Genomic DNA, 72,089 nt, shown 5'->3' on the forward strand with positions numbered 1-72,089 from the left:
CTGCGATTTTCGTCCGATTTTGAGCCGAATTCTGACTCGTGCGACTCATTTTCGTGTCGGACCGATTTTCAGCTTTGTCGTGCGTCGTTTGTCGTGCAGTGTTCGTGCAGTGTACAGGGAGAAACGAGAGGCGATTAACCTCTCACGATCGACAATCGGATGGTCGGATGAATTTCTGGCATGTCAGAAATTTTGGTCGCTCCTCGTGACTATATCGCACAGTTGAAGCAAAGCTACGAACCGATTGCCCTAAACTCAGTGTTTTTTCCCTCACTGCACCTGCGCGAAAACAGAAGTTTAACCATTTAATCTGCAAAAAAAATAAAATTAAAATAAAAACGAGCTACAATTTACTGTTGCTTACCTCCAGTTCGCGTTGCAAAATGGATAATATTACCCACCGTCTTCAAGCCACCTGATATGTAACACCTCTTTTATTATTTTGTCAAACAATGTTTTTGAAATAAACCTGTTTTTAATTTTCATTGATGATTAATAATGGCAATGTTCGGACATATTATAGACTGTTAATAGTTATTTTATATATAATTCATTGTAATCGACCTAAATGTTTTAGACAATTTTTAATGAGGAGTAAGATTAATATTTTATTATCCTCACAGCACGTTGGTTATGTGCTGTGAAAATATTGCGTGGCAAATTAATTATAATAGCGGATCAATTTAATAGTAAAATTAGCCCATAGGCCTAAAATATAATAATAATAATAATAATAATTAAATGCATAAATTGAAAATACTAAATCATCTTGATACTGATAGCAGATGCTTGTTTTGACAATATCTCTGGATACATACACGTAAATAGGCGCAATCCAGGGGGTTATCGCAGATATTACACGTATAGTGTGAGCAGTGAAGTCGAAGCTCGACGATCGGACCGTACAGTGTGAGCACATAAATCCTGAACTTTGGCTTTGCATCGCATGCGATTTACTCGTTCAGTGTGAGTAGGTACCTTGCTGAAATCGCACAGACATCACACAGTGTATGCCCGCCTTTAGCTGGACAAGTGTTGGCAGTGATATAAGTATTTGAAATAAACATGATTTCTTAATGTCTAGAGACATATTAGGGCCATTTTATGTTTTTTTTTTATTTATTTTTTACGTACAGGTTTTTGATGAAAACATTCCAGAATTTTCTCCATATAATGGACTTCAATGGGAACTAAACGATTCAAGGTCCAAATGAGTTTCAGTGCAGCTTCAAAGGTCTTTAATCGACTCCAGACGATGAATAAGGGTCTTATCAATCAAACGATCGTTCATTTAAAAAAAAAAAAAGTTTAAGTTTTATAAGCACAAATGCTCACCTTGCTCTGTTCTGTGATGAGTGTTCGTGCCTTTCCTGTTCAAACTCGTTCAAACAAATCTTTTTTCGAGTCATGACTCAAAGGGTCCTAGATAAGACCCTTATTCATCATCTGGTGTCGTTTAAAGCCCTTTGAACAGTTTGCACTGAAACTCTCATTTTGGACCTTGAACCGATTGGTTCCCAATGAAGTCCATTATATGGAGAAAATCCTGGAATGTTTTCATCAAAAACCTAAATTTCTTTTCGACTGAAGAAAGAAAGACATGGACATCTTGGATGACATGGGGGTGAGTAAATTATCAGCAAAAGTTTAAAAGTGAACTACTCCTTTAATACAGGACTTGTAAATGTTTAGAAAACTGTTGCTGTCAAATCACAGTTTCAGACAGGATCAGCTGTGACAGACAGCTTCTGTCAGATAGTAGCCATATTCAAGTCCAAATTGACCATGTTTACCTGTGCATTTATTCACTAAAATCAAATAACAGAGCAATGTTCATGTTGTCAAGTTTTATTGACATTAGTTATGCTCACTTGCACAAAATATCAATACAAATGAATCCAATATATTTTCAAATTATAAAAGTTTTGTTTCTCTGTTTCCTACACTCTGCGATTCAATGTACATATTTATGTTAAATGTGATTTTTAAAAAAGAGAGAAAAAGCAGATAATCATCTTGTCCACGTTCATGTGTGGTATGAAAGTAGCCTGGATTTCACACAAGTGCGTATTTTCTGGTGGCATTTTAAACTTCTGAGCCATTTGAATCTCTTTCCACACAAAGAGCACAAATAGGGTCTGACATCTGCATGACTTTTCAGGTGTATTCGTAAGTGTGATGGCAAAACAAATTTTTTGTTACACTTATCGCAATTAAATCGCCTTTTTCCAGAGTGAATGATCAGGTGATTGTTGAAAATGCTCTTTTTTCTAAACGTCTTGCCACACTGCAGTTTCTTTTCTGAATGAGTTTGCAAATGATGTTTCAGATCTCTTTGACACGCAAATCTCTTTTTACACTGAAGACACGTGAAACGACCGTCTCTAGTGTGAAGTTTCATGTGAGTATCAAGATTTCCTCTAAATCTGAAACGCTTTCCACAGTGATGGCACACATAAGGCTTCTCTCCAGTGTGAATCCTCATGTGAGTCTTAAGGTTTCCTTTAAGAGTGAAACCCTTTCCACAGAGATCGCACATGAAAGGCTTCTCTCCGATGTGAATTACGACATGATTCTTAAGGTGATTGCTGTCTGTGAAACTACTTCCACACCGATTGCATTTAAAAGAGTTCTCTCTTGAGTGAATCCTCATGTGCTTATTAAGGGTCACTTTATGTCTGAAACTCTTTCCACACTGACCACATGTGAACGGCTTCTCTCCGGTGTGAATTCTCATGTGATACTTAAGATTTCCTTTTTGTGAGAAGCTCTTCCCACACTGTTTGCAGATGTAAGGGTTCTCTCCGGTGTGACCTCTCATGTGGATATCAAGGGATTCTCTATATGTAAAATTCATTTCGCAGTGGGTGCAGGTGTATGGCTTCTCTCCAGTGTGAATTCTCATGTGAGACTTGAGGCTTACTTTATGACTGAAACTCTTCCCACAGTGAGTGCACGTGAAAGGCTTCTCCCCAGTGTGTGTTCGCATGTGATACTTAAGATTTCCTTTTTGTGAGAAGCTCTTCCCACACAGTTTGCAGACGTAAGGACTCTCTCCCGTGTGACTTTTCATGTGGGCATTAAGAGTTGGTTTATATGAGAAATTCATTCCACACTGAGGGCATGTGTAAGGCTTCTCTCCAGTGTGAACTCTTGCATGATTCTTGAAACTTGCTTTGTGACAGAAACCCTTTCCACAGTGATGGCATGTGAAAGGCTTCACTTTAGTATGCATTCTCATGTGATTCTTAAGGTATTTATTGAACCGGAAACTCCTTTCACACTGTTTACATTTGAAAGGCTTCTCTTCAGAGTGAATAATTACATGCCTGTCAGTCTTTTCAGTCTGTGGGAAATTAAAAGATTTTTCTCCAGTTATGAAATCATGATCTTCCTCTTCCATTACATTCAGTTCTTGACTCTCCTCTTTCAGTGGCAATAGGTCTACAGCAGAAAAAGACAAATACAAGTTAACCCAGGTAACAGACAACAAAACATTTCAGTGTTTCCCATTCCTTAAGTTAAAGGGATAGTTCACTTTGAAATTAATTTTTGATATGTTTTAGCTTACCTCAAGGGCATCCAAGATGTAGGTGTCTTTTTTTCCCCCAAAGTATTTTCAATTTTGACATTTTTCAGTCAAACCGTTGTTGTCTATCAGTCATACACTGGAGGCTAAGGGGGTCCACGTCAAAGAGCATGCACAGAGAAGTCAAAATTAAACATGATTTAATGACTCGTAAATGTAAGTACACATTGATGGCCTAAGACACGAAACGAGCGGTTTGTGTGAGAAAACGAACAGTATTTATATCGTTTTTACCTCTTGTAATCATAGCCATGACAAAATGATCTGACGGCACGGGCGCTTCGTTCTGGAAGTGATCGCTTGCGCGCCTACATCACTCTTTGTTTATACAGAGATTTCGGAAGTTTTCCCTTTCACTAAACATATTTAGATATACGGGAAACCGCATTGTAAGACGATTTCGGTATATCTAAATATGTTTAGTAAAAGGTAAAACTTCCGAAATCTCTGTGTAAATATTGAGTGACGTCACACGCAAGCGATCACTTCCGGCGTAACATTGAACTGATTCAGTTCGGTTCAGTTGGACATTACACAACTGATTCAGATCACTTGGACGTCACTGTGATCACACGAGGTAAAAACGATATAAATACTGTTCGTTTTCTCACACAAACCGCTCATTTCGTGTCTTAGGCCATCAATGTGTACTTACATTTACGAGTCATTAAATCATGTTTAATTTGGACTTCTCTCTGCATGCTTTTTGGTGGACCCCCTTAGCCTCCAGTGTATGACCGATAGACAACAACGGACCGAAAAAAGTCAAAATTGAAAATACTGTGGAAACAAAGACACCTACATCTTGGATGCCCTTGAGGTAAGCTAAAACATCAAAAAATTAATTTCAAAGTGAACTACAGTATCCCTTTAACTAGATTGTGGCGGCCTGCCAAAATCTAATCTGTCCAGCCTCAGTTTCATGATGAACCGAAAATATATTTAAACCTCTCAAATAAAAGGTCTTTAATGTTGTGTTTTGATCAGCAATATGGTTTTATCATCTAATCAAATAACAAAAGGGTGACTAAATAAGTCTGTTTGTGCTGCACATTTCAAAGCGAAGTGTGCCCTCAGCTCATGATCCAGTGTTTTCTGCCAAAATAAAAGCTCTACTGCAACGCTCAAGGGTTTTTAATACGAATAATGTAAAATGGAAACACATTTGAACATTTAAACATAATATCTGCACGGCATTTGATTGGAGGCTCTCACTTTGTCCCATAGCAACATTTTTTTGTACAATGTTTCATGTTTCTGTTAATAATGTATTGTGTTAAGTTTCCATTTCATTATAATATTCATATTTATCATAAATTATTGAACATGCACATGTATTTTAAGTTCCGTTAAAGAGGGGTAGGTGGGGTCACATTTGAGCATTTAAAATTGAATTTTTCTTGAAAGTAAGTTACTTTTAAAATTTGTAACCGAGTAACTAATTTAGTTACTTTTTGGAAGAAGTAACTAGTAACTAATTACTTTTTAAAAGTAACTTGCCCAACACTGGAGGACAATCGGTCAATTGTGGTTTTCAAGTATGGCGAAGATATTGTCCTTGAAGTCAGTGAAACACGTACTTGTTCGAGGATGTTCTTGGGTTAATTTCTTCCCCAAAGCAAGTGACATTACAGCTAACTAAGTTCACACTACAGGAATTTAAGCCCGATTTATGCCCGATTTGCAACTCGTTGAGTTCGCCGACAGGTCAGGGTGTTATCGCGTGCAAATCGTGGGGGATTAGCGGACGATGAACGCTTGCCAACTGTTACAGCCAACAACGCAGCGAAAACGCTCGCAGACGCGTCGCCGAGCCCAGAAAAATATCTAGCCTGCTAGATATCCAGAGCCGTCGCGCGACTCAAACAGAGTGATGTCATGAGTACAGCCAATCATAGCAACGCATGGGTTGAGGACACAGAGTAAATCTTAGTTTTTTGCATTTTTTTCTCAGAGCAGATCGTCACGCAAACAGTGTGCAGCACAAGTTTCTGTCTGACGTCCATATTCATGACTGAGTTCAGCTTTAAGAATGAAACCAACCTGTTTGTTTCTCAGTATCTTCTTCTTTAACTCTGAATACTTCTTCAATCTTCACGTCTTCAGTCTCCTCTTTAATAAGTGCCATCTTTATAATAGTGTCACATGGATCTTGCTTCACCAGGAGTTTTTCTGTGTTTAGAGTAACATATCATCATGTTTAGCTTAAAAACCCTAAGCTAAGTCTCTGGGTGCATCTCAATTCAGCGCACTGAACAATAATTTACAATAAACCAACTCACTATAGAGGGCGGAATGAGACGCACCTTTTCTGTCCCTGTCATAGGATGCCCTTTACTGACAAAAATAACTTAAACTAACTCCAGGAGGAGGTTTCTCCTCAGCAATCAGATTTCTATCCTTGTAAGAATTATACAGTTGATTAGACGAATTGGTTGAATCTTGGCGCTGTGCATCCTATGTACGTATGAAGATCGCCACCTACTTTTGCTATTGTGCAGTAATGATTTACTAACATTCGGTCTGTCTTTTTTTTCATATACCCATTCATATATTCCTCCTTTTATAATTACTCAATGCTCCATCCTATGGGCTCTATGCACGGCGGTATTTCCGGTGAAGCATTAGGGATGCTCGATAACTTCCGCCGATCGTAGAGTCCAATGCAATACCGAGAATTTATATTGAATTTTATACTCCATGGTTATAATAAAGAAACGTTAGTCACAAAAACAGATAAAACAGACACCCCTCGTTGTGTTTATGCTTCTTTTTAAAATTATATTAAATAAATATAACTATATATAAAATTACATCTAAACGTGTGTACGTTTCGTTTCAAAGACCGGAGGACAGTAAATTTTGAAGACTCTGCCATAATCCCGTTTTCCTCAGTTCTCCTCCGCTATAATCTCCACAACCGGAAATGGACGAGCATCCTTGCGTCAAATGCGGAACTTATGCGTGCATATAGCCCATTCCATCTTAATGTGTGTTCAGCTCCTCCAGAACAATTCCCTAGTAAATAAAATAAATTCTCATCCTGCTATTCTTTACTAATATTCTCCTTAATAATAGTTTTAATTTCACCTTTACTTAAATGAACATTAAAACCAACTACTTTTTTAAAAGTATTTTTTTGCTAATAATCAATCAGCAGATCCATTACCATCTATTTCCTACACGTGCTGCCTAGCACCCAGCAGAATACAACTCCTTTTCTTTCTATACACCATAATAATGTAAATATTTCACACATCAAATCTTCTGTAGAAGAATGAGTAGATTCTATCCGATCTTTTATTAATGATATTTTATAATCTGGAATATTTCTACTCCAGTAAACCTTAATTTTCAGTCTTTAGATCCATCAGTATTATGTGCTTATTTACATATTTAAGCTGACCCATTTCCTCACATTCCCTTTTCTTATCTAACATCTCTAAATCAACAACTGTAACACCTGGAATTATCCATGTTGGGACCTCTCACCAGACACACTATATTCTATGTTTTCAATCTGATATTTCTCTGCTAATTTGTTTATGTTTCATCCATATACACTCCCTTTTTATTTAAGTATACCCAGCAATTATTTAAAACATCTTTAGCTATATGGTTTCCAGTATAACTCTTTAAAGATAGAAAGACAAATTTAACCCTCCTCAAACTGGGATTTCATTAGCCTCTACTTATAGTGCATTGACTGATATTGTTTTAGTTGCTGCTAACCATATTCTACGAGCTCTATACTGTATCCTATCTAGACTCCTTAATGATGTTTTTGATGCTATAAATCATGCATCCTTGATCAATAATCGAACTTCTCAATGCTTGGTATATGGTTAACATTGATTCTCTTTCTGCTCTCCATTCTTTTCCAGCTATTGCCCTCATTGCATTTATAATAAATACTCCTGCATTTTTATCCATTTCCTCAATATGTTTTAACTAAATTGTTTAAAAACACAAACCTTTCTTCAGCCGAATAACAACAGATGCAGGACAGCGGCGCACGCTTATGACGTCACATCGTCAGACCAAAATAAAAGTCCTGTCTACACGCAAAAGTGACCAGAGTGCATGTATATGACCGTTCAAAATTTGCTGAAATGCAAATAGTCACAAATGTGATGAAATCAAATCAAATAAAAAATAACAGTTTATCATACAGTATAGTTTTTTTATTAAAAAAAGTATTATGTTTTGGATATAAGTCTTCTGCTCACTAAGGCTACATTTATTTGATCAAAAATACAGTAAAAAAAAACTTTTATATTGCAAAAAATTATTACAATTTTGAAATAATTGTTTACTGGTTTGTTTTTTTCAAATTTATGGTCAAATTTGATCAAAGCAGAATATTCAGCATAATTAGTCCAAACTTCGGTGTAACAAGATCCTTTCGAAATCATTCCAATATGATCATTTGATGCTCGGGATTTTTTTTTATTTTTATTATTATTATCAATATTGAATACAGTTTTTTCCTGCTCAGCATTTTTATGGAAATGATTTGAACACACATATAAAATATTCACTTTATTCAGTGGACAATATTCCTTTATTTTGCAAAAAGATTTGTAAGATTCACATAAATTAGTTTAGGCTTGGTGTTTAAAATAGGCTAAATGTTGTTTGTAATAAAGGGCACATAGGCTATTTTTTATAGGCTGCTATATATTTTATTATAGCCTACTTATTAGGGGGTCCTTGGAAATTTATTTTGGTGTCGACAAGTTCATTTATTGCTTACTTCACATGTAAGAGAAATATTACACTTATAATAGCCTAGCCTCTATTATTGTGTTTATTTCATAAATATGAATGTACCTCGCATCTCCCGGACACTATCGTTAGCCTACTTCTTAGGCCTATTTTTTTATTCTCAAAATATATGTGGAAAAGCTATGGGACGCACTGGACAGCGCGGGGAGAACGCACTTTGCTATGGAAGTTTGATGATTTGGTGAAATGATTTGGAACATATGTCAATCTCTTTTCTTTTTTCTACTCTCTTAAAGAATAAAAATAAAAATAAAACTGTGTTCAATTGACCCATGAGGGGTCTTAGCAATTACGTTTGTTGTCCTACTGTTACTTTAACTGCTTCCATTTCTCATTTGTAAGACGCTTTGGATAAAAGTGTCTGCTAATGAATAAAATGAATAAATGTAAATTTGTTAAATTTTAAATGTTCAATATTCAAATTTAGATCTATTAAAGATTTCACATAATATTAAGTTATCTTCGATTACACTTGTCAATAATTTAAATTGACACAATTAAAATTCAAATAATTTAGTCATAATTATTATAAGCTTGCTTATATTATAAGTCTGCTTGCTACAATAAATACAATTTTGATCTACAAATTCTTAATGAGTTTGAAATATTCAAAGTTCTTTCTAATCCAATCTAATTTGAAGACCATTAAGTTAATTGAAAAAAATGAAAAAAAGAAAAAGAAAAAAAACTCAGTGGTATTGGTTACTTTGGGAATCGGTGAAACATAATTTGAATATTTTGTTTTCTAAGTGTTCAATTCCTATGATTTTAGTGTGTGGAAAACTTTTATTTTGATATGATGACATGACGTCATAAGGCTGCACCGGCTCTCGTTCCTGCGTCTGTGACTCAAATGAAGAAAGGTTTGTTTTTTTATTTAATTGTTTAAACTGATATAAACCGTTTAGACCGTTGTACAGAGAAATGAATTACGGAATATTAAATCAAACATGCTTGAACATTAATGAACGTTATTTTTTTATACGAGTAAAGCTTAACAGAAAATGTTTCATTTTGCTCCCTATTTTGAATCGCCACTCGGCAAGTGTTAATGGAGAAACGGAGCTTTGCAAAGTTATTCACTGTTTTAAAGCGCTTGAATAATTGACGCTGACGACACATGCTGGTCAAAACTGTGAAACACAAACAACTGTAATGTTTCATGAAAGTGTAGACTGTTAAATACAATCTAGAAATTATTAATAAGTAATTAAAAGTTAAGTGTCTTTGTAATTTGTGTTCTTTTATTCATTTGTAGTGTTAGTTTTTGGCTAATTAGGTCATTTAAGTCCATTAACTCACACTCTGACTAACTCTTAGTGCACTGAACTACAGCTGATTGAGACACACAGAAAATTAAAATGTTTCTTTCTCTTAATTATTCTCATCTTAATTGTCAAAACACAGAAAAACTCCTAGTGAAGCAGCTGAGATCCACGTGATACTAGTAAAGATGGCATTTCTTAAAGAGGAGAGTGGAGACATCAGGATTGAAGAAACATTCATAGTGAAACAAGAAGATACTGAGGAACAAACAAAGATGGCGTTTATTAAAGAGGAGAGTGAAAACATGAAGATTGAAGAAACATTCAGAGTGAAACATGAAGATACGGAGGAACAAACAGGTTGGTTTCATTCTCAAAGCTGATCTTGAAGATGATCTTGTTGATAATACAGCCACCTTTACTGTGTGACACCCGCACGGACTTGATAACAATATAAATTTAAAATATTCATGTATTGTAATATGATTATATTTAATGTTAATTGAAATGTGATAAAAAAATATCTATTTAAAATAAAATTTTACCTCAGCCAAGTCAAATCATATTTATTTATATAGCTCTTTTTACAAAACAGATTGTTTTAAAACCGCTTTACCGAGATAACACTGTGTTTCACGTTTAGTACATTTAGCTTAGGGCTGGGCGATAGAACGATAACGATAATTATCGCGATATAATTTTTCTTGATAGAACGATATCAATAGGTCGATAAATCTCCGATAATGTTCAAGCACCAAAAGCGGAACGAAACTCATTTGAACCGCGCATTTATCCATTCGGCTCAAAGTCCAAACGGCATCGGAGCACAGCGCGAGCTCACACAAACGCGCACTCTCATCGTCTCGCTCACGAGATCCAGTGAGAAGCGCCTGAGTTCAGCGAAGAACATAAATGTCAAGTTTAAACCAGTTTAAAAGCAGATGAGTTTTATTCTTCTGATGGGAGTTCTCAGAGAACCATCTCTCCGGGATTACTGGAGCACCGTCCCGTTACTGCAGAACAGGAGAGGAATGCCAGTTTAACCCGGGAAAATGACAAAACGGCAAGTTGAGTGCAGACAGAACGAACAAGACTAGTGGTAAAATGGCACGATAAGAAAGATGTTCTTATACTGGTGAGAGGAAGGTCAAGCCTCACTGTGTCCTTAAATACAACAGAAAGACAGTCAACAGGGCTGACATAATAAAAGGATTTCTTGAGTAGAAAACAACAAAGTGGTACAAGAAGATCTTCTTTTATCTACTTGACACTGCTGTGCTTAACAGCCACATTGTTCACCGCCAACTGTCAGGTTAGAAATTTACACAGCCATCTAAAATAACCGTATATATTTCATGCACATATTTACAATGCACATTAAAGTCCACAACCACACTGTCATATACTTGCACTCTACATTCGTTCTAACTCCCCAAAAATGTGATTTACTATCAACAGGAGAGGTCATTACTTCACTGGAGTTCAGGACTAACCTGATGCTGGTGGAGGAGTTTGACACAACCCGGTGTCCACCCAAAAGGGGCCGACCTGCTCTGGACTCTTCTCTGCGGTTAACAGCGAGGCATTTCCCCAGCAAAGTCCCGCAGACCATCGCTCAGGGCAGCAGGACCAGACGCAACTGCAAGGTCTGCCTCTCCAGCTCTCGGAAGACCAAGAAGAGGAGTCTCACAAAGTACATGTGTGTGCCATGCAACGCTTCCTTGTGTGTTTCTCCATGTTTCGAGGAGTACCACACTCTAAAGAATTACTGAAAGAAAAACAAAACACACCAATGACAGTTCTAAAAATCCATGTAAATAATTATCATAATTTAGTGTTTTAATTGTTTTTTTTGCTCAATCATTCCTGTTAACCCTAAAAGTGTATTCTGGACAAACGTGGGCAAAATAGTTTTGATTTATTTGTAAAAAATACTTCCCATGATCTGAGCGGTACAAGACTTGGCTACTTTTCCTAAGTTTGCCTCCTGAACACACAATTTTTTTGACTCAATTGTACAATGTTAACTGGGGGTACTCCTTAATCTTGTATTTGGGACAAATATGGGCACCCATAGAAATGAATAGGAAAAACTGTAATTTAAAGCATTCTAAAATAAGCCAAAATAAGACACCAGGTGACGGCAAAGTAAGTCACTTCATCTTTAGGTTTTAGCTTTAAGAACGTATTGGAATGATATTTTAATGTAGTTAAAAAAAAATAAAACGTATAAATAAGCATAATTTACATAGAAAATGAAAAAAATAAAATAAATATACCCCCAAAATAAAAAAAAAACACCATAAATGGATAGACTAAACTTTATCGAAGACAGTGATGTAACATTTCTAATAAATAAAAATTAGAATCACACCTGAATCCTCTGTGCCCACATTTGTCCACAATTACAGGATTAAGGGCTATAAAAGTGAATACGGTTTGAGGGCTACAATATTTGCATTGATATTGTTTTCACTATATATGTAAATACTTTGTCATTCATCAATTATTTACTTTTATGCAGTTTTTATATCAATTAAGTTGTATACAAATAGTTTTGTTCCTTATGTTAAAAATAGTTTACATTAAAAGAACATGATCACTATTTCGTGCATTGTGCATTTCTCTTTTCAGTATTTGTAAGACAACTGAATATAATATATAAAAGCAAAGCAACCCCACAGCATATATGTGACATCATGTACACTCTTTCCCTTTTTTTGAATGCATTTTGGCAGCCAATGGTGAATAAGTAAAAGATACAACTTTTATTATGCTTGTGTGACAACAATTGGTGAAAATACAAAACAAAAACCAAACCTGAAACTGTGCACACACAAAAAATAAACATTAGCTGACGTCCAGCAATGTGTTGATCAGATTCACCAAAATAGTACAAAAGCACATTATTGTAATATTAAGTTCAATGCAACAACTGATGTCAAAGAACTACAATTACGTTTTGTTAATGCATGCTTATGTCTGCAAATAATTTGGGCAGATTCTAAACTTAAATATTTGCTCGCCAACTAGTTCTCGTGTGCTCATGTAATCCCTAAGCACCCTCAAAATAACCCTCAGCTGATAATGCAATATATTGGCAAAACAGATTTGGAAAACACTCCCGTGCATTTGTATTTGCGCTCTGGAGAACTTCAAATGAATCTATTTTTAGCGTCTTTTTGCAATTGGTGAACAATGTAGCCAATCACAGACATAGTAGATTTCTTGAACGCAATGGTCAATCAAAGGCAAAAAAAAACATTCATCATATCGTCCATCGGCTGCACTTCATTCGAAATATTGGCATCGGCCAGAGAAAAGCCCATATCAGTCGACCTCAGTTTTAAAAGCACTATATAAATGTAAGTAACTTAATTTGACTTGACAACGTCGCTGTCTGAAGGAGAAAGATTCTTAGTGAATGACGTTTAAGCACCACCTTATTAAAACGGAGGATCCCAGCTTGGAGAAATTATTTTCTGCACAGCTTCAGCTACTGAAACGATCTTGAGTGAAAAACTAAAGCTTATCTACGTATCCAAAGGAGGAGGAGACTCGCTCACACTTATAGCACCAACTGGACCAAGGCTGAGAAAGCCCCTGAGCCGAGTTGACTGGTCGGATTGGTTAAGCAAACACCCAGGGATGATGCATACTGCCTCGATGTAGGGCAAATAGTCGGCCAAAATATAGCTTCTCCACCGCTAGATGCTGCTTGAATGCCTTCTAGCTACTCTCATATCCACCCAATTCTTTCTGTTTATGAAATAGAGTAATTGGCTACAGGCTGGATGACATGACGCATACCTAAGCCGTTTTCATTATGTCTGAAGGGAATGAGCATCAGGTGGTTTCCAAGAGATGTAAGATAGTTTGAAAGGAAACTAATAGCACTAGAAGAAAGTTAAAATTTGAACAATTTCTTTTTCATTTCTGTGACATGATGATGTTTAAATCTCGACTAAAATTGTGTCTGTCATAATAGTGGCTGTCATAAAAACTTGCCAGATTTTTTCAAATATGCATTAAATATTGAAGAACATTAAGATAATAATGCATATGTAATATGGTGTATATATTTAGCAAAATGCTCCTCTCTAGAGTTATTTTTTCTAGCTGACTAACGAGTTTATGTGGGTTTTCTGGGGTAAATATGACGATACATGACAAGCTGTTCAACTGACGTCTTTCCACGGTTGAAACGCTGATTGAGCGAATCAATGTGACATGATATGGATTTAGATAAGTTGTACCTTTTAACACTTTCAGATGCTCATTCATGTTTATTTCGTGCTGTAACTGGTATTATTAAGCCGGAAGAGAGATCAGCGCTGCTGCTTCTCTTGAGCTGCGCCAGAGTGATCTCACGCCACAGCGCCAAAACGTTATTTATGTTTTTGAATTTCTAAAGAAAATGGACGTAATTTGAAAATTGAGACTTTGTTTCATATCAATAGTAACAAAGGACAAAGATTATTGCGATTTTTTTGGATGTGCGCAGCCGCGATACAATGTCCCATTCATTCAAATGAAACAGGATGACTAATCGATTCTTGAGATTTAAGAATCGATATCGGTTTGTAAAAATGAGAATCGATTAATATCGAGAAATAAAAAGTTTATAAGGGGTTTGATAACTGCCAGCTTAAAGTAATTGGAACATCTCCTAAAGCTGGGGTGTCCAAACTTGGTCCTGGAGGGCCACCGTTCTCAGAGGTAGCTACAACATGCCTCAACTCACCAGCCTGGACATTTCTACTATGTCTAGTAAGACCTTGATTAGCTGGTTCAGGTGTGTTTAATTGGGGATGGAGCTAAACTTTGCAGGACAGTGGCCCTCCAGAAGCAGGACTGGACACCCATATCCTAAAGAAAGCAAAGAGAACAATATTGAGAAGAGGTTCTGAGATAACATGTAACACCACTTTCAGGATCTTATACTGGGTACACCCGGCATGATTTTAGCCCCAATTTTCACTCATAGAAAGTTTGTTGAAATCACTGACAAATGCCCCAGATCTGAGGCAAATCAGCGCTCTTTCAAGTGACTGAAAATCTCATAATATATACGATCAAAGATGACCTGGGGCCCTTTTTAATAAGGAGGTTCAACCAACTCTGAGTTAAAGCTTGAACTCTGAGTTGACTTACCTTCTCCCTCTACACACTTTGATCAATTCAAGAATAATTCATGCAATTGTATATTGTTAATTTGAAAGCATTAAAAGTGCAGTTTTTTGTCTCTCCTCCTTGTATTAATCAAGTGGTTGAGATTGATATAGGATTTAGTAATATGTAGACCAATACTTTCTTCTTCTACTTTCTGTATTATTTTAATAATAACAAAACATTTGACATACAAGAGTATATATAACCTACAAGAGTATATATAACCATACATGTCCATTTGACCTTATGAATATAGTAACGGGAAATTATAACAATTAAATCAAAAATAAACAAAATGTTTTTTTCACCCTCAAATGAGGAGCATTTTAACATTACATCGATTTTCTTCACATTTAAAGTCCCTGTAAAGGCAATTCTACAAAAAAGTTCTAAACACATTATAACTGTTATATATGTATTTCTAAAACATATTACAAAGTCTGTGAACTGTGAAGTACTGAAATGTGGAGGTAGATGCACAGAATTTGTGTGGCGGTCAATATATTTATTTCGATCTTGAGTCTGGGCTTCTGAAAATATGTTCACAGTACCCAGAGAAAATCATGTCGAGAGAAAATCATGTCCTGCTCAATTTTAACATTGATGGTTTGCCGCTGTTCAAATCATCTAATGTCCAGATTTGGCCAATTCTGTGTAGTTTGAAGAGGTTTCAACCATTTGTTGTTGCCGTGTTTTGTGGAAAAGGAAAAACAAATTCAGTGAGGGATTTCATGTCGGAATTTCTTGAAGAGCTCACTAGGCTTCAGCATGATGGAATTTCATTCAAAGGTCAAACCTTAAATGTCAAGGTCAATGCTTTCATCTGTGATGCTCCAGCGAGAGCTTTTTTAAAGTGCATAAAGGGGCACAATGCGTACAATAGTTGCGAGCGATGCAATATTGAAGGAAATTACGTGACCCACAGATTGGTCTACAATTACCAACCACAAGAAAAGATTTCGCCGAGAAAAGAAGAAGAATTCAGTAGATTGTCCTACCCTTTCCACCAAAATGGACTCTCAATCCCTTGTAGATGCAGACAAAAATCTTTTGTCTTGGATTACATGCACCCGGTCTGTCTAGGGGTGGTAAGACGCTTACTCGTCTTCTTGAAACAGGGTCCCAAAGAGTGCAAAATTTCGCAGAGGCAAATTCGGGAGACTTCAACCAAGCTTGAGTCTCTTAACGGAAAACTCCCAAGGGAATTTGCCAGACAGCCACGTTCTCTTGCTTCTCTTGAAAAATGGAAAGCAACCGAATTCTTACTCTAGTATTCCCCACCCTCCATCTTCTTAGTTATTATTTGACCTTGCGTCCGCAGAACTGTGAACATCTTTAGGCAATTCTGGATGAAACGCATGCAAAATGCTCAAAAGTGCAGTTAATGCCACCAGAGGGACTGAAAATGTAGAGGCCCAAAATCTCAGACCAGTCATCAAAAACACTGTACTTGGAGTTTCAGTATCATCTGAATCAATATAAGTTGTGTCTATTGAGTCATGGGTCTCACTGAATTCTGAACTTGGCTCATAGTTCCCTATAACCGGAAGCTCCTCTTTAACTGGTAGTTCCTCTATAACTGAGTGACTAGAGGATAAAACAATTGGATCCACTACTTCCCTCGGGCATTGTATATGTTTCGATGCTGTGTCGGTCTTGCCTTGCATATTTGTATTATTAAAGGTCTCCTCGAATTGCTGTAGTATCTCTGATTCTGTGACCTTAAGCATTGGCCTACATTTGCGCCTCTTTGACCAGTGTGATGCCATTGTGAGTGTGTGTAGTGTGCAGAATCAGAAACAGATATTTTAAGATTCTCAGATGAGGCTTATTATACTAAAGACTTGCTTACTTGAAAAATGATGGTTTGGATTAATGATTTGAAAAATAGGACAAAAAGTAAATCACACTGTCAGTAAACAGAAATTTAATTCAGAATCATCCACTGCCCTGATTATTTCGCCACAAAGCAGATGATAACAAAAATTTCTTTTACACTGGGCTTGCAAAGGTTTTTCTAAAGACTGAACAATTTTTATTCATGAATAATCGACTCCGTTCACTATATTTAAGTACAAGATACCTATATCAAATCACATCACGTAATTTTTTGTCACATGTGCTATAATTATTATTTTATTAAATCAGAACTAATTGTTAATTCAACAAATGAGATATAAATAACTGGATACTTATAACTAATTAAATAGTAAATGTATTCATTGATAGACAAAATATTTTTATGGTTGACTAAATGGCACATTAATTTCTGCTTATAATACTGGGTGCATGGAGCAATATGCATAAATCTCACCAGGCTCTTTAAAATTAACAAAGCCTTATTAATTGCTTCTAAATGAAGTAAGCGTTGCTGTGTTAATAGATTTCACAACACTAGCTATGGTACATACATGTATTTTGAGCAAGCTGTCACAAAAATAGACTGGACCAACGAGGTTTTGCTAACTTTATAAGAAGAGATCAAGTACGTTTGGCAGATTTTGACACATTGGTAAAACATAAATCTATTTCAATGACTGCAGCACTGCGTCGGTTATACATTAACCATCATGTTAACGATCATTGATTTGGTACAATGCATTGAACATTAAGCAAGCTTACGTGTACGCTTGTGCCAAGGTCCAGAAATGAGCTGTACATAGGTCGTAATAGAACATACTCGTGGACAGTTGATGATGGCACAAAAACAATTAGTAAAATAATAGCTTTTGCTGCTGTTGTTGTTGTTCTTTTTTTAAATAATGTATCAAACAAAAAGTTCCCAATCCCTAGTTTGGCACTCAAACTTTTTCTTTCAAGACAGAATGTCACAAATTACTCTTTGACTGGTAATTATATCACATAATTGAACTGCTAATATTTGGCATGTGTGTGTGTGTACATAAATTCATATCTATGCACTTAAATTTCTCAGAGCTACACAGGACTTTTATTCTGATCTGATGACGTGACGTCATCAAGGCTGCGTCGCGCTGTAATTCGGTTGATGGGAAGAGTGAACATTTTATTTTATAAATATATAAGATGAATAAGACGAATATAAGTATGCAGTGACAATTTAATGAACAACAGATGGCAGTAATGCAACGTTTTGGATGCCAACTGCCCTAAAACACGAAGAAGTGATTCGGTTGGGGAAAGGTTAGTATTTTTAAGCTTTTAAGAGTGTTTAACTTAAATGATACCAACGGGTCAGTCAATTTTATAGTTTTTACAAACGATATAAAATTAATTAATTATTATTGAATGTGTAATGCTTTACCTAGAATTAACGAACGTTATGTTTGTTTGTCAGTAATGCGCATTCAAACACGAGTAACAGAAAACGCGCTCCATATCGTGACCAGTTTGTCAGTAACACGAATTAGGCCACTGGCAAGTAGTGATGGAGAGAAACTGAGATTTTGGAAATTGAGTCTGACGAATTTCTCCTCAAAATGTTTCAAACATGACCGTTTTTTTTTTCTTTTACATATTCTCACATATTACGGTTTCACTCCTTGTTCTTTTCATCACATCTCTGGACAACATGTTCCATTCATTTGCTACAATTTTAACAATAACTTATAAACTTTTAAAGACAGCCTTACTGTGATCTATGAGGTTGTTGTTAACAGTATTTGGTTGTGTTGGTAGTCAGCCCACAACTTAATTTTAAAATGTTCAACTTTCATGAAGTACTCTAATCATATACCTAATTAATCATTGATATAAGTGACTGTGCCATTTTTTTCATATACTTATTTGTCCTTTATTTGTTATGCTAGTTTTGAGGTGTTTATTTCTATGATCTTTCTTTCTCTCTGATTGACTCTTACAGTGCACTGAAGATCACTAGAGCTGATTGAGATGCACACAGATTTAGTTTGGATTTATTTTTCCTCCTGTAAATTATTCTCATCTTTATCATTTCAGAGTGTCCAAACACAGAAAAACTGCTGGTCTACGTGACACTGTTTTAAAGATGGCGTTTCTTAACGCATTTATGGCTTTTATTAAAGAGAGAGAAAGTGAAGACATGAAGATTGAGGAAGCATTCAGAGTGAAACAAGAAGATACTGAGGAACAAACGAAGATGGTGTTTATTAAAGAGAGGGAGATTGAAGGAGCATTCGGTGTAAAACAAGAAGGTACTGGGGAACAAACAGGGTGGTTTCATTCTCAAAGCTGAACTATTTTGTCCTACGTTGTACGTTCTCAGTTCATTTGCTGTTTGCAGGGGTTTTTGTTCTCTGTCTGCTCTCCTGGGTAGGGTTGCGTTATTTCTTAAATTGGAACATAACGTAGACATTAGAGGCTTAGTAACTAACTAGTAGGGCTGGGTATCGTAACAAAATGTTCGCTACTGATACCTTGACTTCGATAGGCTACCTGTTCCTGAACGATACTTTTTTTCGATACCAATTTTATGTAACCAGTTTTAACAATGTAATATTACCTAAATTTATATTTTATTTTTTCAGTTTGATGACTTTTTCACACTGACAATTTTAAGTACCGGTATGTAAAAAAGCACCAATGCTAAAGTTTTCTGTTTCCTAATCATTAAATAACATGTATTCTTTACTTCAATGAGCTCATTGTTTCTGCCTTATCTTAATGCAGTGTTTAACAATGAAACTGAATGAAAATGATTTGAAATGCATAACACTGTCACCTCTGATAACAGATCACTCTAAAATTGTAATTTAGAAACATGCATTTTCTGTAAAGCTGCTTTGAAATTATCTGTATTGTGAAAAATGCTATGCATACAAATGTGAATTAAATCAAATATAGGTTACTTGGGGGTGGGATTTATGCCTCGCGCTTAGCACACATAAAGCTTGCCGCAAAGCACTGGCAACAGTAGCTCAAGCATTATGGATGTGTCGGGAAACAATAGCAAGGATATATTTTAATTGTTTATTAATAAACAAGTTTTTAATAAGTGTACTGGCTGCAAATATGATTATGGCGATGCTGACTCGTCGGTCCTGCTGTCGTGAATGCGTGCGGCTATATGGATTAGGTATAGGTAATCAAACTATTTATTTCTAATTCTAGACATATTTTGACCGTCTATAGCAGTGTTTCTCAAACTTTTTCAGCCCAAGGACCACTTTATCTTCCTTTTTTTTCTGAGAACCACCTAACAAAATCCCACTCTAACATGCCCCCAAAAAACAACAAAATTGTAAGGATAAGCTAAATTTAAGTTTAATATGCAACTGTTTCAAGTCAAAAACTAATAATTATCCAAACACAAATGCAATAATATGATCAGAAAAATATGAACTGCAATTAAACGTACTGTAACAGCCTAGGTCCCACTTAATGTCAATAATAATGTCTTAATGTCTCAATCACAACTTCAATCAAAACTATTCATGTGATGCCACTGTGCAATAGACAGCATATTTAATGTAGCCTATAAATTAATGAATATGTGGATAATGGATAATGTCATCATACTTGTAGTAGTGCTATCGTCGCATAATAGTTTGGTTGTAAAATGTATTACCTGAATGAAATGCACTCGAATGTCTCGTTGTGTGGAATCATTCATTCACAGACAGCCTACGAAGAAGTTCAAACAGATCTTCATCGCTGGCAAAAATGATGCATTTGCAGATATGCTTTCACTAGACTATACTCTAGGTCAGGGCAGGGGTGGGCAAACTTTTTGGCTCAAGGGCCACACTGTGTTTTCAAATTTGACAGAGGGCTGACCCAGTGGCAGATTATACCAGCAAATACATTTACGTGGATCACGTAATTTACGTGGTATATTAATTTATATGCTATAGATATCCCCATTTAGCATTGTTATATTTTGGGGTTATTTTTTTATTTAATTTTATATTTATTTTAATTTTATAAATATTGTTTATCCTTAGTATTATTTAATGAGCCTAACAGTAAATTAGAAACAAAACACCAGCAAGTGTACACTGAGTAGAGTAAAAATTAGAGAAGGTTACATTAATTCAACTTTATTAAATCTCCATATGGTAATCAAAATCCACTTAATACACAAACGTCATACATTTGTGAAAAAATAAAATAAAAATAAACAAATTTACCAATTTATTTTAAGTATAATAAATAAAACGTAAAAATCAAAAGCAGATAAGAACATTTATTGAACAAAACCAGTTTAGACGGGAGCGTAGTCGAAAGCCGGGCGATAGGTCGGTAAGCGGAAGCAGTCCAAGAGACAAATACAGAGGAGCAAAGAAACTAAATATCAAATGAAAAACTAAAAAATCAAATGAAAACTAGTCAGGCGTACAAGTGGTTACTAACATTTTTTTTCTCTGTGAGTTTCCAAAAAAGGAAAAAAAAACATTATCGTGCAACAAGGAGCCTTGTTGCGCTTAAGTCGCTGTCTGAAGGAGTGCTGAAATGTCAATGATTCAATCGTGCCAACGTTCTGTTTCCTGGGACATTAGTTATAAATTGCATATGACAAATTACAAAAAACGGTCTGACTCTGAAGCGTGAGCTCTGCAATGCAACCGTTATTTATTCACTGAAACCGATTTAGACAGATCTGCCAACTTGTTTGATGAAGTCTTTGAACAGAAGAGAATTCATTTGTAAATTGAGCATCGCTCATGACCATTAAAAGATACAGCGCGCTTGGAATAAACTACGCATTTAACAACATGTATAGCATTAAAATAAAGTAACGAGAGAAACGTCGCCCAATGTAACAAAGTAAATGTATATCCTACTTTGTTCCTACCATAGATGGGGTACTACCATAGACAGTAAAGGTTACTACCCACCTCTGTTAAGTCACGACAATGCTCTTATTCTGTTGTTTGTCCTAGATGCGCAGTAGGGGGTTTCATTCATGTTAGAGACACCTTGCGTCCCTGACAGGAAAATACACTGCTGCGCGATCTGTGACAGTAGGCGCGCTGTCAATTGTCACATTAGAATTGCAAGATATTCAATATGTAACGATATTCGAAAAAGCAATTTTATGATCGATTTTCAAATTCGACTATTTGAAGATCGCAACTCGTCCCTAGGCTTGATGTCTGTTGCTTTGTGCCATTAAACTGAGATTAACTTGTATTGGTCTCTTTTCTCCTCAGACATTATGCAGCTGAAAGAGGAGAGTCCAGAACTAAATGAAAAAGAAGAAAAAGATCAGTATGAGAAACATGAATTTATAACTGGAGAAAAAATGTCTATTCGCTCTCATACTGGAGGGAGTTTTGATCCACATAGAAACTTTAAAGCCCACATGACGGTTCACTCTGGAGAACAGCCTTTTACCTGTCAACAATGTGGGAAAAGTTTCAACCAGAAAGGAAGCCTTAAACGCCACATGAGAATTCACTCTAGAGTTAAGCCTTACACATGCTCTCAGTGTGGCAAGAGTTTCTGTCGACAAGAACGCTTTATAGTTCACATGAGAATTCACACTAGAGAGAAGCCTTACACATGCTCTCAGTGTGGCAAGAGTTTCTGTCAACAAGAACGCTTTATAGTTCACATGAGAATTCACAATGGAGAGAAGCCTTACATCTGCCAACAGTGTGGGAAGAGTTTTTATCAACAGAGAAACCTTAAATCTCACATGATAGTTCACAGTGGTGAGAAGCCTTTCACCTGCCAACAGTGTGGAGTAAGTATGAGTACAAAACGAAGCCTGAACAGGCACATGAGAATTCACACTGGAGAAAAGCCATTCACCTGCCAGCAGTGTGGAAAGAGTTTCACTCAAAAACAAAGCCTTAAAAAACACATGCAAGCTCACACTGGAGAGAAGCCTTTCATTTGCCCGAAGTGTGGAAAGAGTTACACTCTAAAAGAAAGTCTTAAGGCACATATAAGAATTCACACTGGAGAGAGTCCTTACATCTGCCAACAGTGTGGAAAGAGTTACACTAGCAAAGGAAACCTTGATGTCCACATGAGACTTCACACTGGAGAAAGGCCTTTTACCTGCCAACAATGTGGAAAAAGTTATATTCAAAATGGAGCCCTTAAAAGCCACATGAGAATTCACACTGGAGAGAAGCCTTTCACTTGCTCTCAGTGTGGAAAGAGTTTCTGCCAACAAGCAGGCTTTATAGTCCACATGAGAATTCATACTGGAGAGAAGCCTTTTACCTGCCAACAATGTGGAAAAGGTTTCATTAAAAAAGAAGCCCTTGTAGTCCACATGAGAATTCACACTGGAGAGAAACCTTACACATGCTCTCAATGTGGGAAGAGTTTTGATCAACATAGAAACCTTAAAGCTCACATGACAGTTCACACTGGAGAGAAGCCTTTCATTTGCCAACAGTGTGGAAAGCATTTCTCTAAAAAAGGAAACCTTGAAGTCCACATGAGAGTTCACACTGGAGAAAAGCCATTCATATGCCCTCGGTGTGGAAAGAGTTTCGATCAGCAAGGAAACCTTACAGTCCATATGAGAGTTCACACTGGAGAGAAGCCTTTCGTCTGCCAGCAATGTGGAAAAATTTTCGCAAAAAAACAAAGTCTTGAACTCCACATGTGCGTTCACACTGGAAAGAAGCCTTACACATGCCTTCAGTGTGGCAAGGGTTTCCTTCAAAAAGGAGGTTTTATAGTCCACATGAGAATTCACACGGGAGAAAAGCCGTTCACATGTAATCAGTGTGGAAATAGTTTCAGACGTAAAATATTCCTTAATAAACACATGAGAATTCATTTATGAGAGAACATTATGTCATCAGTGTGGAATGAGTTTCACAGACTAGAAACAATTATGAATCGTGTAATTGCTCACATTGGAGAGAAGCCTATCAATCAATCACTGAGGAAAGAGTTTCTGATCTAAAGGAAATTTTAACGGTCACATGAAGCTTCACAGTGGAGAGAATGCCTATTCTCATTGGTTTGTCTTGTCATGTGATACTCAGAGGTTTGTCATTGGCTCATTGTTTAATTGTTCCCAGGTGTAACTTGTTAATCATTTAAAGGGCATATTGCAGGTTAGAGGACCCAACGAGTCAATGCATAGAAAAACAATCTAGGAACTAGATTTTCTTTAAAATATACGCATAAACACGCTATAGAAGCTTCTGCAGTCGTTTTTGTGAGAAAATTTTACTTCCGCGTCTGAAAATGGGCGTGGCGGGCGTGACGCAATGAGCGGGAGAGCCGTCGATTCACACAACAGGAAAACAATGGATCGCAATGACATTTCGGACGCTGAGGAAATACTCGTATGACGGATCAAGCCATAAAGTTATGAGCCTGCTATGCTAAAGAGATCAGGGACAGGCCAGGATAATGTCAGACAGAATGGTCAGAGAAAAATTGAGCTGTGATGTGAGGAGAACCAGTGGAGAACAGGACAGGTGCCTTTTAGGTGAGAGACGTGCTTATAGTATACACGTTCGCTAACGATATACACTGTGCTCACAATATTGTACAGATTATTATGATCCTATAACAGGCCAGCAGACATAAGTATGTTTAGGGTAGATTTATATACTATTAAATGTATAAAAACTTTACTTGAGTAGCCTATAATATTTCTATACTAAAAGCATAGGCTATACTCGGGTAAATTTTTAATACATATTTTTCACCTAGGTTATAACATAAACAGAACATTAAAGATTTGAGTATTTAAACAACCAATTTTGTTTTTCAATTATAAGTTCTATTTAGGGCATGACGTGACTAAGTTACCTATATAACACTATTTGATGCCATTGGTAGTATACCACGATCAATATTCTTGCTTCGGCATACCATGTTGAACTCCATCATATCGCCGGGATGCTAATCATTTGATCTGAAGTGAACGCTACACACGACCGCGTTTCCCGAGCCGATGCAGAGGAGAAATCCCGTCTCTTCACCTGCTCAACCCGCACCAGGAACGAAAGATAGGCTATATAACACCGTCACTTTTATTGTAATGGAAACTTGTGGACTCGATCTTGAAGTCCTGACAGGCTGGAGTTTTTGCAATCTCCACAAACACAATAATTTACCATGACGATGATAAATTAAAATGCAAAAACTAACGAAAGCACACTGACTGACGAGCGCTCTCACTGAACACCAGCCTACTCTCCACTGAGCCGAGGCTGCGGCTTCCTGATATGACGTCAAATGACGCGATGTTGAAAAAAAAGCCGTTTTTACTAGCAGTCCAAGAAACGCTCATTTTATCTTCTAAATTAGTGCCCTTATGTTGTTTTAAAACATTTTAAATCCTGCATTAACTTTTCATATGGTATTTTCATACAAGGTTATCTATAAATTTCGATTTTTTTTTAACCTGCAATATGCTCTTTAACCTTGTGTTTATATTGCCCTCATGCTTCATTTTTCCTTTGTCTACTTTTGTTTGTGTAACCCCTGTTGTTGAGTTTAGTTCATGTTAATGTTCATGTCAAATAGTAATGGGAATTCAAGGCTGGGAATTTGAAAAACATGTGACCAATCAAAGCTTCGGACACACAAGAGTGGAATCAATCTGGGATCAATACAATTCTTTCTAATCTAAATTCATTTGTGCCTAAATTCATGTGTAACCTGGGGTGTATTCCAGAAAGCAAGTTATGTGACATAACTTGGATAGACCTATGTTTAAAGGGGTCCTGAACTGGCTTTTTAAATGTTATTATTTTGTTGTCTGAGGTCAACTTATAACGTTCGCTTGGTTTTTGCATTCAAAAACATCAAAGTGAAAATGAATGAAACATCAAATGGCAACCGGATTCGCCCATACATGTTCGACCCAGAGTCCGTGTGTTGCACAATATTCCTGTCAGATCCAATATAGACGGCACAGCACCGTTCTTTACTCTTAATCGGTCTGCAAATCCAGTCTTGTTGACAAAACAATCCTCAGTGAAATGAAGCGAACAGACGACGATGTTTTACCTCATCAGCTGGAACGTCATTAAAAATAAATTTTATCCATGCAGCCCTATTGGAATCCACAGGAAGCATATGCAGCGACTGTCTTGCACAACAGGCACTGCACAATATTCTGTATTGCTCCATAGTGATCCAGTTTGTCATCACGAGGTAAGCATGTACATGTATGATACTTATGTGTATAATGCGCGAATCGGTGGGCGGGGCTAAACCTGCCGTGGTGAAGCAGGCGTTGATCATCTTCTGTGGGGGTGGTGTTTTATCCTCTTTGTCGTCATAGTTCCCCACTTTTAAAAACGAGTCGTTTTTAGAGGCTGTGTCAATAAAAGCTTTTATTGGACTAACAAGGACGTTTTCAGTTCTGAAACTTACAGGATATTCTTATAATATGATGACCTCTTAGATGTCAAAAGCTCAAGGAAAATTTGATTTCTCAGTTCATCACCCCTTTAAGAGTAAGTAAGCGGATAACCTCAACTTTCGGTTCCAAAAACGGAGGTAACTTTCAGGGTATGTTATTAGTCATAGCAACTCACTCTCTGAACTTAACCTGCTCTGGAGCAGGTTATGTTCCAGAGTTAGTTTGTTTCAGAGAGGTGACGGAGCATGGCGTGCCCTTGATCCAGCATGCTGCTGCTCGTCTTGTCTTCGACGAGCCCAAAAGGTTTCCACATCACTCCTTTGTTCATTTCTCTGCACTGGCTGCCAATCTCTGCTCGCATCAAGTTCAAGACGTTGACACTTGCTTACAGATTGACCTCCTACTTTCATTTGCTCCTACGAGTCTACATCCCTACCAGAAGCCTACGATCGATCAATGAGTGACGGCTCGTGGTACCATCACAAAGAGCCATAAAATCACTCTCTAGAACATTCTCATTCACGGTTCCATCTGCCCATCATCATCTGGAATGCAGAATCCCTGAGAGCATTCAAAAGACAACTAAAAAAACTCCTCTCTTCCATGAACACTTATTATATATATATATATATATATATATATATATATATATATGTCTGGTTTATACTACTCTGAGCAATGTTTGAACTTTGTATTTTGAGCACTTCTTGTGTTGTTATTGCCTCTTCACAAATGACTTGTTTGATTTAGTCCTCAGATGTAAAGCATCTGCTAAATGACTAAATGTAAATGGAGACGATCCAGTGGGTGTGGAAGCACAGATAATATGGATAATAAAAAAATATATAATAGAGTGGCGGGTTTGTCCATTCTATGCTATTCTGTGACAGACCATTTACTAATCTATACATACTGGATACAGTCACAATCATTTTAAATGTTTCTATTTATATAACTTTCAATTTCAGGGTTCCCAAATGTGATTGGGTGCATTGATGGAACCCACATTCCCATTAATGCTCCTTCAGTCAATGAAGGAGACTATGTTAATAGGAAGTCAATCCATAGCATCAATGTGCAGTTGACAATAGATTTTTTGGGTGCTAAATGTTTGGGTGTTTAAACCATTAAATCACCCTCATTACTGGTCCCCACTAACTAGGTAATATGTGATGAAACCCACCTCATCACTAATGTTGAAGCCAAATGGCCAGGGTCTGTACATATTGCCAGAATATTTAGCAAGTCATCATTGTGCCACAAATTTCAACAGGGTATGTTTTGCCTTTCACAAAGTTTTTTTTTTTTTACCTTTATAGGACACTTCAATGGTTACTTGCTGGGGGACAGAAGGTATCTTTGTCATCCCTATTTGACGACACCCTACCCTGAACCTGAGCCTGGACCGAAGGCACAATTCAACCTGGCCCACAGCAGAACACGGGTCAAGGTGGAAATGACCATAAGCATCCTGATGTTTACTTAAAATAAACATCAGGATGCCTATCCTGATTTCATTTTTGGGTGAACTATCCCTGTTAAAGCGATAGTTCAATTAATATTAAGTAATTAATTACTCACCCCCATGCAGTACCAGCACCGTAAGACCTTTGTTCATCATTGGAACACAAATGTTTGAACACAATTTTGATTAAATTTGATAGGTGTATCACTGCTACATAGGCTCCTAAGGGATCGAAACTTTTCCATGTGACTACAGTGGCTCATGTATGAGTTTATCAAGCGACGAGAATACTTTTTGTGCGAAAAAACAAACAAAAATAATTACTTTATTCGACTATTCATTTTCTTCCTTGTAGAGAGTCCTACAGTTCAACAAATTTCCACGACACATGCGCTAGAACTGCATTCTTATTCTACTACTTCAGTTCAGTTCTCGCGCATGCGTCGTGGAAATCTCTTGAACTCTCCTCTCAGGCCTACAAGGAAGAAAAGGAATAGTTGAATAAAGTTGTTATTTTCATTTGTTTTTTCGCACAAAAAGTATTCTCGTCGCTTGATAAACTTATACTTGAGCCACTGTTGTCACATCAGGGGTGTAATTTGCGGGTGGGACATGTCCCCACCACTTTTTAAAAGCTCTCGCGGCACGGATAGCTAACAGTAGAAATAAATAAAACATCTCCAACTGGCAGACCATTCATTTAGTTCGTTTGTAAAATAAAAGAAGCGATCTAGCCCTGAAATACGTTGTTTTTTAAATCAAGTGATTAAAGTGCTCCTTGCCGCCTGCGATCGGTGGCGCGGTTACAGTGTATCTCGTGGCTCACGCACAGTCTTCACATGCATGCACACTTCAATCCGTTTCGGAGACTATTTGTTCGTTCCGGACCCGGTGCAGAGCATGTGAGCGGAGTGGAGTGGGAGAGAGCGGGCGGATCTTGGACAGAGCGCAGAGGGGCATTTTTAAAAGGTTTTCTCCGCAACCACCGCATGAGTCTGAATCCTCAGACATTGTGTTCTGTGCAAACTTGTGTTCTTAAAGTTGAACTCAAAAGAACTGTAGGTAAGGAAAGCAATTTATTTTCTTTCTTTCTTTTTTTATTTTTATTTAAAAAAAGTTTGACCACATAAGCCATTTAATTTGTAATCCATGAGCACTCTGCGCAAAAATTCAGTTATACGAATTTTGGCCTAATAGTTCATTTAGCATACTTTTAAAACATTGATGTAGCCTACAGTAGGCCTATAGCCTGTATATTTTTATTTATATATAATTAGGCCCATTGATTCGTTTAATTTTACAGCATTTTTTTTTATTTGTGCGCGCTGTGCAAAAGTTTAGTTATCAAAATGTTGGCCTAATAGTTAATTTACATTTTTAATTTACTTTTAAAATGTTTATGTAGGCCTTTATTTTAATTTTTTTACATTTTTATTTATACACTTTTTTTTATCTTTATTTATATTATTAGGCCCATTTATTCATTTAATTGTACAGCAGTTTGTGTGTACAATGGAGAGGCTATAAGCCAATTTAAATTTTAATCGTGCGCATTCAGCAAAAAATCAGTTATCAAAATTCTGGCCTAATAGTTAATTTACTTTTAAAACTTTTATGTATATTTTTGTTTATATAATTTTTATTCATATTATTAGGTCAATTTATTCGTTTAATTTTACAGGACTTTCTGTATAGGCTATTTCCACTGGACATGTTGTAAAGTCGGATCTATGTTTTTATTCACGTGTCATGTGATTCATTCATTTATACACATGTCCCACCCACTTTTTAAAACAAAGTTACGCCACTGTGTCACATGGAATATTTTTAAACATTTTCTTCATTGACTTTCTGGGCCGTCAAGTTTCGATCTCTTAGGCAGCCTATGTAGCAGTGATCCACCTCTCAAATTTAATCAAAAATATCTTAATTTGTGTTCCGAAGATGAACGAAGGCCCTATGGGGTTGGTACAGCATGGGGGTGAGTAATTAATGGCTTAATTTTCATTATTGGGTGAACTAATTTTTGGCTTGGCCTCCTTGTGGTTTTGCAAAATCAGATTTAACCACTTTGCAAGAAGGGAAACTGAAAGAGCAAAATCTGGCAAGATAGTTCGCAGACAGCTGACTAAATTGATACATTTTTACGGTGAGTAATTTCAGTATATTTGTCACCATCACCTTTTACCACCAACCAAATTACTCCTCTACTAATGATAATTTCAGCCTCATTCACACCATGAGCATGGTAATGACGCAACTAGTCATTTATTTATTAGATTGTTTATTATTTATGATGCAATTAAAACAATAATAAGTAAATATTAAATTAAGTGTATATATTTTAAATAATAGTTATTATTAGGCATGTATAGTGACATAGGGCCAGTATCAAAGCGACACCCAGTGATATTGTTGCTTGTGGTGTGAAGGGGTCCACATCCTCCTGAAGTTCTGTTGCTGCTGGTGATGATTTACAGTCCGCATAAACGGCACTGAATCTTTGACTAGATTCCTCATAAGCCGTTTGATCACAGGAAGCACTTGTGAATAAATTAATGTTTTAATACACTTTCATGTAAATAAGTTTAATATGATTATATACTTAAGTTAAAAATTGTAATCGTCCTTTAAGTTAATAGTTTGACAGTGTTTTTCTAAATACAGTTTGTACTCAAGAGTTTCAAGTTTAGAGTACATTTATGAGTTAGTTCTTACAGTTTATACTTGGCTATGTTCATAAATTAAAGTAATATCAAAAAAATTTAAGAAGCATTCCTTCCATTTGAGTTTGATAAAATGAAAGTGTTCAGGTTATTTAAGTTACTGCTATGTAATTGTTATATTTTTGTTGTATTGTTTATATTTTAGTATATAGTTAACTTTCAATTTCTTTATCTCTTTTTTCCTGTCTGCATTTGTCTTGTTTGTCAAGTATGTCTTGTCTTGTGTCCCCACTCATGGCCTGCACCTTGTCGTGGTGAGTGGGCTTTCGACTGAGATAGGCCACCTACTGTGTGTTGGAATGTTTGTTGGATCTGGTGTGTAAACAAAATGTTTTATCTGTTTTATCAATACCAGAGACTATTTATATGTCAATATACTGATTAAATAATCATAAAAATGTCATCAACTTATATGTTTCCTTATCCTAGTTGATCTGAGACAATAACATCTTCTGTCTTCCTCCCAGGAGTTTGAAGAATTTTTTTTTTTTAAAGTAATGTATGCTTTCTTTGACAGACAGAAGACTATAAAACTTCATGTAATGTAAGATGGAGGCCTTTTGGTTAAGCCAAAACATTTATATATATATGTATTTGAATATATACAGTATTTATTTATACAAAAATATGCAACCACATACAGGTAGTACCACATACAACTCCTGGCTACATTCACCATGGGGAGAAATTGAAGGATCAATTCAAGGATCCGTATTGCGGCTGTTCAGAAAGTCAAGGTTCAGGTGGAATGGCTGGGGTAAAGCAAGGGGTTTAGAGAAGGAGAGAGAGGAAGAGCTGTGACATAACAGTGTGATGGCTACCCTTTGTACATTAATCACCACATAAAGTATAAAAATTCTGGACTACTTTTGATGCCAAAACTTTTGGTGGGAAATCCAAATCTAGCATCACCCTACTGGTCTTTCAGACAACGGGCAATATTTTTTAAAAACAAATCATTTCCCAGAGGGGTGAAATGAACTCCATCATGAAAAAATTGTCCAGGATCTGAGGATGATGTTCAATCTTTCCTCCAAGAGTACAAACAAAGGTAGACATCACTGTTAATATAGCGGCAGGCTTTGTCTATTTTCTTAAGTGTAGAAGACCTCTACCGGCATCTCTGGGTGATGGCAGAGAAGATGATTTTCAACTGAGGGAACTGCGGATGGAGGTCTTGCAAGTCTTGTTTGATCCCTGCAATGAGATGAATGCTTTTGGTGGTCCCGAGGTCATTTTCCACCACAGTGGACCAACAAGACATCTGGCACAGCTCTTCCTCGAAGACACTGACGAAAGAAGGGGAGGAGATTTCTCCAGACCATGCCACCCCAGCCAAACCACCGGACCTGACCCTGGGCACTCAGACCAAGGTTGTCCGATGGTCTCCCTCGCATGTTTTTCCCCACGGCGAATGTAGCTGTCCCCAATAATTTGGGTCCTGTCGATTGTAAAACTAAAAGAAAACAACATTAACCTTAGGGGAAAAAAGGATGAGGTGTAATATTAAATGTAACTTAAAATATACTTATTTTTTCCATGTTTTATCAAATATAATTATTTAAATGTCAGTGTATTTAGATCTAGATTTATAGCATTCTCAAATGAAAAATTTCATGATGAAATCACAATTCAAGATTTTATTTCTAGATATTTACACATAATTTTTACTTACTCTTGGCCTCTATGGAGGTGAATGATACCTGGTTTGAGGTTGTTCGGTCTCTTAATGTCTTAATGCCATTTTATCTAAAATAAGAAAATGTATAAAAAAAATATTTTATAAAAAATAAGACAATGACTAACAATCCATTCAAATATAAGTTAGGCTATTTCTTCTGTATGAGAAAGCAGAAGGCGTGTTGCATTACTAACTAGTTAGTTGCTAACATATTGAATGCATGTTAACAATAAAGTATAGGATGCTAACCTAGTTATTTTAACATAAGTGGGTTTTGAGTTCTGGTAGGCCTACATTAGGTTTATTTAACAATAGAAACCAAATAATCAAATGTAAAAATTAAACACTGCTTAGTTTTCAGAAGTGAGTGATTTTCACTTTGGCTTTTGTTCATGACCCCAGTTATTGCAAGTTTTTGCGATATGCAAATTAATTGTAGTAATAAATTCACACCTTAAGGCTTGCAGGTAACTTTAGTAGTTTCATAGAATTATCATATTTTTTAGTATAATTTTTATTCTTTCTTTCTTTTTTTAAATAAAACTAGGGTTAAGTTACAACAAAAGTTAAAACATTATATAAATGTTTAGTAATTGTTGTAATAACCACCTTGCAAATAAATAAAAAAATTAAACAAATAAGTAAAGTAAAAAAAATAAATAAATAAGCCAGTAAAAAATAAAACAAATTATAATAATTATGGCTGCTAAATTTTGTTAACCTGTTAACTGTCACCCCCCCCCCCCCCCTTTTTTGAATAGACATGAAAATGCACATTTCGAACTTAAATGGTTGTAATTCAAGAATGCTTTGGAATATAGACATATGATTGGTCTTGTTTTAAAGAAGACATTTGGCAGATTTTTGTAGAAGTGAAATAAATTAAGAAAGTGAAACAGAAAAAAAGTTATAGAAATTTGAGTTTATGGAAATGTACAATGTAAAAATATTAATTATTCATATTTTACATAAAATATATATTTTCAAAACCTGGGCTACTCTAAAATGGCAGAAAGACCAAAGCCAAAAATCTGAACAAGTTGTGTTTCAAATTTTAGGTTGATATCTCAAAAAATGAGCTTTCAGTAAGATTTTGTTTGAGCGCAGTACCAAACTTTTTCACTAGGGCACAATCAGACTCCATTACTGCCCATATAAGGGCGCCTGCATTTCCATTCGTGTTTTGAGTGATATGAACCATTATTTTCACAATTTTCATACAATTTCTGAAGTAGAGATCCTATTCAGAAGTAGCATGGGAAGTTTGGCAGATTTTGATATGAATTGAACCTCTAAGAAACGCATACAAAGAACACGCATGTAAGTCATAGCTAGCTCCCACGTCACAAATGGTGAATTTATTATTTTTTTTTTCTTGATATTTCAAACTTTTCAGACCTTTTTTTTTCCAAAATAATTGAATGGATTCTATCTTTTGAACTTTTGGCATGAAAACAAACTGAGGTATCTAGCATTTTTTCATGATTTTTCATGTTTACTGCTATTTTAAAATAAAGGTCTGAACACGCCTTATGAGTATGAAAATATTCTTGTTTTATATTGATAAATTATGGCTCCTCTGCAATATATTTTGAAAATCAGTCACCAAATATGGAAACTAGAGATTGTAAGCTTTCAAATGATATATAGTTTGTCAATATTATTTAAGGTATTTACTACGATATTATTGTTTTAAAAATATAGTGGCAAACGTCTCACCTGTGGGACGGTGACAGTTAAGTGTTAACTCACCGGTCATCGGCACACAATCCTTAACTGCACTATAGTTCATTTTTTAGGCCTATGAGTTCTAAAAAATGACATCTGACTCATGTCTTTTCCCATTTGTTTTTGATTTGCAGCTGATGGTGAAATGAAGACGTTGGTTTAATGTTCACCGTACACATTTTCACACCTATTGATGTAAATTTTGTTTGATGTTGTTTAAAATATGTTCATATCTCATTTCAGAGATTGAGATTGTTTCTTTAATTGCAAGTTATATTTAATTTTTTATAAGATTTAATTCATGGTTCATAAGATTCTTATGTTTTGTGAACAATAAACTAAGTAGAAGAAGTGGCGTGTTGACTTATTATTTATGTAGTATGTTGACTTATTGTATGTTGACTTATATTAATGTCCCTGTTGGTTATCCAGGAAAGCTTTTTTAACGTAAATAGAAGAACATTAGGGGAATGGGTTAGGGGAACGTTCCCATAAAGTTCCTACAACATACTTAGATAAGGGAAGGTTCTATTTACGTTAAAAAACTCTCCTGGATAACCAATAGGGAACGTTCTGGGAACCAAAAACTAACATTCACAGAACGTAAACTTGTTAGCTGGGTTGTGCCACATCAGCCACACACAATTAAAACATGTTGTTCATTGACCTTTTTATTTGCATGTCTTGATACTCAAGAAAAGTTTGTTTGGAGGAAATCCCAGACAGCAAACTGACATTGAATCAACGTGGAAACGACGTCTCTCATGACATTGAAACAACGTTGATTTTGCTCATCGAATTAACGTTGAACCAACGTCAGACGCAGCATTCTTCAAAGCTAAATGAAAATCGAAAATTGGTTTGCTTTCATAACGTTGAAACAACACGTTGATTTCAAGTTGATTTTCCGTTAGTTTTGAAAGAATGACGCGTCGTTGGTTCAACGTTAATTCGATGAGCAAAACAATGTCAGATCAACGTTGTTTCGATGTCATATTTCCACGTTGATTCAATGTCAGTTTGCTATCTGGGATGTGAAATATTGTACAATGTATGCATTTTTAAAACATTTTTTAAAAACTCAAATTAACTTAATATGTCCACATTTAAATAAAAAAACACTTTTATATGTGTTTCAGTACTGACGTGTGATGTATAAACTGTTTTATGATCTCGGGTTTTTAATCACATCCGTTACTATTTACATTTTGATTATATTTAATAGTCTATAATTTTTCACCCTTAAAATTACAGTTTTGCTGTTTAGACATATCACACTCTTTCAATAGTAGTTCATATTTCCAGAAGAATTCAACTCTGAATCTATTTTACTAATTTTTTTTAGCATGTAAGCAGGGCCTTTATTTTGGCATCATGACATCATAAGTGTGCGACCCCCTCGTGCATCTGTTGTGGTTCAGCTGAAGAAAGGTTTGTGTTTCAAAACATTTAGAGTATTTAAATCGATTAAAAAATAGTTATAACAAATGCTTTATCTTACATTAATGGACGTTATTTTTGACAGTAAAGCACATTCACACATGAGTAACAGAAGAGGTGCGCCTCATTTCGCTCCAAATATCGTAAATCCGTCTATACACGAATTCAGTCACTGGCAAGCAGTGATGGAGAAACGGAGCTTGTAGAAACCCTTAGTCAATTGAATCAAATTTCGCAAAATGATTCAGTGATTCGAATCACCGCACACTGTCAAAACAACGTGAACACAAACATGTTTGAAATTACAATTTTACCAAATGCAATGTTTTTTGGAAAATAGTATGTGTCAAGTATAATGTATATGATGTACTTATCCATGAAAATCAGGTTAATTTGTCATTTATTTATTTGTATTGTTCAATTTGAGTGTTTTTTTTTTTGGTTGTTCTGATAATTAAAGGCCATTAACTCTCACTCTGACTGACTCTTACCAGTGTGGATTTATTTTTCTTTCTGTTAATTATTCAAATCTTAAATATGTCAAACTGTTCAAACACACAGAAAGACTCCTGGTGAAGCAATTGAGATCTAAGTGAAGATACTGAAGAACAAACAAAGATGGCATTTATTAAAGAGGAGATTAAAGAAATGAAGATTGAAGAAGCAAACAGTGTGAAACAAGAAGATGTTGAGACACAAACAGGTTGGTTTCATTCTCAAAGCTGAACTCAGTCATTTGATCTTTATTAAAAAGTCATATATGTAACAAATCCAATCTACTTTTTAACTGAAACAAGGAAAAACATTAATTTCAAAAATGGATGTTACAGTAACTAAAATGCAGAGGGTCAAAACAAAACATTACTCATGGGAGATAATAAGATCTTTAGGGGAGCAATGGAAATTTACAAAAAAAAAACAAAAAAAAAAACAGTATTTACGATATAACACCTCTAGGTGGGGGTGTAATTTTCTCAATTCCCCAAAACTTCAAAGATGCAGGGGAACCATGATTGGCCTGCTTATAATGCCTCGCCATGGCATAAGTTAAATTCTGAGTATGAATTGCTGTTTTATGCTGTTTTATTTTAGATGTCGTGTGAGGCTTCGATATTTTCTTTAACAATGAAGCCCGATCTGTATTTAGAGCCCTATCCCATGCTTTACTAATGTCAGATTTGTCATAACCACGTTGTTCAAAACGACGCGCTAGATCGGTTGCTTTAGACAAAAATTCACTTGTAGTGCTACAATTTCTTCAGACTCGCAAAAATTGGCCCACTGGTATATTACAAACCAGATGAGGCGAATGATTACTGTCTGCTCTTAACAGGGTGTTCCTGCTGAGAGGCTTGCAGTAGATAGTGGAATGTAGAATTTTTTTTTCATCCTTAAAGATGGTAAGGTCTAAGAAATCAATGGACAACTTGTTAGATTCCATAGTGAAAGACAAATAGTCTGCGGTAGAGTTTACGTAAGTCAAAAAATTAGACAACTCACTAATTGTGCCCTTCCATATTAAAAAAAACATTGTCTATGTATCTGTGCCAAAGTGATAATTTCGAATGGAACGGGTTATTTTCGATTTTCTGTATGTATTTTTCTTCCCATAGACCCATTAAAAGACAAGCATATGAAGGTGCAAACAAAGACCCCATTGCAGTCCCTTGGAGTTGTAAATAAAATTTGTCATAGTATTTGAAAAAATTATTAGATAAGATAATCTCGACCAAGTTTATAAGAAATTCTGATGGAGGTAGAACATCAGTGGGACGTCTAGTAAGATAATGTGAAATGGCTTGTAAGTTTTGGGGAATTGAGAAAATTACACCCCCACCTAGAGGTGGTGATATTATTAAAAAAATTCTATCCAGATCAAGATCTGATGAATGCGGTAGGTTACCCCTTCATTATTATTATTATTATTATTTTTTTTAGCATTTTGATTTTACAATTCTTGGAAGAAATATCTTGCCTGCGATTAAAGAAAGTGAGAGCTGATGTTGAGAAATATAGAGGGAATGCATTGACACGTGACTTTCCCGCTGGAACAACCCCCCCTCAGCCTGACCGAGTGGCAAAAGATCTGCTGCGTGACTGGATTTAATAGGGGGAAACTGCGGAAATGTGACTAAATCGAACAATTTTATCAATTTAAACTAAATGTTGGACTCAATATAGTGTTCCTTACAACTTACTAAAGATCCAGTGATCCATGGATATTGACATGCAGCCAGGAATCGTGTTGCCTGACATTTATGTTTGCCTGATTTCGACACTGGGGAAATAAAAGCAATATAGACCTAAACATGAAGCAAATTGGCCTGTGAACGCTTTATATAAATATAATATAGGTAGGTCTAAATCCGGGTGATCACTTATCAGTGTTATATATAGCCTATATATGTCATCATATCATCCAGCCCTAAAACTTTATACGTTTTTTTGGTCCGTGTTTATTAAAAAAACATCCAATAATGCAGAATATGCAATGATAAATATTTAATTGATGAGTTGTTAATGTATATAACAATACAAAATATATGGGTATGGTTTTACAGCTAAATTCAGGATATTGACACAAAATGATAACTGCAAATCCACCTTTCGCTGACTGCAGTCCAGTTGTTTCTGTGAATTGCAGCGATTCATTTGCTCCTCTTTCTATAGCAGTCTGTAAAAATATACCTCCGATGTTTTGTCAAATCTACTTGTAGGCCTACAGTCAATCGCAAAGTTCTTTCCCACTTTATTTGTGTGTGTTGTGTTTGTTTTTCGCGGCATTCACGCTGAACACATATACAGCCGCTCAGTCTTTTTGCCACTCACTGTGAGGAACTGCAGGCACTCCGGCCGACGGTGACGTCACGCGCATTCCCTCTATAGCCATTCTCTCCTTTTAAAAGGGTCATCGGATGCAAAATTCACTTTTATATGGTGTTAAAATATAAATCTGTCTTTGCAGTGTGTGGACACAACCACCATACAATGGAAAAAAAATCCATTCACTCCATCATGACTGAAAATGTCTGGTCTTGAGCCATCAAAATGTGCAACAGACACTTACAATACAAAACACCATTGATAATTTAAATCTGTACATACATACATACATACACACACACACACACACACACACAACTTGACATACATGCTCAGGGCAAGGTTTTATGACTGAGTATGTACACTGAGCACCGCTGTTCAGGTGGCTTGTTTGGGTGAAAATTTTTATTTTTTTAAAAAAAACTTTGTATATTTTAAATTTATAAAACTCTTTATTTTATTTGAATAAATTTGTCTTTTATCAGATTTACCAATTGTTATAATTTCCATATGTGCTGGTCAATTATTAACAATAGCCAAATTAAACTGCTTGCAAAAAGTGGCCGAGGGGCCACGGCTGCAAATATTTGAGTGGCTTCTCCCTTAAGAGATCTCACTCCAAACTTTTGATAAAACTTGAGAGCCCTGTAGTAACTATTTAGACTTGATCACCGATGGGTTTAAATGAATGAAGCGTTATTCAATGTGTGATGTTATAAAACAATGGTATTTTTATTTTCAATGTATTTGTTTATGTAAAATTATATTTTTATATGTGATGATTTTTTAATGTTTAACCCATAAAGCAAGCCTCGTATGTGGTGATTTTCATGTTATCACTGTGAAGCTGCTTTGATATAATCTGTATTGTAAAAAGCACTATATAAATAAAGGTGACTTGATGTTATAGATATGATAAACTCTTGTCATTAATTGTTATTGGTGGTGATGTGTCACGATGGGGGTCGAAAACGCAGTGATTGGATCATTTTGTAATAGTCATTTTTTGAATGACTGAGGAAAATCACGGGACCAAACTTTGTGCTTAATAGACTATTAGTGTGTAGGATTTTTTTTTAGAGGTTTGGTAATATCCCGTTTTAACCAGAGTGATATGTTAACCAGAGGTTCTGAGATCACACGTAACACCACTTTAAATAGCGTACATGATGATTTTGATGCTTAAAATGTCAATCTTCATATCTGTTGCTTTGTGTTAACTTGTATCTTCTTTTTTCTTTTAGACCTGATGCAGCTGAAAGAAGAGAGTGAAGAACTTAATGAACTGAAAGAGCAATATCAGTATGTGAAACATCATGATTTCACAACTGGAGAAAAATCGTATAGTTTCTCACAGACCAAAAAGTCCTCCTCACGAAAAAGACCTCAAAAAACAGTTGCTAGAAGTCATTTCACCTGCCCAGAGTGTGGAATTGTTTTTGATAAACTCGCAAACCTTAAAGTCCACATGAGAATTCACACTGGAGAGAAGCCTTTCTCCTGCCAACAATGTGGAAAAGGTTTCACTCAAAAAGTAAGCCTTATAAGCCACATAAGACTTCACACTGGAGAGAAACCGTACACATGCCCACAGTGTGAAAAAAGTTTTACCCACAAAGAAAGCCTTAAAAATCACCTGAGAGTTCACACCGGAGAGGACCCTTACACCTGCCAACAATGTGGAAAAAGTTTCTCTCAAAAAGGCAGCCTTAAAATCCACATAAGAGTTCACACTGGAGAGAAGCCTTACACATGCAAACTATGCGGAAAGGCTTTTACAAATAAAAAAACCCTTGATTCCCACATAAGACTTCACACTGGAGAAAAGCCTTTCTCCTGCCAACAATGTGGAAAAAGTTTCACTCAAAAAGGAGGCCTTAAAACCCACATAAGAGTTCACACTGGAGAGAAACCGTACACATGCCCTCAGTGTGAAAAAAGTTTTACCCATAAAGAAAGCCTTAAAAATCACTTGAGAATTCACACTGGAGAGGACCCTTTCACCTGCCAACAATGTGGGAAAAGTTTCACCTATAAAGCCAGCCTTAAAATCCACATAAGAGTTCACACTGGAGAGAAGCCTTACACCTGCAAATTATGTGGAAAGACTTTTACAAATAAAAAAAATCTTGATTCCCACACGAGAATTCACACGGGAGTGAGGCCTTTCACATGCAAACTGTGTGGAAAAAGTTTCACTCAAAAAGGAAGCCTCAACAGGCACATTCACACTGGAGAGAAGCCTTACATGTGCAAACTGAGTGGAAAGAGTTTTACACATAAATCAAACATTGATTGCCACATGCGAGTTCGCACTCGAGAGAAGCCTCACATCTGAAAACTGTTTGAAGAGCTACTCACAAAAAGGAAATCTTATGAATCACATGAAAATTCACACTGGAGAAAACACGTTTTCATGTGTTCAGTGTGGAAATAGTTTCAGTTGTACAGTTGACCTTAACTGCCACATTGTAAAAAAATATATGCCTCTCCAACATAAAAATTTCTAGTGACCCGTTGCACCTAAAATTTTTAGTTGGCCCAATTTAAGTTGCGGAAACCAACTGATTTGTGTTGTGCTGACTACCCCTGCATGTCGACCTAACTTGAAATAGAATGTTGTCAATTAAATATTTTCTGTTGACTAAACAGCTTGTTGGGCCAATGAACAGACTCAAATTGAAATGAAATGTTGTATTAATTAAATATTTCATGTTGGCCAAAAAGTCTATTTTTCATTAATGTTGGTCAAAAAAGTCTCTTTTTCATTATTTCAAATAAATTACACACTAGGCTCTGATAGAGTACATTTTATGCATTTATTAAAATACAAAAGACTTGCCTGTTAGTCTCAAGTAAAATATTACACAAGTATTCAAATAGTGCCGAAACAAGATCTGAGAGTTCAAGAAAGCATGGCATATAACTTAGTCAATAGCTGTACAACAAATATCTGCTTTACTCAGTAAAACATGACAGTGGCTTTGCCTGTAAACATATGACATTTTTAGTCTGTTAGTCTAAGACTAAGGGCAATTACTGTACATTAGATGGAAAAAATAAAATACAAAGTGCCCACTACTTTCAGGTTACATAGGTCACTATGTACATTAAAACAGTTCTATTGGCAAAATAAATCTCTACTTTAAAAAATTAAACATTCCAATATTTCTCAGGGATGAATGCTTTGTAGGGATGGGCAACGATTAATCGCATCCAAAAAAAAGTTTGTGTTGTCAGTCACTTCAGTCAGTCACTTCCAGGATCCCCATTTTCATGGCCTTTGTGTGTGGCCCCAGTGCCTCAGTATTCTGTGAAACACACTAAGTGTCAGACTGAAAGCATAATGTCTTATGCAATCATTACTGCATCTCAAACAGTAATACCATAAATATATTCAAATTACCTTAATAGTCTTGAAATTGAAGCTGGCTCTCTCAAGTACAGGGGAAGACCACGAAGAACAGCAAACCTATAAATAGTTAGATCTGTGGTCTGCCAAAAACACAGGTCATCAATAAGACATTATTAACCCATTTAATCCCATTTTTCCAAAAAACACAAAAATATCCAAATCATGTGTCATTAGTGTGCGTGTGGGGTGCTGGTGTGTGTGCGTGTGTTGTAAAAATACAAACACAGTCTGGATGAATGCAGGGAAAAGAACATTTACCTACTTGCCAATGATGAAGTGATGAAAATGATGAAAATGTACAATAGCGGCACTGCATTTAGCTTTAAGTCTGAAAAAATACCTGAAATACAAACAAATACAAATGCATAAATAACTCAAAGTTCTATACACAGAACAGCCATACTTCAGTATTTATTAGGGTTTTCTTAAAAGTACTTGTGCAAAGTACTAGCTGCTAACACGATGGCACACGTGCTTTGAATGGAAACTAACTTAGACCTAACGTTAGCCTAAATGATCAGTCACTCTGTGATAGCAAAAGCACCAAGTTAGTCGTCAAGACTGTTGCAGTCAATTATCACACATATCAAGAATGCAACTGGAATTTAAAAATATTGACCATTTAAAATATTAAACAGGAACATACGGTTGCCACCTATGTCTGATAAAAAACCGGGACATATCACAACCCGCCCACCGGGAATTACATGCGAGTGCGAGGTCTCCCCCTCTCTGCTGTGCACGCGGCCGCGCGCTACACAGTTTGAACATTCACGTAGCCTTTCGGAAACGAGCGAGTGCTTAAATTTCCCGAGGCTGGTTATTAAAAAGAAGGACAAATGACAATCCTGGTAAAACCGGCACAGGTGGCAATCCATGCGATGCTTAACCGTGTGGTTCAACGTTAAAACCGCATGCCAGTTGGAAAGGAATGCTAAAGCTTTATGTTAAAATTATTTAATTACTGTAGTTAACGTTACTCATAATAGATATATTCTTAACCTAAATTTGCTAAGTACCTCCCTACACAAAGAAAGGAACAAACTTTGATGCACTCACCAATTCAATGTCGAGATTTGTGGCGGGGGAAATTCAAAAGCCTGGTAGAACTCCTTTGCGCATGCTCAGACGATTGACGCTGTTCCCTCTTGCTCGGCCAACATAATATTTTTTGTGCAATGTTAAAAATTCTGTGAACACCATTATTTATTTTCTCCTGATGAACATTTTGTAGTACAGTCATGGAAATCATGTAATCATTGATCAAACATATTTTTCTTTTTTGACACAACCATTATGTTGATCCAACATGTATATCCTCATTTGTACAACTATTTGCATCAATAATTTTTTACAGTGTATCTAAATTCACTGAGTATAATCTCAAGCATTGCTTATGTTGCTGCTTTGAATGTCTTCTGGACTTTAATCATTAAATACTGCTGTCATTAACCTATCTCCCTGTTTTAACACTATTAGGCAGTCCAAATGGCTCTAATTGTTGAACTTCCCCTATAAGCTCCAGAAAATACTTGACTCTGCTGAAGAAAACGGTCAAAGAGTTTGTAATAGGAAAGATCAGTTACCAGTGTGCATGAAGTGATTTCTCAATGATGGGTCAGATCCTCTTTTGACCAAACAGAGGACAACCTGAGGCAGGAGCTCACTGCTTATATGGGTATATCAACAAATGTGAGATCCTCCATACCCAAATCACCAGCAACCGCATTCCTTGGATGGCTTGTTTTTCATTGTGAAAAGTCTCCACGACCTGTGCAACTACTGAAGGGTACGACACCCTGAGAATAAGTAGATTATTTGTAAAGAGCGAATGGTAATATGCTTTTAAGAACCAGCTGAGACCATAAGGTGATTCCCTTCATTCCTGTGGAGACCATACGTGGAGACCAACATTTGTTGCCTTGATATAACAGTTTTGGATTCAGTTTTACTCTAAAGCTGTGAGGCTGTGATGATTATCCCAATGATATGTCTATCATAGTTTTCATTCATGCAGGTCCTAAGATGTGGCATGGGATTATTTCAAAACATGGTGATGGCTTAAGATGATGAACACATTTGCTAATTAAGAGAAGGTCTGGGTCAATTCAGTCTTTAAGCTAAAGATAAATATGGATGCGTCTCCCAATTTAGTCCCTTGAATGCCGGGAACTACAGATCCTCTGCCCAGTGCAGTGTTTCCCAAATCTTAGAGCTTTGCCACCAATGGTCTGACTGTATGATCAACTTAGCAATGCTTTTGGGAATCGCAGCCCATGGCAGTGGATCTGGATCTTCCCTGCATGCTTTGCATGGAATTGCATTAGGAGAGTAAATTTGGGGATTAAGTTTTATTTAATGTGTTTTTCATCTTTGTTTATAATAACAATTTGTCTTAGAAACTAAGTTCTCAACTAAAGGAGCAGGTGTGCATGTGTTGAAGGTGCTCATCCTGAGGTTAAATGCAAATTGTATGTTGGGTCAATGTAACTCAACTAAGTTAAAACAGCATTCCCTTGTTTTGTTACATAAACCTGATTGAATACGTTTACAACAACTGTTGTGGAAATAATTCTCTGTTGTTCGAAAAGATAGGAGGAAGACAAGTGGAAACCTTTCAAAAGTCAAAGTATCAAAAGTTTATTTTCTTGCAAGAAAACAATTCCGAAATTGGCATTCAGAACAATATCTACATGTGAAGGCATTCGACATACAGAACAATGTCTACATGTGAAGGCGAAGGCTAGTCCTTCTCGCCATCCTTATATACCTGAAAACCAACACATTCTCACCCCAAGGCGTCACCTTTGACCATGCTTCAATATTTGACGTTTTAGGCGCCCTTTAGCGTCACTTACATGACGCGATCCTACGGCGTCATCTAACTGACGCTAAAGGAAAGCATCAGTTAGAGGACGCGGTTAGGTTTAGGTATGGGGTGGGGGTAGAGTACACGCGATCCTAGGGCGTCATCTAACTGACGCTAAAGGGCGCCTAAAGCGTCAGATATTGAAGCATGTCCAAATGCTTCCCAAGGCGTCAGTCAGGTGACGCCTTGGGAGTGAGAATGGGCTGGAAAACCCAGGAAACCATGCAGGCTATGTCTGGTTTGCAGCAGATTGTCCCCTATGCCGCCTAGCAAGGAAACCTGTTGGTTGTTTATGCTCTTAACTATTCTTGTAAACCATATATTCAATTCTGACAGCACAGTGACGTTTGTGTTAACATTTCCTGTGTTTCAAGCACAGCTCAACTTCACACCCCAACTCAGCTCTCGGTCGCAACTAATGTTCGACCTCACACCTTTCTGCTTTATCTCTTGTTTGATCAAAACCCTGCACATATAGAATTCACACTTGAAATACAATGAGCTATTAAAATGTTTCCATGCTGCTTGCTTCTTTGTTAAACACAGAACAATATGTCCTCACACTAAGCTTACATTACTTATGCATTTCTAACAGTTTAGTGATACCTTAAAGCTTACTCTAACTTATGCGTTTCTACCAGCTTGTTATATCTTTATTAATGCCCTTTGGATTACATGAACATCTTCCTTTAAATGCTTATGAGTATATGTTAGATGATATGAATATTTTCCTTTAAATGCTTATGAATACATCTTTTCCAACGTTAGTAAAAGTTACACACACATCTATCACATCTTAATGAAATAAAAGAAAACATATAAAAGAAAATAAAGATCGTATATGAAAGGAAAGAAACATATAAATGTAAATGCAAAATTAGCCATTACACAACGAAATTAAAATTAATAGGTAGAATCAGCAAGAAAAACCTCCTTAAAGCAACAACTGCACATGTTCACTTTTTACAGTGAAGGAATAACATGCTATTTTCACATTTAGTTTGAATAGCATCTATCGATATTTGTACATAAGTTCTCTGAATCTACCACTTTAGCAATAGATTTGCCTGTTGCTGATATAATGTGTTTAAATGATCTACTCTTTGGTTATTATCTCTTAATCTTTATCAGAGAACTATATCACAAACTCTTCATATGTCACACGATTGAATGCTCACTCAAATCCTGAGTGGACCTGGACATTTTAAAGCCAGTGTCGTGACACCAAGTGTTAATACTTTCTTATTTCTTAGGCTCCAATCTTGTGTAAGGCTGTCCTTGTGTAACTTATTTTCGTTATGTTATGTGTACACCATGGACTAAGCCTTGGACACACTTGCACTCGCACTCGCACACAAACAGGAACTCGAAACACACACATACATTTAAACATCTAACCGCTTGTTATTATATTTCTTGACATGCTATATATGGTAGGGCTGATCTTTGAGTGCTATGATTGGGTGGTCTGGACATCATGGATGATTCTGCTTTATCTCGTGTATAAATATGAGCCCTCTTCCTTAATAAACTTGAGAATGTTATGGTATTACACTGTCTCTGTTGCTTGATCATTCTCCCGAGATCTGATACACATTACAGTTGAGGAGCCTGTTTCCAACTGATGACTGACAGCTTCGAGATCTACAGATAACCTGAAGATTCATCTAACCCCAAGATTAAGCCTGACTGCATTCACTTGGACATTGTGAAGGTGCATCACAATACAGGCCAGAGGTTTACTATCCCGGACTATAGACTGCAACCGGTGTGAGTATCAGTTACCATGAGCTCATTTAACATTTTTTTTCTTTGGTCAGTCTATAATATTTAAAGCATTGAGAAATACGTATAAAAAAAGCATGCAACATACATTGAGAATGTGTTTTTCTGGGGGCACATTTATTTTCTGGGGGTTTGTAGAACTTTAGAACTTTTCTGAGCGAGTAAAAGATATGTAAGAAATGTGTCTTGGTTCAGATGGAAAACGTCCACACTAATACGTTTTCATTTGAAAACGTATATTTTTCTCTCCGTTTTGGCCTTCCGTCCACACTGAGACGGCGTTTTAAGTCAACAAAAACGTATCGTTTGGAAAACGCTCTCCAAAGTGGATAAATTTGAAAACGCCGTTTTCGCGTTGTAGTGTGGACAGTGAAACCGGAGGTATTTCAAAACGATGATGTAAGTTTAGTCATGTGATCCATGTAGTACCAATAGATATTCATGTTTATCGGTATTGTGCCTGTTATGTTATTCATTTTTACACTGTTGCTAAAATATGTTACTTTCTATGTTACTTAATATGTGCTATTCTTCATAGCACAGCACTGCAAAGATGACAGATAATGTACTTACATTTGCTGTCCTGCGGCAAAACAGACCTGCTGTCCTTGCGTTTTAGACCAAACATATGGTGACTGAATGCGACCTGGACGCATCAGTGATGGTGAGATATTTTGCAAAAAAAATATCCTGTTATTGTGCGATAACATTAGCCTATTATTTATTTTCCCCTCTGTATCATCTCAGTGAGCTTTTGTGAAGTTTCACGCATGCCCAGTAAAGTGAATTTAGAAGTTTGTCACCCACACTGAAACGTCGGAAAATGCCTGAAAACGCTAGTGTGGATGGAGAGCGTTTTTAAACGAAAACCGCGTTTTCAAATGTATCCGGATTAATGTGGACGTAGCCATAGTCAAAAGCACCAAACTGCTTTATAAGTCGAATCTCAGTAAAGGTGTTCTGATATGTGTGTGTGTTCAGTAGGTTATGGAGATTCATCAGTCTGCTGTGATTCTGCTGCTGGTCGTGTGTGTGTCGTTCTCCACCCATGCTCAACCGCCACATATAAAACCCCGCTATCAAAAATTCCTCACTCAGCATTTCGGTCCTGATATGAGTGAGCAGAAGTGTACAAGTGAAATGAGAAAGAGAGGCATCACTGGAGCTGACGATGGCTGCAAACCTGTCAACACCTTCATACAAGCAAATTCAAATCAGATTAAAGCAGTTTGTGGCAGAGGAGGAACTCCACAGGGCGGTAACCTGTTTAAGAGCAACCAGCCTTTTCCTGTGATCACCTGCAAATTACAAAGTGGGGAGAGACCCCCAAGATGTGAATATCGTACAGGGAAGAAGTCGACTCGTAACGTTGTGTTGGGTTGTGCAGAAGGCTGGCCTGTACATTATGAAGAAGGCATAACTGATGCAAAGAAGATAGGTTGAACAAAAAAACAAAAAAAAAGAAAACGTACAGAGTTTTATTTGCCAACATTTTTTCACTTCATTTGTTCACATAAATTTGTTATTACTTTAAGTTGATGTTAAATATATTTACATTTATTCATTTAGTTGACGCTTTTATCCAAAGCGACTTCCAATTGCTATATATGTCAGAGGTCGCACCCCTCTGGAGCGACTAGGGGTTAAGTGTCTTGCTCAGGGACACATTGGTGTTTCATAGTGGACTCAAACCCGGGTCTCTCACACCAAAGGCATGTGTCTTATCCACTGCGCCATCACCACCCCATGTTATATCATGCACTTCTTCATGCATGTCTCGTGCTTATCATGTGCAAGATTCAGCAAGATACTGAAATTTTAAGCACTGTGTTAACAATTTTTGAGCATTTAAAGAACTAGTGAATGAGCAAAATGAGGGAAGATAGAGGCAGATGTTTTTCCACCTGTCTGTAATTCTCAATTAAACTTGTCTACTCTTAAACTCGACTGCTTGATTGTCTTGCATCTCAAAAACACCATTTTGAAGATAAATATCAATGGACAAAGTTTTTTTTCTCTGTATACTTCATGCCGTAAGTTGCTATCAGTCAGTGATATTTTACAGATAAATGTAGATTAGTACATTGAGGTGAGTAAAAGACACCAGTGCTGGGTTATCAGTATTGGCACATGGAAAAAGGAGCATGTCTTGCACAAGTTTGTCTTGTCAAAACGTCCTCCTCTTCCACAACCTCCTTCTCTTATCTTCCTACATCACAATATCTTTGCAGCATTTATGTCATAGTCGTCATTGCACAACACTTTTGGGTCCAATGATACCTGTCTTTCAAAATGTTCAGAAGATCAAGATTAGAATCAATACACCAATACATCATAATGAAAAGTGTACCAATATAACAACCTATATAATGTTACAAATAAGGCTGATGAAATTCCCGTCAACCAGTTAAATTGGTCAAGGTCGTGTTTGCACTGTCTAGTGTTTAAGGGTCATGTGAGGTTTGCAATAAAAACTCACTTTAATAAAAAATAATTTTTAAAAAATATTGGCCTCTACCAAATGGTTGAGATGTCACTTAACCCTAGAACCGGAAGCTAAAATAGGTGTTTTTCTCACATTTTTATTTTTTGACTGTAAAATTCCAAAACAGTATACTATCTTCATGTGCAAGGTGTCATCTTTTTCAGAAAAAGATTAGCTTTCAACATATTACAGTTATTGACCATTATTGTGTGTGGTGAGTTTGTAAATAGAATTTAAATAGATAAAAATAAAATAAAACAATAAATTTACTGATTTTATTTAAAAAGGAGAAAAATCACAGACGAAGGAAACTAACACTTTTAAGTTGAAAAATGAACTATAATGCATATATACAAGTCTTCAATGCACAGTTTTTTTTCCATCAGGGCCAGCAAGGCCTTTTCTGCTGGCCTAAACACAATCAGAATCACTGGCTTGCATTGTAATATATTTTTTTTTTACGTGAATGTGTATTAAATTATTCCCAATATTCTGTTCTCTTATTTCATAGCTTTTTTCTTGGTCGCGCTGCTTGGTCGTGCATGTGTGTATTTTATGTTAAGCTTTTATCCAATCATATTTCAGCCATCATGTGTTGCCACAATAAAAGAAATCTGCCTGAAGGCCTCCAGAATCAATAGAGCGGGCTCCTGTAGCTTAAAAATAAATGGTAATGTAACGGGGCTCTTTAATCAATCAGATACTCAAGCAGATTTAAATCAACCAATCAGATTTCGAGATGGTGATACTGGGGCTATCTAGCAGGCTTAGAATAACGTCGGCCTTTTCACGTCCTTTGATTGGATGGCCAGAATCCGTACTATTACTACTAGTCAGTCAGAGCAAACGGCATCTGTAAAATTTAAAAATGTGGTGATTAAATACCTTTTCTTTCTTTCTTTCTTTTTTACAAACCACAATGGCTGACAGAGGAGAAGACATTCACTTGGTCGCAGATTTACCTGCAAAGCCATTTTCAAGATGGACTTTTCCTGACGCTGAAATGAAATTTGCCAGCGGCGTCTTCCTCGTGTGGCACCAACACAGTGGCAATACACATCAAGATTGGTCAGTACAGTTTTTGAGAAGAGAGATGCCCTAAAGGAGCTGTTTCACCACATACTAGAACATCATGATGAGTATGATGAGGACTCTGTGCGATGTGCTGATGCATTTAATGCACGTCTGGATGATTTCGAGTTTTGTTTTTTGCTTCACACATTTAATGGGATTTTTGAGTATTCAGATGTGCTTTTTGCAATACTACAGACCAAAACATTGGATGTAAAATTCTGTCTGACAAGGGTAAATTAGTTTTGTGACAGCATTGAACGAGAGAGAGGCCAATTTGGTCAGATCTATGAAGCCACTGCGCGCATCGCAGGCGCTCTGAGCGCACGGAGAGGCCCAGCACAAGGAGACCTTCGTGCATACTACCAGAAACTCCACAGCACTGTTCTGGACAACATTCTTTGCCAGATACGGAATAGATTTCAAGACCATGAAATAATATAAATATATACAAATAACATGTACAACAGTGTAATTGAAGTCTTCTTGAGAAAAGAAAGGAGAATGGATTTTGTGTACAGATAACCAGTTTTGGTGATTAGGCTATAATGCATTTTATTTAGCCTACATACAGTGAGTCAACCCTGGCTAACCCGGACCCCGTTTTTTGCCCCGTTTGTTCTGTGCTGAATATGATTTCTTTTTTTATTGTAAATTTATGATCGAATATATATATATATTTTTTATTTTCATAAATTATATTATTTTAAACATTTTCATACTATTAAGATCAGAATTTTTGTAAAAATAAATGAATATGGGTTTAAATATTTTTTTGAATGAAAAACACTTTGTAGCCATATATCACATATATCAGCTGTCATTTGCTGACAGAAAAGTGCATGTTGTCTACTGTCAGGGGCAATTTGAATGTTTTTGATAGTGCAAATGGTTGAAGAGTTATGTTAACATGAATACAGGTTCGTCGGCTGTGTCAACAACGACACATCTGGTTCTAAAGGGTTAAGTGCCGGCCTCATCGACACGACAGCCATCGGCACTGATCCTCAACATCTCTTCTCCAAACCGGCGTGATTACTTTGACTTCCAAACAGATGAAATGGACAAATTCTCTTAATGTTTCGATCCAATTTGTTTTGTAATCACTGTTCTGTATTATTTTCATGTTATCACTGTGAAGCTGCTTTGATACAATCTGTATTGTAAAAAGCTCTGTATAAATACTGTAAATGTGACTTGACATGTCTGTCCAATTTATTCATTTTAATACTCTCATTACTGAGTACTTCCCCACATACATTAATAAAGTCGTCTTCATATTTTCGTTTGGACATCATATCGACACTAACGGATCACAGACTTCGGGACAAAAAAAGAATTTGGACAGCAGAGGACAGTATAGCATAGTCAAAGTCAGGTTAGAGAGAAGAGAGAGCAAAGGACAGGGACTGCATTAGGGATGAGCGAGTACAGCATTATCTGTATCTGTATCTGTATAACCATATGAATTATCTGTATCTGTATCTGTACTCGGACTGGGCGGGGCCTAAACCCGGAAGTGGGTCGGGTAGTCTTGAAATGGGCGGGGCTTTAACCGGTATGTTATTTTAAGCATGCAATTGATATGGGTTGATCTGAAATTGCTATATTTATTGCTGATAAGAAATAAAACTATTTACATGACAGCATCAGCATTGAGCTTCAGATCAATGGTTTTGATCACGATAACAAACGAACTACAGAACAAGTTTTGCAACAATGAATACAACACATGTGGCTGCAATTATGAAGTAAAATGTAATGAACAAGAGTTTTCATCTCAACTACGGCTGGGTGATATGGACCAAAAGTCATATCCCGATATATATTTAGGCTGAATTTCGATATACAAAATATATCCCAATATAGTTGGGGGCCTTAAGCACATAAATAGGTAATTTCGCGCAAATTCATCTAAAAGCGCCAAATTTGGCACAGATGTAGCTCAGGTCATACTGAAATGATTTAGCTAGGGCGCCGGAGCCAGCGACCCTCGGGGCCAAGATGGCGGCCAAATACAATATGGCCGCTGCCCGAAAAGGGTTCCGGCTATAACTTTTGAACCACATGAGTTACAAATACAAACTTAAAATGTTTTTCACCTTAATTGATCATGGGAAACACATAGAAATGTTTATATTTATGACCCAGTATATCTGGACCCCTTGATCCTCCAATTCCAATATGGCCGCTGTCCAAAAAAGCAGTTTGGGCTGTAGAATGGGGCCTTACATCCCATTGTTCGCGTAAATTCATATACAAGCACCAAATTTGGCACAGATGTAGCTCAGGTCATACTGAAATGATTTAGCCAGGGCGCCCAAGCCAATGGTCCCTGAGACCAAGATGGCGGCCAAATCCAATATGGCCGCCGTCTGAAAGGGATTCGACTATAGCTTTTGAGCCAGATGAGATATAAATACAAACTTGATGTCTATTTTACCTTTTCTGGCTATGGGAAACCCATATGAATACTTACATTTATGATTGAGTATATCAGGACCCCCCAAATTTCCTAAATACAATATGGCCGCTGTCCGAAAAAGGGTTTTGGCTACAAATTTTGAACCAAATGCGCTACAAATGAGAATGTGGTGTCTATTTTATGTTTATTGATCACAGGAAGTCCACTGGCATATTTATATTTATGCTTGTGTAAGTCTGGAACCTGTATTCTTTTCAAGACTGTGGTTGAAAATCCTTTTTTATCACAAATTTGAAGGTTATTTTCAATGTTGATTAATTTCCTTATAAAAGCCAAATGCTTTTCAGTGTACCACAGGTGAATAAATTTCAAAGTGTAATCATATAAGAAAGAATAATACACATTATTATTGCAAGGAAAAAAATATATTGTCAGATTGTTAAAAGAATAATATAATCAATTTGTCCAAAACTCTTAAAGGTTTACTTAGCATAACAAAAAAACAGCAATAACAAGAAAAAACAACAGTGAATTCTCATGGTCTCTCACATGAATTATCATTATAATCACCAGATCTCTCATCGTCTCCACCATCATTGTTTGTACAACACCCTCACATGCACATATAGAAGTGCAACAAACTCCGGCTTTACAGCACTTGCAGTGCCCTCTACATGCTGTCTTGAGGTTACAGTGGAGGAGATATGGTGCAGGCTTTGACTCCAAGATTAGTCCAGTAAGGTTCCCAAGTCTTGCTTGTAGAGTCCAGATACCATCCCCATGCATTGAAATCTTGGATATCTTGCTGGACAGCGGTTGCCTGATTCCTGTAGAAGCTGGCCTGCAGCAGTGCTCTTTTGATGTGCTGAATAAGTGCAGCTTGGGTGGGAGGCAGGTTCTCGTACCAGGTACGAGAGAAAATGGCAGGTACCATTCGAGAAAAAGTGATGTCTAGCTTCATCTACACGGCTGGAACCACAGCTCTTGCTGTACATTATGATGACCATACGCTCCAGTCTTTGGACATCATTGTTGATCTCTTCAGGCTCTAAGGTAAGGGTAACCAGGGATTCTGTGAGATCTGGTGTTGCCTACCAAGCTGCCCATGCACTCTTTTTCCCATGGCCCAGGCTGAGGTTGTGTCACAGCCTGTTGAAGCGTGGAAGAGTGGTTAGGCCAGTAACTTCTGGGGACCAAGATCCTTGCTGATTTCATGAGCAGGAATGTCCCTATAGTTGTTTACACTTGCAAAGCCGATCCAGAGCTCTGTGATGCCGAGTGTGTGGAAGAAGCGGATGGGAAGGATGACAACATCGCTGTTGACAGTCCGGACAAATGCCTTTTTATGGCCATTGGGCATGGGCAGCTTGGGAGGAAACACCAGATCTCACAGAATCCCTGGTTACCCTTACCTTAGAGCCTGAAGAGATCAACAATGACGTCCATGTCCAAAGACTGGAGAGTATGGTCATCATCATGTACAGCAAGAGCTGTGGTTCCAGCCGTGTAGATGAAGCTAGACATCACCTTTTCTCGAATGGTACCAAGTCTCTCGAGAACCTGCCTCCCACCCAAGCTGCACTGATTCAGCACATCAAAAGAGCACTGCTACAAGCAAGCTTCCAGCCCATTCTCATCCCAAGGCGTCATCTAACTGACGCCTTGGGAAGCATTTTGACCATGCTTCAATATCTGACGCTTTAGGCACCCTTTAGCGTCAGTTAGATGACGCCCTAGGATCTCGTCTAACCCTTACCCTACCCCAGACCTAAACCTAACCGCGTCATTTACCTCACGCTTTACCTTTAGCATCAGTTACATGACGCCCTAGGATCGCGTCATGTAACTGACGCTAAAGGGTGCCTAAAGCGTCAGATATTGAAGCATGGTCAAAATTGTCAGTTAGATGATGCCTTGGGATGAGAATTGGCTAGAAGCTGGCTTGCAGCAGTGCCGCTGTCCAGCAAGATATCCAAGATTTCAATGCATGGGGATGGTATCTGGACTCTACGAGCAAGACTTGGGAACCTTACTGGACTAATCTTGGAGTCAAAGCCTGCACCATATCTCCTCCACTGTGACTGCAAGACAGCATGTAGAGGGCACTGCAAGTGCTGTAAAGCCGGAGTTTGTTGCACTTCAATATGTGCATGTGAGGGTGTTGTGCAAACAATGATGGTGGAGACGATGAGAGATCAGGTGATTATAATGATAATTATAATGATAATAAATGATAATAATTGAACATGTGTGAGACCATGAGAATTCACTGTTGTTTTTTCATGTTATTGCTATTTTTTTGTTACGCTAAGCAAACCATTAAGAGTTTAAGAGAAATTTACTATATTATTCTTTTAACAATTTGACAATATAAATATTTACTTGCAATAATAATGTTTATTATTCTTTCTTAAATGATTACACTTTGAAATGTATTCACCTGTAGTACACTGAAAAGCATTTCACTTTTATAAGGAAATTAATCAACATTGAGAATAACCTTCAAAGTTGTGATAAAAAAAGGATTTTCAACCACAGTCTTGAAAATACAGGTTCCAGACTTACACAAGCATAAATATAAATATGCCAGTGGACTTCCTGTGATCAATAAACATAAAATAGACACCACATCCTCATTTGTAGCGCATTTGGTTCAAAATTTGTTGCCAAAACCCTTTTTCGGACAGCAGCCATATTGGGGAGTCCTAATATACCCAAACATATATGTAAGTATTCCTATGGGTTTCCCATATCCATAAAAGGTAAAATAGACATCAAGTTTGTATTTATATCTCATCTGGCTCAAAAGCTATAGTCGAATCCATTTTAGGTGGTGGCCATATTGGATTTAGGGAATTTGGGGGGTCCTGATAGCGATATTTTTTTTTTGAAAAAAAATATTGTGTCCTGATATACCCAATCATAAATGTAAGTATTCATATGGGTTTCCCATAGCCAGAAAAGGTAAAATAGACATCAAGTTTGTATTTATATCTCATCTGGCTCAAAAGCTATAGTCGAATCCCTTTCAGACGGCGGCCATATTGGATTTGGCCGCCATCTTGGTCTCAGGGACCATTGGCTTGGGCGCCCTAGCTAAATCATTTCAGTATGACCTGAGCTACATCTGTGCCAAATTTGGTGCTTGTATATGAATTTACGCGAACAATGGGATGTAAGGCCCCATTCTACAGCCCAAACTGCTTTTTTGGACAGCGGCCATATTGGAATTGGAGGATCAAGGGGTCCAGATATACTGGGTCATAAATATAAACATTTCTATGTGTTTCCCATGATCAATTAAGGTGAAAAACATTTTAAGTTTGTATTTGTAACTCATGTGGTTCAAAAGTTATAGCCGGAACCCTTTTCGGGCAGCGGCCATATTGTATTTGGCCGCCATCTTGGCCCCGAGGGTCGCTGGCTCCGGCGCCCTAGCTAAATCATTTCAGTATGACCTGAGCTACATCTGTGCCAAATTTGGCGCTTTTAGATGAATTTGCGCGAAAATGTGCTTAAGGCCCCCAACTAATATTTTTTTCTGCAAAGTGAGAGCAAATGTTCAGTCAAAGAAAAATATGACATGTCACAAGTAGTTTTATTGAAACTTGAACATTTGCTAAATCGAATGAATAAATAATAAACAGGTTTCTTCACCTTAGGGCTGCATGATTAGCTATGACAAAAATCTTCATTGCAGATTATTCCCTTGGAATTGTAATTGTGATTTATTAATTGGTTTATTTATTTTGTTAATACAACGTTGGTATGAGCCATTACAGTCATTTAAAAAAATATAAAAAATAACACAAAGAAAAATAGGGGCATTAAGGGGTTAATATAGAAACGACAGTTACCATGGTGAATAGTGAATACACAATACTAACAAGAACTATTTATGAAACATGGAAACTGCTCCTGGTGAATAGAATGAAAATCATAAATGCATTGCTTTTATTTAGTGTAATTTACATGCTCGTATAGTTTCTTTTGCACTTTATATACAGTGAGGCGATCCAGCGCGCGTCGCCGCATTTGCGCGTGCAATTGAGTGTGTGCGCTACGACTAACGTTAAAGTATAACGGCTGAGAGGACAGAAAGTCCCTTTTGCTGAGGTAAAAGACTTTATTTCATAACATAACATGCTTTAATCAAGCACGCAAAGTGGAAAAGGAGTGGCTGGGGCGTGGGGAGCAGTGCAGAGAGCTCTGGGTCAGCACTCAGCAGCTTGCTTGGAGCAAGGATCACAGCGCAAACCTGAACTAGCCTATATCGATATGCAATATCTAATTACATATCAGATTTAAAAATATATATATTCTTTATATTGATATATCGCTCAGCCTTAATCTCAACATAATTTTTTTTTTCTTTATCCGAGCACAGATATTGACTCGTATTACTCGTATAATATTCGTACTTGACAAAAGTGCTTTATCCGTACCGGATACTCGTTTCAGCCGAGTATTCGGCTCAACTCTAGACTGCATTCTATGTTCCAGAGTTTATGGTGAGGAAGCCTGGAAGGATAACAGACGGCACATCAGTATATACAGCTGAGATGACAGGTATTTTAATGGCGCTAGAGTGGGTTTATGAAGTTAGACCTGATAAGGTAATAATATGCTCTGACTCAATGTCAGTTCTTGGGAGTTTACAAACATTGTAAACAAATAGAACTGATATTTTAACAGAAATCCTGATCAGGTTATATAGTTTACGACAGGTGGGAATAATAATTTGATTTATGTAGGTTCCAGCAAGAAGAAGCAGAAGCAGACAAAATAGCCAAAGAATCATTAAAAATGGAAGAACCAAATATAAACATTTCACTCAGTAGAGCAGAAGGAAAACATTTAATTTTAGAAGCATGTAATAAGAAATCGCAGACAGTTAAGGACTCATGTCATACAGGTCAGCATTATTATAAGGTCCAAAAAACATAAAGCGAGGCAATATAATCCACAACTTAAATAGAAGAGAACAAGTTATTTTCACACATTTAAGAACAGGACATTCAAAGCTAAATTATACTTTACACATTATAGGGAAACATAACACAGGTTTATGTGAAGTGTGTTCAATAGAGGAGACAGTAGAACATTGAAGAAATGTAAGGCGTATAATAAAGAAAGGAGGATTCTTAAGGAAGAATTGCAAGCAGTAGGGTGCCATGAATTCACTATAACCAAATTATTAAATGATGGTCCAAATTCAGGAAAACAAATAAAGGGAATAGGCCACGCTGAGGCCTAGTAGGAGTGGAGGAAAAGGGCATACCTTTTTTTCCACCTCCACTCCTGCTAGTCCGGCTGATGGGTTGAGGTAGCAGCGGGCCACTGTAGCAGAATGTGCCGGACCGCCTCTATCTGCTTTTGGGTGCAGCGAGCAACTGTTGGCCAAAGTTCTCCACTGCGTTGCCAAAGAGCCAAACCTGGGAAATGGGGGAGTCCCCATTTCTCACTTAGAAGCTCACTTATGAGCTCATGGTCTGGACTACCCTTGTGTATGTCCATTTGGCCTGGTGGACCTGCATCAACGCCAAGGCATGCAGGGAGAAAGCGGCTTGCCCACAGGCTCTATAAGCCTTGCCCGTGAGATCAGACAACAACTTACAGGCTTTGAGGCGAGACGTAGATCACCCTTCTAAGAGGTACCAGTCGCTGGACATATCATGACAGACTGCACTTCGGACTTCGGGAAAGAAGGGCACTGGGGGACCAGCATGGCCCACCCCAAGATACCAATCATCAAACCCAGAAGGTTCGGGAGATGGTGGAGGATTTCACGCGAGTCTGACCGTCTTGGCAGCCCGTGCTTAAAGCAGCTTTCATTGATGGAGTGGATCCCGACGTGAAAAAGTAAATACTTCTAAGCTTACCAAATACAAACTGAAATGTTCTGTGATAGTGCTTATAGACTTACAAAAAATGTTTTGTGAAGTTATTAATTGTATTATATGTATTATTGTGGTGGTGCATGCAATACCAATGTGCGTTCTCCAATGCGCAATTGGCTTTGTTAGTGGTCTGTGTTTATTGTAACAAATAAACAATAAACGGATGTGAGTATTTAGATATTTACAAGTTTATTTTTGCAAGTTATTTTGTGTTACAGTGTAAGTTCATCTGACAATTAATAGATTCTGCCTAGTCACGCAGAGAGGCCACGTCATTCTTCTCAGTCCTCAAACAAATGAAGAAAGCTGGCACACTGAGGCCCCGTCCACACTACTGCATATTTGTTTAAAAATGGAGAACTAAAACGAATACGTTCTCCATCCACATTAAAAACGACTGAAAACGCGGATCACGTAACCATTCACCAACACTGGGCATGCGCGTGCCGGTGTAAACAGTGCTTGATGAATCAGGGAAGAACACGTCATGACTGATGACACCCAATCATACATCATTTCTAAACTCCTTAAACTCCTCTTATATGGGATTGGTAAATGCAAAGACTTTGGTGGATTACTGGTCAACAAAGGACATTTATAGTTTTCTCTTTCCTTGTTTTGCAATGTCCAGATCCCATTTTCTAAGTATTTCTTGGAACTGTGTTCTGTGATCTAACCGAAGATGAAGATAACACAAGAAAAATGGGAATCCCTGGCTATGACAGACTGTTCAAAATAAAACCCCTCTATGGCAGCATTGTTTCTGCGTGCAAGACATTTTTTCAACCACAAAGGCAACTAGCAGTGGATGAACGTATGGTTGCATCAAGGGCAAGAATTGGGCTGAAACAATATATGAAGGACAAGCCCACAAAATGGGGCTACAAATTGTTTGTCCTTGCTGATTCATTGTCTGCTTTCACCTGGAACTTTTTTGTGTATAAGGGCAAATCCGAAGACATAGGTTAAGGCCACAGCTATGAATCGGTCATTCAGCTTTTAGATTTTAGTCTGCTTGGACAGGGATATCATATTTTTATGGACAATTTTTAGACTAGCCCAACTCCATTACTTGATTTACTGTCCAAACGTACTCTAGCTTGTGGCACCATATGGACTAATAGAATAGGCTTTCCAAAAAACAAAATCAACGACCTCAACAAGAAGGCTAAAAGAGGAGAAATCCGTTGGCTCAGAAATGGAAAGGTCCTGTTTGTGAAATGGATGGACACTAGAGAAGTGACAATGTGTTCAACTATACACAAAGCTTACAGCAACGACAGGGTACACCGATGTGTGAAGAGTGCTGACGTTGTCTGGAGAAGAGAGGGTGTCCCGATTCCACAAGCAGTGCTTGAGTACAATATATACATGGGTGGTGTTTATCTTTCCGATGCACTCATTGGATATTACAGTGTTCACAGTGAACAGTCCAAAGCTCAGAATTAGACCCCTCTGTCCCAGAAAATGTTCAGAGAAGAACTTGTTGTTGGCACAGTGGAATCCTTGACAAGCTCAGAAACATCAGCTGCCAGCTCAAGGACATCAACCCAAACATGCCTTCCCTAATATTTTGCAAGTGATGCTACTGCTGTGAGAAGAACCTGCACGATGTGCAAACTAGAGGACAAGAAAATGAAGTGCAGTGTTGCACTGTGGATGGTGTCAACCAGGAATTGCTTCAAGCACTGGCACAGAGAGGGACACAGCATGTAAGCCTAAATCTATGTAGTTTGGACCCTTTCTTCACTTTTTTGTTGAAATCTTTATTTTTATTTTATTTACAAGAAGTGCATTTTATTTATTTTATTTTTAGGAATATATTTTCAGTTTATTTATTTACACAATTGTGCAATTATATTTTATTTGAAGAGAAGATCATTTTTTTTATGATTATCAGGCAAATGTTTGCACTTTATTTTTCTAAACGTTTTATTCAGTTTTTATTTATTTTTTTTTTTTTGAATATTGCACTTTGCAATGTCTTGATTTTGCACTTTTGACAGGTGAGGAACTTGGAGGCTTGAATGACAAAAAAGGCACTTTACCAACCTTCGGGTGCTTTAGAATGACTCTTCCTTACAGTATGATAGACATTAGACACATAATTATTTTTTCCAGTGTTTGCTGACATATGCTGGAATCAACCAAAACTGTATGTGTATATGTCTGTATGGTGCTAGAGCACATAGGGCCTGAGATATACACTTTCAAAAATGAATTTATAAATGAATTTTTCTATTAAATTCTTCCACTTCACTGAAATAGTTATCAGAGAACAATCACTGTTGTGTTAACAGAAATAACAATCAGAAACAAAAGGGTGCACTGGGCATTGTGCAAAAAATAATTCATAATCTACTCTAATCTAATAATCCGGACCAGAAAGGAAGATCTGCTCAGCCTCCTGCAAGGAGACATTCCGGGGATATCAGGGGATATATGATGGCCTATGAAAAACGTTAATATAAATATACTATTTTACCACTACTGAACAGCAAGCCATTATACAGGGGTCCATACACAAGCAGTGCTAGTATGCAGTTTAAACAGTAGCCTACATTTCGTAAGTGCAGGAGCAGGACACAAAAACACATTACATGGTTTGGCATACCTCTGGAAAAAAAACACCACAGATAAAGTGCACTTCATCTGTGAAGCTCAACTGTGTTGGTGTCCTATCCAGCAGTCCTCTCAGATATGAGAACAAGATGTCCTGTTGTTCCTCGCTGTCGAGGTAGACAGGCACCCGGGAAGAGCTTACCTTATTTAAGTAAGTAAGTAACCACTTTGAGGGCTTCCCGAGTTCCCGTTGAGTACACCCTGTGGGCAAACTATAACACAAAAACAATTATATTTAAGGTATTGATACATTTAAGATAAAGATAAGTGCATTTTTTCATTATCTGTCCTACAATGATCGTAACCAAATCACAGCCATGCAGAACATAACAGAAACTAAAAGATGATAACCATGGACTGTGTGTGGCGTAGGCCTGCAGATTAGGCAAAATTGTAACAAACTGCCAAATGTCTCATTCATGATTGCAAAACAACGTCAAAACGGCAGGCTAATAACACATATTGCAGTGCAACCAGGCAGTTTAATTATAAAATTGTTTTTATACTTAACTAATATCCCAGATAGCAAACTGACATTGAATCAATGTGGAAATATGACATCAAAACACTGTTGATCTGACATTGTTTTGCTCATCGAATTAACGTTGAACCAACGTTAGACGCGTCATTCTTTCAAAACTAACGGAAAATCAACTTGAAATCAACGCGTTGTTTCAACGTTATGAAAGCAAACCAATTTTCGATTTTCATTTAGCTTTGAAGAATGCCGCGTCTGACGTTGGTTCAACGTTAATTCGACGAGCAAAATCAACGCTGTTTCAATGTCATGAGAGACGTTGTTTCCACGTTGATTCAATGTCAGTTTGCTATCTGGGTATGGTAAAATAATGAGCAAGTTTTCACACTAATACAGTAAGCTACAGGTAAATCTTACTCATTTATATGCATTTGTCCTCTTTTTAAGTTTAATTAATGTGCTGGCTAGATTTACTTATTATAAAACTCAACACAGATTTAATCATGGCCACAAATTAAGAACATCGTAGTAATTAATAAAACAAGAACATGAATTCTAAATTCGTCGAAATTAGCGATTAATTCTTAGTTAGCAGCTCAAGCTTTGGCTATATAAAATTTGCTTCATTTAAACATTATAAATTTAAACTTGACTGAACGGTACTCACTGTTGGATTGGTGTCCATGTCGTCCATCTTAAATTAGCGTTTTTAGTGATCCAGTTCTATAGGGGGCGCTGACACGAAAAACTGCGGTCCTAGAACTGGGGTCCTGAAACGCCGTCTTCGGGAACATTGTCAAACTCAATTTCTAGACAATGTTTGTATGTTTCTGCTATTGTCTAATTCTCACCTTGCAAACCAAGCCACCGTTTGACGCAGTTTCTGTATGTATCCCACTGTGTGCGTGTAAAATCCTTAGTTTCCTCTTTCTTTATGGACGTGAGATGCATATACTGTAACATTGTTTAAAAGACTTTTTTCGAAAGAGGGCTGGGCGAAATTTTCTCTTCTTCAATACTCGACACTGATAACAGGGGTGCAGACTACAGCCGCGGACTCGGGCGAATGACGTGACTAAAAAAATATTTTTATTAAATTTGGGCGGGTGGTTGAACCAAATTATGTGCCAAAATGTGTTTTCTATTAGGCTACAATGAAAATATTGTACAGTAGCCTATAGGCTATGTGCACAACCGTAGTTTCGAACTTCCACTTTTGTCAGAAGTCGTCATACAAGTTTCCGGTCTACGACTGGTCATCCGCATCCACTAATAAACAAACAAGATGAGTGCTGCTGTTGTACGAAAAAAAGAGTTCTTAAACACATCTAAGTTTATAAGAACTGTAGTGGATCTAACGTCCGTTTCACACCCGTTTGCAGTGTGTGTTGCGGTGCAGGAGCGTGCTGTTAGTGCGTTCACATATTATGATGCGTTTGCAGTGAATAACTGATCCGCGGCTGTACAACAAACAAGAACTATTGTCGACTTTAAACCGTAATAAAAAATAAACTGCAGGATTACACATGGAGAACTTTTATTTTCTTGCCCAGAAACAATAGATCTTTTTATTAGAATTAAAAAAAATTAATGCCCCATATATGGGAATGGGATTAAACGTAAAACATCTTCACCTTACGGCCTATAATTACATTTTGATCATACCATGTTTTCGTAGTAAACAATTCCAATGGTAAATATTGCATATCCTGTTGGCTGATATTCTACTGTAATACACACAACACCAAAGTTGTTTTTATAGTAAGCATATGGCAACCACTGAGTTTAAAAACCTGCTTAACAGGATTTACTATTTTGGTGTAGAAAAGCTGGTTCTTTAAATTGCAGTGTGAAATAAATTTTACTCAAAACATACTCAGAGAGGGCCATGCTCCTGAAGTTCATGAACTTCTGAAGTTCATGTATGCTATCTGCAGCACAAAAGGATTCATGCAAGATGCTTCAATCCCTAGATGGAGTGTGCCTTGTTCAACATGTGCACGCCGAACGCCCCGTGACACCCCACGGAACATACAAAGGATCGCCGCTCACGCATGAGGCCACGTGTTCACGTCTAGAGCTAGGGAATCCCGATTCTTGTTGAGATCAAAGGGTAGGGTGAAGGGGTAGGGCTACATAGCCCTCGAAACTGAGATTTTTCAGAGGCACACTCCAAACGGAGGGCTACGAGAAAGTTCACCGAATGCATCGCAAATCACCGGCAAGATGGCTTCGCAAGCAGATAAACATTTAAAATTAGTGTCAGATGATTCCACCACGCACTTTATTTACTATTATAATAACACTATAGTCATTTAAATTAAGAAATTGTATAATAAATTATCTTTCCTATCAGAAAAGACACATGTTTCGAGGAAGGAAAGTTATAATCATCATGTTTATTCAAAGTCAAGAGCAGCTGCGCCGATTGTCAGTTGTTGTCATGGAGAAATCCTGTAAAAACTCTGTAACGGCAGAGCCATCGCGATGACTGATGACGTATCGGGTTCATGAAGGGCTGTTCCATTTCGTAGGGGAATATTTCAACCCCTTGGCCCTTGTAACTCTGTTTAAAGGGCAAAGGGGTACACTCGAAAACAAGGGATAGGGCCAAGGGGTGAATTGGGATTGAGCCTTAGTCTACTTATGCTGCGTTCAAGTCATCTTGTTTAGATTGTAATTACAAGTTGAACGCACTTGAATGCCACCAGTGTCGTAAATACCAGTGGGGAGCTCGGGATTTTCTTTAAGCCCCAATCTGTACGAGTTGGGGGCGTGTCAGTGAAAAACGTTCATTCAACGTCTGTTGACGGTAAATTCACGTCGCACCTCGCGTCGTAAACACGACTTCCCACCTCGCACGTACAAACTTCCCAGGACTTGAACGCAGCAAGTCTGGAAGTTTAATGATTTTTTTTTAAATGTTTTTTTTTGTTTGTTTCTTGACATTTATTATTGTAAGTTTTTATTATTATTGCATTAAATTTTTTAAAGTTTGAGATTCACTGTTGTTGCTTCTTTCTCTATACACTTAAGTCTAAAACTCTCAGCCTGTTATTTAAAGTTAAATGAATTTTTGAAAATTAATTTTGATTGTTTATTGTCGTTTATATTTGTATTACAGTGAGACATTGGTAGCTAGTAGACAAATATTGGAAATCCCCATGCAATCCAATTATCTTGGTTGGGACTTAATGTTCTTTCTACTCCTACAAAAAAATGAAACCCTCCATTAGAGACTGTTAACTCATTTTATAAAATGTGGAACCGTCCTTTCCCTTTTTTTTTGAACGGCCTCTTCCTTTGAGATTTGAGTACTTAAATAAACAAATAAAAATATATAGTATTTGTCTTTCCTTTACTTTTCTCAGTTTTTGTGTGATATCTGGGATGAGTAGGGAGTTGTTCTGGTTATTTGTATTTTTTTTTCCACATTTATATCTAACGTATTTGGATCTTTTAAGAATAGACTTTTATTTTGGTTTGGTGGTGTGACGTCATAAGTATGCGCCACGCTCCTTCATTTGCTGCGGTCTGAAGAAAGGTTTGTGGTTTACAGCGTTTCTAAAGTGTTCGATACAAACCATGCAGACTGTTTTATAGCTATATGTGAATTATGAAATTAGTTATATATCGCTGAATGTTAGGTTGTTATGCTTGAAACGAATCGTAAAGCGCAGTAGTGACAGAGAAACTGGTAGAGCCTTTGGGAAATCATATAAGCTGAATTAAATGCCTCCCGAAATGATTCAGTGATTCGAATTAAGCGCTCGAATCTCCGCGTCGAACGAACATAAACGTGTAATGAAAACCAACAGCGAATATTTAAGTAAAAGTGCAGTCTGTGATCAACATTTTTTAAATGCCAGACAAACAAAGTCTAAGCAATAGAATCATAGTAGTGATAGGCTATTTGTATCTATGTCAATATAATTCTTTTACCAGTGCACTGAACTAGAGCTGATTGAGACTCACACTGAGATAGTTTAATTTTTTATGAATCATTCTCATTTTATACATGACAGACAGATTGTCCGAACACAGAAACAACTCCTGGTGACCTGACTGAGATCCATCAGTGACACTAAAGATGGCGTTTATTCAAGTGGAAAATGGGGACATGGAGACTGTAGAAACATCCAGAGTGAAAGAAGAAGAAACTGAGGAACAAACAGGTTGGTTTCATTCTTAAACCTGTCTTTTGATCCTTATTAAAATGTCCATCTCTACAAAAATTAGTGATAGTAGATAAAAGTGATAGAAATAATTAAAATTTTTGTAGGGATAGTTTTGAAGTGTCCTAATTAAAGTGTTATTATTTGACACGGGTCCCTCATGTGGACAGACATGTATTTATTTCGCACACTTAAAGGTACAATATGCAATATTGTTTTGCCACCAGGTGTCTCTAACCTCTTACAATAACAAAGGTGTATTTTAATGATGTATATTCTGCATTAAGCGGAATTCTGGATCTTGTCGTCAAGCTGATGGATCTTTTATTGGATGAGTGAATATATTGATGTTTTGATGACTGTGGAATGTAGCAGGACGCGATTGCTAGACATATACCAGCACCACACGCAACACGAGTCCCGCGGATATACAGGAATAAGGACATTTAATTCTACCGAACTACATGCTGAATTACTCGCACAGATCAGTTTATTAGAGGAATTAAACTTGAAGTAACACAGTGCTGCTTCAATTGCTTTAACAGTTTCACTTTAGGGGTCGACCGATATGAACTTTTCAGGACCGATACCGATTATTATAGGTAAAGTAGACCGATAACCGATATATGTATTGTGAAAAAATGAAAATTTATGTCAAAAATTAAGAATAAAAAAGGCCTCAGACAAAGTCTCTTTAAGTTCTTTTAATCATATCGAGTACTGTTAATAATAAGAACATTAATATTAATAACAACAACATAAAAAGTGCAGGAACCATCCATTCTTTTAAGTTTTACAAAATTTTGTACAGAAGTCAATTTAAAGAACAACAAGCTACAAATGAACAAATAATGGAAAAATAAATGTAATAGCTCCCTGAAGTTTTATAATATAAATTCAAATGGGTAACAATTAGTAGTCCCAATCCAATAGCACCAGGTTGTGGTGCAGGAAGCAGAGCTGCTCAGCATGCTCTCCAGTTAGTTTGCTGCTTCTTTTGTCATAAATTGCAGACACTTCGCTGAAGACACGCTCACTAGGGACTGATGAGGGTGGTGAGCAAAGAAATTTTCTTGCTTCTTTGGCAAGTAACTTGAAGCGCCCTTTATTCTGTCTCCACCACTGGAGTGGATCCCCCTTACGCCGGTCAATCACTGGCTCTTTGAGGTACTGATGTAACTCATCTTCAATGCTGTCCTTGGCTGACAGATCACCAGTATGAGGGCCACAGGGTTCCCGCGGGTCCTTAAAAAGTCTTAAAAAGTCTTAAATTAGATATTTAAAATTTAAGGCCATTAAAAGTCGTATAAAGTCTTATTATTAGGTATAAAAGGTCTTAAATTTTAGATGACACTTCGACTTAGTCATATCTTGTTTTCCAAATTAAAACCATCTAATTTGCGTACGTATTAATTTTTATCTATCTTTGTGGATTCGCTTGTTCACGTGACAATTCGCGTCACATTCGCGCCGCGGTAGAATAACGTCCGTCTCCTGCACGTGAGACAGGAGAGGAGGAGAGAAGAAAGTTGGCAAATGTCAGTTAAGTCCTAAGTTAATTCTTTATGTGCGTAGAGGTGTGCGATATGTATTGTCTGTCATGATATTCTATTGTTTTAACGATGGACGAGGCACTGTGAGTGTGAGCTGACATCGCATTTGTGTTGGTCATTTTTTCACTGCGTGATGTGTGCAGTTGTAGGCATAGACATGTATTTATTATGTCTATGGTTATAGGTATGTCCCCAAATTAGTTTTGGCCTTATATTTATATCATGTTGTAGGCTAAGTGCCGTTTTCCCGTGCACAAGTGTGATATTTATGTTATACAATAGTTAAATTAAAAATAAATTGACATTGTGAGTTAGTTTTTAGACATAACATTATCAATATTGTTTGTTTTCCCTTTATTTCGCCGACTAGAATTTCTAAATGAAACCGTAGCATAGTCTCAATGCAACAGACAGCGATGAAATCCGCGTTTTGAACGAGTCATTTTAACGATTCAATCACTTGCTTCTTTCCTATGGCTTCTTTCCCGTTTGAACAAATCGGTTGAGTGAATGACTCCCTCATCTCGCTTATTAAGACAGCGATTTACCGCCGCCTACTGGCGGTTTTAGTTTCATATTAAAAGTAAAACGTTAAAATTAAATCATTTCACATTTAAATATTGAATATTGATTTAAAAAACAACAACCTTATAGCTTGATTTATGCAATTGTAAATGGAGTGTATATATTAATGCCACTTCTAATGCTGCTTCTGCGTCACCTCTGCACTGCAAAGATGGATTTTTGATTTAATTTGACTAAGAGTGGTACTGTATAATTATTGTGTAATTGAATATTATTGTTTAAATAAGTATAATTACTGTATATACTTGATGCATAACTCTAAATAAGTTTAGAAAAAAAAATCTCCATAAATAGTTGAAAATGCCCCTGGAAATCAATTTAAGGTGGCAAATATTGCGCATTAATTAATAATTTCTGTCACTGCTGTGAATTGACCACTGCATAGATTATGAAAAATATAAATATCTCTGCGAGTCTGCTGTCAACAACAGGCTTAAACCAGCCATGGCACCAGCAGAAAAACACAATCAGTAAAATATCAACTAATTATTGTTAATAATAATTAGTTGATATTTTACTGATTGTGTTTTTGTTTTGTGCTTATCAAAAAAACGTTGAAAATATCGAGATATATTTTTGTCAATATCGCACACCCCTAATGTATGGTATTAATTTTGATTTCTTCAGGTCTTAAAAAGGTCTTAAAAAGCCTTAAATTTTACTTTAAAAAGTGTGCAGGAACCCTGGGCCAAGAAGAGAACTGAAGATCTTGTCTATTTGGCTATGGCAGGGTGTCTCTTCTCTCCTTTGCATTTTAGAGGCTTGGTCTTCTGCAGCTGGCTCCTCTCCATCAGCCTGCTGCTGTTCTTGATTGGCTCTCTCTGTTTCAGCCTGCCCTTGAAGAGCACCTTCTACATCATCTTTAAGCCATACTTTGGCCGTGTTTAGTGTAGAGGCAGAGGAGAATGCATGACTCTTGAAGCGTGGATCCAAAAGACATGCTATAACCACATTTTTTGAGTCTTCAAGTTTGGCAAATCGTTTGATTAGGCTCTCCCTCATTACCTCCCTGAGCGTTCCGATGCCCTGTGTTGATGGCCCTTTATCTTCAAGTAACATCTTGAGCACTGTCACACAGGGAATGATGCTGGACGCAGATGATTCATTGTAGCTCACTTCCTCAATGGGGATGAGCGTTTCAACCAAATTGGACACAATGTCCCACTGGTGAGCAGCTGGACATGTAAAACCGCCGTGTTCCCCCGAGTAAATATTAAGAGCGGGCTTTTGTTCCAATGCCCTTTGCAGCATGTGGAGTGTTGAATTCCACCTTGTTGGGACTGACTGGATTAAGTTGTGCTCTGGTAGCCCAAGGTCCCTTTGGATTCACCACCAGCTGCAACGAATGTGCTGTGAAGCTAAGGTCTGGGATATCGGCGAGCCTCAAACCCTTTACCATGTTTGCGCCATTGTCACGCAGGACCAGAGCTACACGCTCTTTGGTAATTTCCCATTCCTCCAGCATGTGCAGGAATGTGCCTTTGATGTATTCCCCTGTATGGGATCCATGCATTGCTTTTGTATTTAAAACAACCTGTCTTCTGTTCCATTCATTGTCAATGAAATGGCATGTTAGACTCATCATTGACTCTGTTGATCCTGACCAGCAATCTGTTGTAAAGGAGAGTGAAAATCCAGCATTCTCTGGCTGGATTAGGGTTTTTATCTTGCTTACGACCCTTTCATAGATTTCTGGCAGCTTCTCAGTGCGGTAATACTGCTCACTTTTTAGGGCATATCGTGGTTCTGCCACATCCATGAGTCGTTTAAAGCCAGCATCAGAGACCATTGTGAATGGTTGGTTGTCAGAAATGATAATTTCTGTGATCAGTTTGTCCATTTGTTTTGATTTCTCATCCATATTTGTCCATTTTTTTTGTTTCTGAAACATGTCATGTATTGTAGACTGACATGTGGATGTTGCCCCCTGCTCAGGTTTGTTTGTTTGTGCAGATTTATACAAGTCATTGTGATGAATCCTAAGATGGGACCACAGGTTTGAAGTATTGGCACTTTTTGCCATTGTACCCCCCATCTTGACAACATCTTTACATGTATTGCACACTGCCTGTCCTGGTGTTGGTTGAGTGTAGTACTCCCACACCGCACTTCTACATTTTGTCTTCCTTGTATCCATCTACAATGAGGGTAAGATAAAGAGAGAGTTAAAAGTTGGGCAACTGTATAGTTCATGATTAGGCCTATGGATACTGTACTACTACGGCTAAACAGCTTGGGGAAAATGAACTATTGGCTTCAATAATGTGTTAGAAATGTAGGCTGTGTAATAGCGTAACCTCTCATAATTTTTTTGTGATGACTAAAACATAGCCTAAAATAATAGAGGTGATAATTCAATTTGTCTAATGCACATCAATGGATTAACTAAACACACACACACTGAAATATATATGAGCTTGGTAAACAAGATCATTTTAGAAGAAAATTTCAGATGGCACTAAGAGGCTTTTGCATCTGAAATTTTCATATATAACACGCATTGTAACGATCGTTACTGTGTATTCATGTTTATCATTATAGTGCAGTGTGGCCTTTAAGAGAGACGGTTGCGTCACTCATCACGTATACTATGCATGATGACTTAGTTTGAGATGAGATGAGACCATTACGCTAAACGTGCTCTACCCTTTTTCCTATATATTTTATTTGTTAATAAAGTTTTGTGACGCATGAAAGAGTATCTCTCATGTATGAGAGGATTGCATTGCCTGTGCATTAAATGTGCGCGATACAGACTTTTCAGCCTTCAAGCTCTTTCTTCCCTTGATTTATCTCGAGTTATCCGGTCCAAGCGTTACAACATATATAATGATTGTAGTCATACAATGACTAATGTTGAAATGTTATGTTTAGCATTTATCCTGCTACTCCTGCTACAATCGCTATACCTGCTTTGCATATGTGAATATTCTTTATTCATTTTTATGACAAATCGCATGAAAATCACCCACAAATCATATTGTAATTGGATGGTTATTCAACTTTCTCCAAATATGCGCGATTTTTGACTAGGAACCCTGTAACGGACGCTGTTCAGTGAAGCTATAGCTATGTGAACACAAAACCGCAGCAGACGTGATCGAGTGAATTCATTCGTGTTGATAATCTATTCACAGTATAACGTTAAGTTGGCCGAATGGGGAGAAGCTAAAATAGGTTTTAGTTAGGCTACACCGACGTGAGGCTCCGTTAAAGCATATCACTGCAATGACGGACATACTGTCAATTGAATTCCCGCTCAAACTAGTGGGAAACTAGTGCAACTTCAGGAATGTCTGCTGCTTACCTTTGAGACAACTGACGCGTGATGATCACTGAAGCAGCTCCTGTTAAGTGCTCTCGGTCTCGGTGTGTGAGCGCAACGTTTTCAGTGCCTTCAGCCTTCTGTTGATTGGCCGGACTCGTGACTCCCAACAAATCAGATGGATGATGGGCGGGCATTAGTCTACTCTGGGCAACAGAGTGGTGCGCTCTCATAGAGGTGGCTGGATCAAAGCCAGATCGCGCATTTCAAAATTAAATGATTTTATCGGCAAATCGGTTATGAAATGGCCGATACCGATAATCATAAAAATGCTTAATATCGGCGTCGATAATCGGCCGTGCCGATAATCGGTCGACCTCTATTTCACTTTCACACTAAACTGCATTTGTGTGTGTTGAATGGTAAACAGGCAGTTTCACCAGAACTACTTTACTAGGTGTCCTCTATCACTTTTTAACGGACACCCTGCAGCCAATCAGAATCGAGTGTTCACTCAGACCATGGTATAACTAATGTTAATCTAGCTTTGTCTCATACAGCCAACAAACAACCTAACTAACAACATTATATATATTCAATATGGGTCATTTATATAGCAGAAATTTGAAATTATTTTTGAAATTGAAGCATTCTAAACTGAGAAAAGGCAGAAAATTTATTTTTTTTTACTTATGTGGCTGAAAGACAACAACTCCCATTGAGTTATTTGATAACTCATACTCGTATAGTTATTGTACTAGCCTAATGTATATAACACAACTTAGACTTTCACGTTGAAAAAAATATGATGCAAGGCAGGACCATGTCAACAGAGTAGCTTAGTTGCTCTGCTTATGAACTGTTTTCCTCCAATTGAAATCACTATTTCTCTAAGCTAATGTAGGTTAATCCATACTCTACTAACACTAAAGGTTTACAAAAAGAACCACAAACAATGTTAGTTATAACTTTTACTATCTGTTACTGTCTGTTTACTATCTGTTTTCATGGACGCACAGCGCAAGCACTCGCTCCGGCCGCCTCTTGTTCCTCTATCTTCCACAACTGTTTATCTCTGTATTGCGGCTTGTACACGTAACCGCGAGCATCAGATTCTCGCCCGCCCCAGCTCGAGTCTGTCTCGCTCCGGCCGCCTCTTGTTCCTCCATCTCCCGCAACTGTTTATCGCTGTATTGCGGCTCGTACAGGTAGCCACGAGCATTAGATTCTCGTCTTGCCGGGCTACTGGTACGAAGCTTAATGCTAAATCCTGAAGTACCCCTTTAAACTGGGCTTAAACCTGTTTTTGTCTGTTTGCCCCTTAGACCTGATGCCGCTGGAAGAGGAAATTCCTGAACTTGATGATGTAAAGGAAGAGAAACTTAAAGTAATAACTGTGGAAAACGTTTCTGACTGCTGGCTGACTGAAAAGACTCCCTCACAAGAAACCGCTGAAGAGACGGGGAGTAAACGTTATTTCATCTGCTTTCAGTGTGGAAAGACTTTCAGCCAACATGAAAACCTTGAAAC

General features: G+C 37.2%; 6 protein-coding genes across 10 annotated transcripts in view; 5 read left to right on the forward strand and 1 right to left on the reverse strand.

The window, feature by feature from the left end:
• Window positions 1-2,118: 2,118 nt before the first annotated feature.
• On the reverse strand, window positions 2,119-7,641 carry LOC120466857 (uncharacterized). The gene is given in 4 exon segments (XM_039655514.2): window positions 2,119-2,315; window positions 2,318-3,444; window positions 5,633-5,761; window positions 7,564-7,641. Coding segments are annotated over 3 exon segments (1,257 nt in total). The 5' UTR covers window positions 5,718-5,761; window positions 7,564-7,641; the 3' UTR covers window positions 2,119-2,270.
• Window positions 7,642-9,162: 1,521 nt separating this feature from the next.
• Window positions 9,163-12,247, forward strand: LOC148968037 (uncharacterized). The gene is made up of 3 exons (XM_089126976.1): window positions 9,163-9,240; window positions 9,785-10,002; window positions 11,101-12,247. Exons 2-3 carry the CDS (start codon window positions 9,831-9,833, stop codon window positions 11,412-11,414), a joined length of 486 nt encoding a protein of 161 aa, XP_088983102.1. The 5' UTR covers window positions 9,163-9,240; window positions 9,785-9,830; the 3' UTR covers window positions 11,415-12,247.
• Window positions 12,248-17,806: 5,559 nt separating this feature from the next.
• LOC120467224 (uncharacterized) lies at window positions 17,807-26,074 on the forward strand. The gene is made up of 3 exons (XM_089126906.1): window positions 17,807-17,976; window positions 18,837-18,965; window positions 21,924-26,074. Exons 1-3 carry the CDS (start codon window positions 17,931-17,933, stop codon window positions 23,519-23,521), a joined length of 1,773 nt encoding a protein of 590 aa, XP_088983032.1. The 5' UTR covers window positions 17,807-17,930; the 3' UTR covers window positions 23,522-26,074.
• An 8,980-nt stretch (window positions 26,075-35,054) lies between these two features.
• LOC148968038 (uncharacterized) lies at window positions 35,055-40,394 on the forward strand. The gene is made up of 3 exons (XM_089126934.1): window positions 35,055-35,099; window positions 35,670-35,811; window positions 39,176-40,394. The coding sequence occupies exons 2-3, from the start codon at window positions 35,727-35,729 to the stop codon at window positions 40,267-40,269; spliced, it is 1,179 nt and encodes a 392-aa protein (XP_088983060.1). The 5' UTR covers window positions 35,055-35,099; window positions 35,670-35,726; the 3' UTR covers window positions 40,270-40,394.
• A 5,336-nt stretch (window positions 40,395-45,730) lies between these two features.
• On the forward strand, window positions 45,731-47,942 carry LOC120466861 (ribonuclease-like 3). Of its 5 annotated transcripts, none has more exons than XM_039655523.2 (3): window positions 45,731-45,985; window positions 46,539-46,664; window positions 46,982-47,942. In XM_039655523.2, the coding sequence occupies exon 3, from the start codon at window positions 46,988-46,990 to the stop codon at window positions 47,441-47,443; it is 456 nt and encodes a 151-aa protein (XP_039511457.2). In that variant the 5' UTR covers window positions 45,731-45,985; window positions 46,539-46,664; window positions 46,982-46,987; the 3' UTR covers window positions 47,444-47,942. The 5 variants fall into 5 exon arrangements, with proteins under 5 accessions (XP_039511457.2, XP_039511456.2, XP_088983100.1 ...); XM_089126974.1 differs by having other exon boundaries at window positions 45,732-45,985; window positions 46,985-47,942; XM_089126975.1 differs by having other exon boundaries at window positions 45,732-45,985; window positions 46,544-46,664; window positions 46,985-47,942.
• Window positions 47,943-64,423: 16,481 nt separating this feature from the next.
• The window catches only part of LOC120466858 (uncharacterized), an 8,558-nt gene continuing 892 nt past the window's right edge, over window positions 64,424-72,089 (forward strand). The window contains exons 1-3 of the mRNA XM_039655515.2: window positions 64,424-64,525; window positions 65,007-65,156; window positions 71,885-72,089. The exon at window positions 71,885-72,089 is cut by the window's right edge and continues 892 nt beyond it. Of these exons, the coding sequence (XP_039511449.2) occupies window positions 65,072-65,156; window positions 71,885-72,089 (290 nt within the window). The 5' untranslated portion in view covers window positions 64,424-64,525; window positions 65,007-65,071. The remainder of the gene's footprint in view (window positions 64,526-65,006; window positions 65,157-71,884) is intronic.

This window comes from Pimephales promelas, chromosome 24 (genome assembly GCF_988280905.1).
Source record: "Pimephales promelas chromosome 24, fPimPro1.hap1.1, whole genome shotgun sequence".
In the NCBI taxonomy this organism is placed as follows: Eukaryota; Metazoa; Chordata; class Actinopteri; order Cypriniformes; family Leuciscidae; genus Pimephales; species Pimephales promelas.

What these genes read in the sequence shown, in the direction of transcription:
- LOC148968037 (XM_089126976.1), top strand. Translation starts at nt 9,831, where the DNA reads ATGGCATTTCTTAAAGAGGAGAGTGGAGACATCAGGATTGAAGAAACA. An exon ending in AGATACGGAGGAACAAACAG is followed by an intron (nt 10,003 to 11,100) that starts GTTGGTTTCATT and finishes TACTATCAACAG; the next exon opens with GAGAGGTCATTACTTCACTG.
- LOC148968038 (XM_089126934.1), top strand. Translation starts at nt 35,727, where the DNA reads ATGGCATTTATTAAAGAGGAGATTAAAGAAATGAAGATTGAAGAAGCA. An exon ending in AGATGTTGAGACACAAACAG is followed by an intron (nt 35,812 to 39,175) that starts GTTGGTTTCATT and finishes TTTTTCTTTTAG; the next exon opens with ACCTGATGCAGCTGAAAGAA.
- LOC120466861 (XM_089126974.1), top strand. Translation starts at nt 46,629, where the DNA reads ATGGTGACTGAATGCGACCTGGACGCATCAGTGATG. An exon ending in ACCTGGACGCATCAGTGATG is followed by an intron (nt 46,665 to 46,984) that starts GTGAGATATTTT and finishes TGTGTTCAGTAG; the next exon opens with GTTATGGAGATTCATCAGTC.
- LOC120467224 (XM_089126906.1), top strand. Translation starts at nt 17,931, where the DNA reads ATGCCAACTGCCCTAAAACACGAAGAAGTGATTCGGTTGGGGAAAG. An exon ending in AGTGATTCGGTTGGGGAAAG is followed by an intron (nt 17,977 to 18,836) that starts GTTAGTATTTTT and finishes CTTTTATTAAAG; the next exon opens with AGAGAGAAAGTGAAGACATG. An exon ending in ATTCGGTGTAAAACAAGAAG is followed by an intron (nt 18,966 to 21,923) that starts GTACTGGGGAAC and finishes TTTTCTCCTCAG; the next exon opens with ACATTATGCAGCTGAAAGAG.